The 70,920-nt window shown below is 39.3% G+C and overlaps 11 protein-coding genes across 11 annotated transcripts; 5 read left to right on the forward strand and 6 right to left on the reverse strand.

The window, feature by feature from the left end:
* Positions 1–1,782: 1,782 nt before the first annotated feature.
* Positions 1,783–2,343, reverse strand: LOC101425560 (interferon omega-1). Its single transcript, XM_004465764.1, has one exon. It carries the CDS (start codon positions 2,341–2,343, stop codon positions 1,783–1,785), a length of 561 nt encoding a protein of 186 aa, XP_004465821.1.
* A 5,176-nt stretch (positions 2,344–7,519) lies between these two features.
* LOC101425111 (interferon alpha-2-like) lies at positions 7,520–8,074 on the forward strand. Its single transcript, XM_004465763.2, has one exon. It carries the CDS (start codon positions 7,520–7,522, stop codon positions 8,072–8,074), a length of 555 nt encoding a protein of 184 aa, XP_004465820.2.
* A 3,760-nt stretch (positions 8,075–11,834) lies between these two features.
* LOC101428707 (interferon omega-1-like) lies at positions 11,835–12,407 on the reverse strand. The gene has a single exon (XM_058301333.1). It carries the CDS (start codon positions 12,405–12,407, stop codon positions 11,835–11,837), a length of 573 nt encoding a protein of 190 aa, XP_058157316.1.
* A 4,306-nt stretch (positions 12,408–16,713) lies between these two features.
* On the forward strand, positions 16,714–17,268 carry LOC101418868 (interferon alpha-2-like). The gene has a single exon (XM_004456067.2). It carries the CDS (start codon positions 16,714–16,716, stop codon positions 17,266–17,268), a length of 555 nt encoding a protein of 184 aa, XP_004456124.2.
* Positions 17,269–21,046: 3,778 nt separating this feature from the next.
* Positions 21,047–21,610, reverse strand: LOC101429155 (interferon omega-1-like). The gene has a single exon (XM_004456078.2). The coding sequence runs from the start codon at positions 21,608–21,610 to the stop codon at positions 21,047–21,049; it is 564 nt and encodes a 187-aa protein (XP_004456135.2).
* A 4,656-nt stretch (positions 21,611–26,266) lies between these two features.
* Positions 26,267–26,821, forward strand: LOC131279612 (interferon alpha-2-like). Its single transcript, XM_058302918.1, has one exon. The coding sequence runs from the start codon at positions 26,267–26,269 to the stop codon at positions 26,819–26,821; it is 555 nt and encodes a 184-aa protein (XP_058158901.1).
* A 3,773-nt stretch (positions 26,822–30,594) lies between these two features.
* LOC131279358 (interferon omega-1-like) lies at positions 30,595–31,155 on the reverse strand. Its single transcript, XM_058301334.1, has one exon. The coding sequence runs from the start codon at positions 31,153–31,155 to the stop codon at positions 30,595–30,597; it is 561 nt and encodes a 186-aa protein (XP_058157317.1).
* Positions 31,156–35,472: 4,317 nt separating this feature from the next.
* On the forward strand, positions 35,473–36,027 carry LOC101419317 (interferon alpha-2-like). Its single transcript, XM_004456068.2, has one exon. The coding sequence runs from the start codon at positions 35,473–35,475 to the stop codon at positions 36,025–36,027; it is 555 nt and encodes a 184-aa protein (XP_004456125.2).
* A 2,912-nt stretch (positions 36,028–38,939) lies between these two features.
* On the reverse strand, positions 38,940–39,503 carry LOC101429583 (interferon omega-1). Its single transcript, XM_058301335.1, has one exon. It carries the CDS (start codon positions 39,501–39,503, stop codon positions 38,940–38,942), a length of 564 nt encoding a protein of 187 aa, XP_058157318.1.
* A 6,696-nt stretch (positions 39,504–46,199) lies between these two features.
* LOC101430032 (interferon omega-1) lies at positions 46,200–46,760 on the reverse strand. Its single transcript, XM_004456079.2, has one exon. It carries the CDS (start codon positions 46,758–46,760, stop codon positions 46,200–46,202), a length of 561 nt encoding a protein of 186 aa, XP_004456136.1.
* A 5,138-nt stretch (positions 46,761–51,898) lies between these two features.
* Positions 51,899–52,453, forward strand: LOC101419758 (interferon alpha-2). The gene has a single exon (XM_004456069.2). It carries the CDS (start codon positions 51,899–51,901, stop codon positions 52,451–52,453), a length of 555 nt encoding a protein of 184 aa, XP_004456126.2.
* The last annotated feature ends 18,467 nt before the right edge of the window (positions 52,454–70,920 follow it).

A 70,920-nucleotide genomic window follows, 5' to 3' on the forward strand; every position in this document is an offset into this window, starting at 1 on the left:
GAAACAAGACGCAGCAAATAGACACCAAGAACAGACAACCAAGGGAGGGGGGGAAATTAAATAAAAATAAATAAATCTTTAAAAAAAAAAATAAAAAAAAAAAATAAAATACCTGTGGAAAATTTAGCCAAGGATGTTGAATTCATCGAGTTTCTCCAGAGAAACAAAACCGTATGTATATTCATGTATATGTGTATTTATTTTTATTCATGCATGTAAATATTAAGGAATTTATTATAGGAATTCACTCCTGTGATTGTGGTAATAGGGAAGTCTGAATTCATTAGGGCAGGCCACAACTTGGGAACTCTGATGAAGATTTCAATGAATTCACCAGAAGAAGCTGGGTGTGAAGTGGAGACAGAAATTCTTCTTTATGAATGTTGAAATCATGCATTCTCCCATTAAGGACTTCAACTGATCAGATGAGACTTCTCCCATTGGTGAAAGCAAGCTCCACTGTTGATTTTAGATGTAATCAATCATAGATGCAATCAAACAACTAATGCTTTAAATCCACAAAATTCCCTCACACTAACAATCAGGCCAGTGCTTATTTGCCCCAACAACTGGAAAGCATGACTTAGCCAAGTTGACACTTGAAATTAACCATTGCTCATGTGAAAGACTTGCCCACCAAAAACTACAAAACATCGCTAAAATAAATTGAAGAACACTTAAATAAATGAAAACACTTGCCACGTTCATAGATTAAAGGACTTAATATTGTTAAGATGGCACTACTCCCCAAAGTGATGTACAGATTAAATGCTAACTCTATCACAATATTCTTCCATGTTATTCTAATTTATACTTCCGTCAGATTTGATGACAAATCTTTCTTTCATGAAAGAAATATTTATCATGTTGCTCAGGGTGGACAGCTTCCATGCCACCCTTCCCCAGAGCCCAAGATATGGGCATATGACCCTGGTGAAGAAATCAGAGTCCTTAGCAAGAATTGATGCTGTGTGTCTGAGAAAACTCTTTCCTCTGGGATGGCAAAGATAGCGGAATGTGAGTCTAGGACCCCAAAGCAACCATCTTGATAAGAATGTGGTAAGAGTTCATCTAAAGGATGAAGAGAAAGAGACAGCACTAATGATATTGTCTGAGCATCTTAGATCCCAATGGACTTCCCCCAAAAGCCAATAGTTCTTCTTGCTGTGGTACTCCTTGCCATAGCATCTTTTACTTCTCCTGTGTAGTCCACTTCCCAATGTAAGTAATTAGGTTAAAATTATTTCTTTAATGGCCATTTCCTTTCCCTTATGTAAATTCCATAAGAACAGAGAATATTCATCCTTTATTCCAAGTTCCAATCCCAAGGCCATTGAATGAATAAAAGAATGAATGAGCTACACCGTACCCTTTTCTAGTTACGTTGCAGAATTAGGAGGTAGGAGAAAATTTATCTTTTTTAAATAACGGACACATCTTAAAATAAATTTAATGAGTAGTATTTTTATTGAAAAGTCAAATGTGAACATATTTTGTATAAAAATAGAACACAAATAAAAGCATCAAAATTAATAGATAAATTAATTAAAATAATTAAATAAATAATATGTTTTATGACATGAAGTTCAATTACAGGGCACCAGTTACATTTCTCTAGATTCTGAAAATATTTGGACACATATATTCCTGGTATTACTGACGAAAGTATGTTCAATGTGACTCAAATTATTTCATACTGAAGCAAAAAATAATGGCTTTTGAAATGACTGAATAATTGACAGTCTGAGGTAGGATCTTCACCTTTGGGAATCAGTTTCGTTCTTACTTCCTGAGTTCTCTTGTGAGCACATTTATGAAGAGAAAGCACCTCCTGATTTCCACCCTGACAACCTCCCAGGCACAGTCACTGTGTTTCTTCTTTTGCAGGTAGACACGGATTCTCTGGAAGTATCTCCTCACAGCCAGGGTGGGGCCTTCCATTGCCAGGACAGAATCTTCTCCCATCTCCTGCAGCAAACAGGTCTCCAGGTCCTCCAGCTGTCGATGAAGTCCCGAGCGGAGTTGGTCCAGGAGGGTTGTGTTCCAAGCAGCAGAGGAGCCCTCTGTGTGGAAGAGGTGGAAGATCTGCTGGAGCATCTCGTGGAGGACAGACATGGCCTGAGTTTTCTGGACCTGGCTGCCATCCATCATCTCCTGGGGGAATCTGAAGTCAGTCCTGTCCTTCAGACAAGAAAGAAGGGAGATTGTCCCCATTTGACTCAACACTGTGAAGGTCTCCTGCTTTCTCACGTCAAGGCTCTGAGGCAGACCACAGCTAAACGAGCCGATGGGGCTTGAGAAGATCATCATCAACACCACCAGAGAAGAAACTGGAAATGCCATTGGTAGGTTCCAAGCAAACACTCTTCTGGTTGAGGTGCGAGACTGTGAGCTTTTGTACCAAGTTCTCTGAGGACTCTCTTCTTTGTGTGCCACTTAAATACTGAAGACACAAATTTTCATTTTCAGATTTCTTCCCCGTTCTTTCTATTCCCCATTTTGGACTTTCCCTTCTCCTCAGTGCCCTGAGAAGATGTATCAGTTGCAATTCTGTCTGTATTCTTACATTTAGAGTTAAGTTTACACAATAAAATATTAAAGTCCCAATACAGTGAGATGCTTATCATCGTAATAAACACCAAGTTTTAATTGATAGAGCTGACTGGATCCTTTTTCCATAAGTTAAGAACAACTTTGACGGAATCATTTCTGGGCTTCTTACGAAATCTTCTTTCACCCACTCTAGATTTCCTACATGGAAGTGTTGATATACTATGTCAAGTTTGAAGAATACATCCTTTATGTGCATAGATCTGGTCTTACTTTCGGCTGTATCTTCAAAACCAGGTACTTGGCAGTCTCCTTCAATGAATGGGCTCCCTTGACTTTCTTTAGCCCACAGGAGCTTCCCTCTGGTTCATGCTGTTATGGTTGATCAAAGGTTTTACATCTCAGAACAAGAACAGAACTTGTTCACCCTTATCCCCGTTGTCTAGCTGGGGTATCACTGCCTCTGCTTTATTTTATTTTTATTTCTCTCCCCTTCCCATAACCCCCACCACCACCAGTTGTCTGCTCTCTGTGTCCATTCACTTTTCGTTCTTCTGTGTCCACTTGTATTCTTGTCAGCGGCATCCAGAATCTGTGTCTCATCTTTTTTTTTTTTCTGGTTCCTTCTTTCTTTTATTTAAAGAAAATCCTCATATATGATCATGCAAATCAAAATGAGACTGATCTGACACATCAGAAGCCATGTTTGTGTATATCTAAGCAGACACAAAGAATCTCTACTTAAGGTTAGATCTAGCAACAGTACCAAGTGTGAGTAAAATACTTCTATCATAATAAAAAGATTTTCTAATTTATTTCAAATAAATAGCTTACAGAGAATGGTTTTATTTTTTAATAAAATGTTCTCTGAATATAACCAAGTCAAGACTTACATTTACTACACCAATAAAAAGTTCTTGATCAAAAAGTAGAAGACAGCTTACCTAAAGTAAAAAATATATATATATCATCTGGGGATTCAAACCTGTTGTTGCATCATCTTGATGTATCAGCTGTCTGTGTGTGCGGCTCCATTCCTGGTCAGGTTGCGCTTTTTCTGGGTATCTCTCCTTACCGGGCGCATTCTTTGCGCATGGGGCTCCCCTACATGGGGGACACCCCTGCATGGCACAGCACTCCTTGTGCGCATCAGCACTGTGCATGGGCCAGCTCATCACACAGGTCAGGAGGCCGTGGGTTTGAGCCATGGACCTCCCGTATGGTAGGCGGATGCCCTGTCCATTGGGCCAAATCTTCCACTTTAAGTTGATAATGAACGCACCCAAAGGGAAGTGAGATGTGTGTGTGTGTGTGTGCGCGCGCGTGCGTGTGTGAACAGATGTATGTGTTGATTGGCTGATGGTTTATAATTTCAAAGTGATATACTTTGGCTATAACCACCATTATTATTACCTCTCTCAAAGCATCTCCTCAGCTCACTTGTTTTTCCATAAATGTAGTGCACCCTCTCTCCTCAGGGCCTAAACCGGCAGAAAGTAGCTAGCTTAGTGTTGTTAAGATGCCCATAAAACTCTAAGAGTTACCTCCTGAAAGGAAGGAATATGTCAGTATAACTTTACTAGATCCTTTTGAAAAGCCTATATTTTGTGATGCTAGGTGAGGACAGTGGAATGCTGTGCATATGAGCCTAAATTACCTAATCTCCCATCTTTCTCCCTTTCAACTCTAGCGTCATTTTAACAGTTTGGTATGTATATGAGTGGCCCAGGCTGGTCAGTAGTACCATCCTCTTTTTCCAGGTGTACAATAAGTCTGATAGCCTCCTCTCCTCATAAGGGGGAAGAGTTCCCCCACATTATTAAATGCATGTACTTTAAATAGCTTTATGATGTGCAGTTTGCCAATTTGGCTTTCTTTATTCCAATTAATTGAGATAATTACTGACCTGCCCATCATTGCACTGAGCTGGACTATACCAGGATGATTAAACCTCAAGCCCTGTCTTCAAGAGGAGTAAAGTGCAACCATTACTACCACCCAGACATTCAAGCCATTAGAACGTGTCTACTGGACTTCTTTGCTGCTTCATGGCCAAAACATTGTCCAGTCTAGCCCATTATTCTAGCTCTACCAGAATAATGACTAAGTAACCTCTTTTTTTTCACTTTTTTACATAATTTAAAATTTATTCCCTCTTCTATGTATTTAACTTTTGACTGATCAAACATTTTTCTAATGTTCCTGCAATGTTTCCCATTTCACTTTGAGGTCTGTTGCAAATTAAGGAAGAGAAAACATGCTGAAAAAAAACTTATTCTCTGTATGATTTTCTAGACATCAGAGTTCTCTTCTGTCTTTAAGCATTCCTGGAAAGTAAAAGTAAGCAGTCCATTTACAAAAGCAAATGGAAAGTAAATGCAGAAAACTGAAAAAGAGGAAATGATGTCTCCTCTTCTGAAATGACAAAATGACAATAATTTTACAACCACAAATCAGGAGTTAAGGGTTTTGCAGGGTGACAATTTTCAACTCAGTCATTGGATGAGACTGTTGTAGCTACTTTTGGTGGTGCAATATGAGGGTTTTCTGGGTTTGTTTTTGTTTTATTTTTGCTTGCATGCTCTTTCTCATTTGCTTTTCCTTCCTTCCTTCCTTCCTTCCTTCCTTCCTTCCTTCCTTCCTTCCTTCCTTCCTTCCTTCCTTCCTTCCTTCCTTCCTTCCTTCCTTCCTTCCTTCCCTCCTTCCTTCCTTCCTTCCTTCCTTCCTTTCTTCCTTCCTTCCTTCCTTCCTTCCTTCCTTCCTCCCTCCCTCCCTCCCTCCCTCCTGGAATTTTCCTTTCTCTCCCTCCCTCCGTACCTCCCTCCTTCCATTCTTCCCTCCCTTCCTTCCTTACATCCTTCCCTTCTCTGTCACTTATTTTTTTACCCTATCCATGGAGATGATCCAGCTCCACGGATTTAGTCACACCAACCATCATTCAAATTAGAATTGGTTTTTAGACTCAACAGCTATTTAATTAGCATGTGAGTTGTCACCTATCTCAGGAGCTAAAATATTATTCATTCAGACCTTCTTTCCATTCATGAGTCCAAGTTCAGACAAGATGAATTAGAAATAAAACTTGGTTTTAACGTGAGAATTAAAGGAAGGGAGGCAGATCATCTCGGAAAAACTTCCATCGAACTTCCATAACAGGATGGGTTGCTTTTCTCCATTGTGGGGATGGCTAAAAGGGGCTGTGCTTACTTTGTTCTGGGCGTTGTTGTATGTGCATAGTATCCTCCACCTTCAGGGCATCCTGACCCAGTGGATACGATGATCATTTCCATATAACAGAGGAAGGAGATGGAAAAGGTCATACAGCCAAAACAGGCTAGAACTGTGACGTGAATTTGGGCTGCCTTACCCCAGACTCTACTTTTACAATCATTACAAAGCACTGTCTCTTTTAAGACATTTTCCCTGCCTTAAGTAAACACTTACAAGCTCTTAACCTGCAATTCCCATTTTTCTTATTCAATGAGAAGCAACTTCCAGTCCTGTCATTCAAATAAATTACTCTATTTGCTGGACTTAAGTGGATCTCTGAAACTCCCCTTTCCCAATGAGATATTTTCAGAAGATACCCAGGATGTTAAAGCATTTTTTTCCAATTTAGCTTCTACTATCTTTGTCTTCCAAAAACTACCTATTTCCGACATGGTCCCAAAATGCTAGATTTCTCAGTCTTTGGGACACTGAGTCTTTTTGTACTTCCTCGAGACAGAGGTCTTCTTCTTCTGTGACCTACACTGCTGTAGGTGCTAGAGACACAGTGGAACTGCCCTCAGGGAGTTTACAGCCCAGCAGGAAGTCAGCAGTTAAACACTAATTAGATTACCCTAATGTGCAGAGTGCAGCTAACTGAGCAGGCGTAAGGCTAAAGGGTAAGGTGCAGAGAGAACTATTTAGTGATTAGCCACTGCTTACCAGTGACTTTTGGCAAGTTACCTCTCTGAGTTTTCCATTGCTTTGTCAATAAAATATAAAGAATATAATAATTATCTCAAAGGGAAGCTATGAAGATTGAATGAAAATATCTGTGAAACACTTTGCTGAGAGCCTATAACTAATAACATGGCTGCCATTAATATTAGGGATGTAAAAATGAATCGTTCCCTACGGATTTGATGAAGTACTGTCATGATAAGCTTTGAGTACCACAGCAGTCCCAACAACCCCCCAGGAATGTGGGTGGATATCACAGGTCAGTGGAAAACCGAAGTAGATGAGATTATCTGCACTACCACATAATAAGTAAAGAGTCTTCACTGTTAAAGATTCTAGTTGGAAGAGAACAGAGAGACTCACACAGTTAAACCTGAATGTCTTTTAGGGATTCAGCAACTACGAAAGTACCTGGCAGACCATAGCTGTACCATAATTAATATTTCCCACAATTTATTCTTAATAAATGATACCTGTGGTTTTGTTCCCCAAACAATGTTATAGGAGGAAATATATCTTCAGTTAGTTAAAGAGAAGCTCACATGATAACTGTGAGTTACACATAAATTTAAGTCTTTTAGAGAAGGGAAGATTTAAATAAGAAAAAATATATGAAAATCCCAATCTTTTATTACATAAACTTTAATAATTCTTCCTAATCTGGTAAAGTAACAAGAGTTTTTCTCCCTTCTCTGACACTGTTTTGGCTTTTCTCTCTAGGAACAACCAGGAAGGTGTGAAAAATAGGTTTTAATGCTATGGTGTATACTTCATTAGCACTTCTTGCTTTGGATCCCCCGTTCAGGTACTCACGTCAATAAAAGTTCATTTTTTAGTTGCCTTCACACACACATGCATGAACGTGAAAAGAAAAGTAGAAAGGGAAAGTAAAGGGGAACACTGGAAAGCCCAGAAAATGAAAGTTTCTATGCTAAGTATTTAAGAGGCACTCAGCACCAAATGTCCTCACCACTTGCTGAGGCAAGGCTCCCTCTCCAGGCAGTACTGCAGAATCACCTCAATGGCCCTCCCAGTCTCTGTGCTGAAGACTCTGCTGATGCTGTGCTCCATCCCTGCCTGTCTGGGCTGTGACCTGCCACTGATCTATGGCCACCAGGAGCTCTTCATGCTGTTGCATCAAATGGGGAGACTCTCCATTGTGTCATGTCTGAAGGACAGGACTGACTTCCAATTTCCTCAGGAACTCGTGGATGGGAACCAGCTGGACAAGATGCATGCCACCACTCTCCTGCATGAGGTGGTCCAGCAAATCTTCAACCTCTTCAGTACAAGTGGCTCTCTTGCGACCTGGGATGACACCCTGCTGGACAGATTCCTCATTGGACTTCATCAGCAGCTGGATAACCTGGAGACATGTTTGGGGAAGGAAAAGGAGGAGGATCAGACACACCTGGGAAGTGAGAATTCCAGACTGGCTGTGAAGAGGTACTTCCAAGGCATCAGTCAGTATCTGACAGAGAAGCAAGACAGTCCCTGTGCCTGGGAGGTTGTCAGGGTTGAAATCAGAAAGTGCTTTCTCTTCATTAACAAGCTCCAAGGAAAACTCAGAAAATAAGGAAGATGCTGATTCTCAGAACAGTTCATCTGGTCAACTCAGTTGCTATTTCCAAGACTGAGAGTATAATCTACATCATTGTTTTTACGCCGGAGGAAAAAGAAGTCATGAACATCCATTGAATCATTATGAAACTATGTTAAGTGTCTTAAGCCGTTTAGAAGAGAGAAAGGCATCTTCCACTTGCTGTAACTGAAAAACTTATTGTAATGTTTATTTACCTATTTAAATTATTTATAATATTTATGCTGTTCACAGTATTTAAGTATTTATTTTCCAGAAAACATTTGTTTAATATTATATTTTTATAAGCCTGTATAATTTACTTTGAAGCTATGTGAAATAAATGTAATTTAATATTAAAACAATTTTCCTGTTTCACATACTTTTTGAAGATAAAGAGAGATGAAAGCCTGATCTCACAAAATAAACACAGGCAAAGCACCTGACTGAAGAATGAGTAGAAATACCGAGCACGGGTCATTCTAGGGTAGTCATTCTGAGTAGGCGTTGAGTTTGATAAGCCAAGGCATAACTTAGCAATGGAAAGAAGACACCTGAGGAGAAAAGCCCAGAGCAATGGCACAATCATGCCCTTGGTGCGTTTGATATTAGAGATGCATCATGTGCTAAAGAAGAAATGGGTGAGTCCAGGGAAGTTACCTCTGTGTCTATCTGTGGTTCAGGAGAGTAGGGGAGATTTCTGAGGAAGGGAGAGCAAGCCTACACACATGTGAGTAGGTTCTGACCTCTCATTTCTTCCTTCTCTAGTCTAAATATTTCAAACATAAAGTTGAAGAATATATCCCTTGTAGCAGTTTGATATTATTATGAATTCCAAAAAGAAATATTTTACTATGATTGTAAACTGGTCTTTACCTGTGCATCATAAAATTATGATTAGGGCTTTGATTGGGCCACATCAGTAGGGTGTTGTGTCCACAGTCCTTGCTGGGTGGGGACTCCCAGATAAAAGACATGGCAAAGGACAGAGTTTTACTTTTTGATGCCAGAGTCTTGAACTGGAAACCCAAGAATAAGCAAACAGAGGATTTTGGTTTGAGGAAAGAGTAGCAAGCCCTGGAAGAGTGGAACCCTGGGAACAGAGTAGCAAGTCTTAGGAAGAGAAGAACCCAGGAAGCCGGAACCCTGGCAGATGTTGGCAGCCATCTTGTTTCAACACTTGGTCGAAGACTTTGGTGACGTAAGTAACTTATGCTTTATGGCCTGGTAACTGCAAGCTTCTACTCTAAATATATACACTTTATAAAAACCAACTGATTTCTGGTATTTTGCATTAGCACCCGTTTGTCGAATACATTCCTATAATAAAAAATAATAATAATTTAGATTGTAATGTCCTTTTATTTTCCAAGATGGTGTCATAGACACTATTTGACTTTCACATTTTACCTAAGATAAATTATTGTTGGCATTTTTGTCATTTTACTGTTGTTCACCTAGTAAAGAGTGTTTGAGCTCTTTCAATGTACTGTATAGTAGGTGTAGTGTTAGGTGCTAGGGGCACACTGTTGAATAAAATTTTACTCCTACCTTCCCATTGCTTATGGTCTTCTAGAGAGCTGGCCTAACAAGAAGAAAGGTCACCTATTGATATAACCTTGAAAAATGAAGAGAATTGGGACACATAAGAGGTCACATTCTAGACTCAGATGCTTTGGCATTAAATTTCAAAATGCATTCTGTTTAGTATATGGCAACATTTTGCAGTCAAATCCTGATTAAATGGGAGAAAATACCAGGAAGAACTATCATTTTAAGACTTTAGGAGAGCACCCCACAGCATCCAAGGATAAAGGTTGGTAACTTCTAATTTGATAAACTGAAAATGAGTGAAGGATATAAGCCATTCAAATTAGAAAGAAAAAAAAGCAACACTATCTCTATTGTCAAATGACATGCTCTTAAATATAGGGTATTCCAAGGAATCCACAAGAAAGCTGCTAGAGGTAATAAATGAAGTCAGCCAAATTGTTTCGTACAAAATCATGGCACAAAAAACAGTTGTGTTCTCTATACCGGCAATCTGAAACAGAAATAGGAAAATTCCATTTAAAATAGATTCTAGAAGAATAGAATATCTATGGAAAATTTATCCAAGGATGTTGAATTCATCAAGTTTCTCCAGAGAAACAAAACCGTATGTATATTTTTGTATATGTGTATTTATTTTTATTCATGCATGTAAATATTAAGGAATTTATTATAGGAATTCACTCCTGTGATTGTGGGGATAGGGAAGTCTGAATTCATTAGGGCAGGCCACAACTTGGGAACTCTGATGAAGATTTCAATGAATTCTCCAGAAGAAGCTGGGTGTCTGAAGTGGAGACAGAAATTCTTCTTTATGAATGCTGAAATCATGAGTTCTCCCATTAAGGCCTTCAACTGATCAGACAAGATTTTTCCCATTGGTGAAAGCAAGCTTCATTGTTGATTGTAGATGTAATTAACTGTAGATGCAATCAACCAATTAATGCTTTAAATGCACAAAATTCCCTCACACTAACAATCAGACCAGTGCTTATTTGCCCCAACAACTGGAAAGCATGACTTAGCCAAGTTGACACTTGAAATTAACCATTGCCCATGTGAAAGACTTGCCCACCAAAAACTACAAAACATCACTAAAATAAATTAAAGAACACTTAAATAAATGAAAACACATCGCATGTTCATAGATTAAAGAACTTAATATTGTTAAGATGGCATACTCCCCAAAGTGATGTACAGATTAAATGCAAAACTCTATCACAATTTTCTTTCATATTATTCCAATTTACACTTCCATCAGATTTGATGACAAATCTTTCTTCCATGAAAGAAATATATATCATGTTGCTCAGGGTGGACAGCTTCCATGCCACCCTTTCCCCAGAGCCCAAGATGTGGGCATATGACCCAGGTGAAGAAATCAGAGTCCTTAGCAAGAATTGATGCTGTGTGTCTGAGAAAACTCTTTCCTCTGGGATGGCTAAGGTAGTGGAATTTGAGTCTAGGACCCCAAGCAGCCATCTTGATAAGAATGTGGTAAGAGTTCATCTAAAGGATGAAGAGAAAGAGACAGCACTAATGATATTGTCTGAGCCTCTTAGATCCCATTAGACTACCCTCAAAAGCCAAAAGTTCTTCTTGCTGTGGTACTCCCTGCCATAACATCTTTTACTTCTCCTTTGTAGTCCAATTCCACATGTAACTAAGTTAAATATATTTCCTTAAGGGTCATTTCCTTTGCCTTATGTAAATTCCATAAGGACAGAGAATACTCATCTCTTAATCCAAGTTCCATTCCCAAGGCCATTGAATGAATAAAAGAATGAATGCACTACACCGCACCCTTTTCTATTTAGGTTGCAGAATTAGGACTTTGGAGAAAATTGATCTTTTTTAAATAACGGACACATCTGAATATAAATTTAATGAGTAGTATTTTTATTGAAAAGTCGAAGGTGAACATATTTTGTATAAAAATAGAACACAAATAAAAGCATAAAAATTAATAGATAAATTAATTAAAATAATTAAATAAATAATATATGTTTTATGACATGAAGTTCAGTTACAGGGCACCAGTTACATTTCTCTAGATTCTGAAAATATTTGGACACATATATTCCTGGTATTACTGACGAAAGTATGTTCAATGTGACTCAAATTATTTCATACTGAAGCAAAAAATAATGGCTTTTGAAATGACTGAATAATTGACAGTCTGAGGTAGGATCTTCACCTTTGGGAATCAGTTTCGTTCTTCCTTCCTGAGTTCTCTTGTGAGCACATTTATGAAGAGAAAGCACCTCCTGATTTCCACCCTGACAACCTCCCAGGCACAGTCACTGTGTTTCTTCTTTTGCAGGTAGACACGGATTCTCTGGAAGTATCTCCTCACAGCCAGGGTGGGGCCTTCCATTGCCAGGACAGAATCTTCTCCCATCTCCTGCAGCAAACAGGTCTCCAGGTCCTCCAGCTGTCGATGAAGTCCCGAGCGGAGTTGGTCCAGGAGGGTTGTGTTCCAAGCAGCAGAGGAGCCCTCTGTGTGGAAGAGGTGGAAGATCTGCTGGAGCATCTCGTGGAGGACAGACATGGCCTGAGCTTTCTGGACCTGGCTGCCATCCATCATCTCCTGGGGGAATCTGAAGTCAGCCCTGTCCTTCAGACAGGAAAGAAGGGAGATTGTCCCCATTTGACTCAACACTGTGAAGGTCTCCTGCTTTCTCACGTCAAGGCTCTGAGGCAGGCCACAGCTAAACGAGCCGATGGGGCTTGAGAAGATCATCATCAACACCACCAGAGAAGAAACTGGAAATGCCATTGGTAGGTTCCAAGCAAACACTCTTCTGGTTGAGGTGTGAGACTGTGAGCTCTTGCTCCAAGTTCTCTGAGGACTCTTTTCTTTGTGTGCCACTTAAATACTGAAGACACAAATTTTCATTTTCAGATTTCTTCCCTGTTCTTTCTATTCCCCATTTTGGAATTTCCCTTCTCCTCAGTGTCCTGAGAAGATGTATCAGTGGCAATTCTGTCTGTATTCTTACATTTAGAGTTAAGTTTACACAATAAAATATTAGAAGTCCCAATCCAGTGAGATGCTTATCATCTTAATAAACACCAAGTTTTAATTGATAGAGCTGACTGGATCCTTTTTCCGTAAGTTAAGAATAACTTTGACAGAATCATTCCTAGTCTTCTTTTTAAATCTTTCTACACCTCTAGATTCCCTTCATGGAAGTGTTAATATACTAGGTCAAGTGTGAAGCGTGTGTCCACTATTTGCATGTATCTAGGCTTGTTTGCTGTTGTATCCTCAACAAAAAGCACTTGATAGTTTCCCTAATCAATGGGCCCCCTAGAACTCCTTCAACCAGAGTAGTTTTCCCCTGATTCAATTTGGTATGGTTGATCAAATGTCATAGATCTCAGAACAAGACTAGAACTTATTCATCTTTATCCCCATTTTCTAGGTGTAATATCATTGCTTCCAATTCAAGTTGATAATAAAACCAACCAAAGGATGACTAGATCTGTGTGAGTGTGTGTGTGTGTATGCACGATTGCATGGGTTGATAGGATAGGGAGAGTTGTTTTGGTTGGTTGGAAGATGGTGTCTATTTCAAAGAGATGTACACAAATACACCATTATTATTACCTTTCTTGAAACATCCCCTTATCACACCTGTATTCCCATAAACGGTACACCCTCTTCTAAAGGCCTCTACTGGCAAAACCTAGTTAACTGTTAATGGGACACCTACAAGCGTGTTAGAATAGCCCTGTTATTAAGTACATGACAAAACACTAGACATTTTTAGACAATGCTATATTTTGTGATGATAGGTGGTGGCACTGGAATTGCTGTGCATATGAACCTAAAATGCTTAATGTCCCAGGTTTCCTTCTTCCAGTTAAAGCATCACCAACAGTTTGGTATATATATAAATAGTCTAAGATGGCCAGTAGTGACATACTTTTCTTCCAGGTGTGCAGGAAGTCTGATAGTCTCCTCTCTTCATAAGGGGGAAGAGTTCTCCATCACTCTTAAATCCATATACCGTTTTTTAAAAAATTTTTGACTTTTAAACTTAATTTTTTTCATATATAGGTTTTTGATGTGCAGTTTGCCAAAGTTGGTTTTCCATATTCTAATTAATTGAGATAATTACTAAACTGCTCATTATTGCTCTGAGCCTGGAGTATATATACCAAGATAATTAAGCTGCCAGTCCTGTCCTCAGGAGCAGTAAAGTGCAACCATTCCTACTATCCAGACATTCAACCCATTAGAATGTGTCTACTGGGATTCTTCGCTGCTTCATGGCAGCCTCATTGTCCTGCCAGTCCATTTATCTAGCTCTATCAAAATAATGACTAAATGACCCATTTTATTCACTTTTCGAAATAATTTTAAAACTTATTTCTTCTCTGTGGTATTTGTCTTTTCACTGATTACGATTTCTTAATGCTCATGTCACGTTTCCAATTTCATTTTGAGGTTTATTGCCAAAGAAGGAATAGAAAATATAATGAAAAAAAGTAACATGTTCTCTGCATGATTTTCAAGACATCAGAATATTCCACTCCCTTTTAGCATTCCTGGAAAGTAAAAGTAAGCGGTCATATAAAAATGCACAAAGGCAAATGGAAAGTAAATGCTGAAAATTTTAAAAGTGGAAGTGACGTCTCCCCTTCTGAAACTGCAAAATGACCCAGCAAATGACAAAACCACAAGTCAGGGGAAAGAGTTCTACAGAGTGACAGTTTTCAACCAGTGGGAGAGAGTGTTGTAGCCACAGTTTCAGAAGAACAACTGGCTCATTAAAGCAGGCAGTTGCCTAAAAGGTTATTGTCAGCTTTGCAAGATCAAGGAATTTTATCTGCTTGTGTGCTTTCTTGCCCCTTTTTCTTTCTCTCTCTTTACTTCTCTCTTTCTCCCTCTCTCTCCCTCGCTCTTACTATTCCACTATCCAAAGAGATGATCTGACTCCATGGATATTGTCACACCAACTCACTTTCAAGAGAGTCTGGGTTTCAGACTGAAAGACAATTTATTTTATTTGAGAGTGCAGCTATCTCAGGAGCTCGGGATTTTATTCATATGGAGGACAGAGCACTCCTTCCATACACATGTCCAGTGTTACACAAAGATGAAATCAGAAATAAAACATAGCTTTTGAGCTGAGAATTAAAGGAAGGAAGGCAGATGATCTCAGAGAAACTTCCATCCAGTTTCCAGAGCTGGATGGTTTGTTCGCTTTACTCCATTGTGGCGATGGCTAACAGGCGTTGGGCTTACTTTGTTCCAGGCATTGTTGTAAGCGCATTGTACCCTACATCTTCAGGGCATCCCGACTCAGTGATTGTGACGATCATTTTCATCTAACAGAGAAGCGAGGTGGCAAAAGTCACACAGCCAGAACAGGCTGGATTTGGGCTGCCTAGCCACAGAGTCTGATGACACAATCCTCAGAAGCACTGTCTCTTCTGACTAAGACGTTTTCCCTGCCATATGTAAACTTTAGTTACCAGTTCTTACCGTCCAATGCCCAGTTTTCTTATTCACTGAAAAACACCCTTCCCTCCTTCCAGATACACCAAAATCCTTTCAGACAGGAGACAGCTCCCTTACCGCCTGCTAAGGTCAGTTCTATCTTTCAAATGGATGATGTTATTGATGGAGATCAAGTATGTCTCTGAAACTCTTTTTCTCCTCATTAAATACTTAGAGAGTTATCGAGGAGTTGAAAACATCTGTTTCCTACTTCTTTTCGCTCCTTGTTTTCAGAAGACTATGTATTTCCGATATAGTCCCAAAATGCTCAGTTACTCGCTCTTTGGAACATTCAGTACTTTCGATACTTGCTAAGGGGCTGAGACACCTGTCTGCTTCTTCTGCGACAGACATTGCTCTAGATGCTAGGGACATAGTGGAAATGCCCTCAGGTCATGTATGGCCCAGCAGGAAGTCAGAAGTAAAACCACTGATGGATTACTTTATTGTAGTGTGTGGAAAGCAGCTAAAGGAGAGCAGGCTTAAGGTTAAGGGTAAGGTGGAGAGAGCCATTTAGCACTTATATAATAAATCGAGACTTTTGCCAGGTTAAGTAACATCTGAGTTTTCCTTTTGCTCGCCAATAAAATCTAACTATAATAATTATCTCAAAGGGAAGCTGTGCAGATTAAATGAAATAATGCTTGAAAACACTTTGCAGAGGGCTTATATGTAGTAATACACGGTTGCCATTAATATTAGTGTTGTAAAAACCATTCGTACTCTACAGATTTGATGAAGCACTGTCATGATAAGCTTTGAGAAACACAGCAGTCCCAACAATCTCCCGAGAACGTGGTTGGATATCACAGGTCAGTGGAAAACTGACGGAGATGAGATTATCTGCATTGCCACATAATGAGTGAGGGAATTTTCATTGTTAAAGATGGTAGTTGGAAGACAACAGAGAGACTCAAACAGTCAAACGTGAATGCCTTTTGGGATTCAGCAACTATGAAAGTTCCTGGCAGACCATAGCTGTACCATAACTAATTTTTCCCACAATTTATTCTTAATAAATGATACCTGTGATTTTGTTCCCCAAACAATATTTAGGAGGAAATATATCTTCCGTTAGTTAAGGACAAGCTCACATGATAACTGTGAGGTACATATACAATTTAAGTTTTTCAAAGAAGGGAAGATTTAAATAAGAAAAAAATATGAAAAGTCCCCATTTTTTATTACATAAATTTTAATAATTCTTGCTACTCTGGTAAAGTCACAAGAGTTTTTCTCCCTTCTCTGACATTGTTTTGGCTTTTCTCTCTAGGAACAACCAGGAAGGTGTGAAAAATAGGTTTTAATGCTATGGTGTATACTTCATTAGCACTTTTGCTTTGGATCCCCCGTTCAATTACTCAAGTCAATAAAAGTTCATTTTTTAGTTGCCTTCACACACACATGCATGAACGTGAAAAGAAAAGTAGAAAGGGAAAATAAAGGGGAAAACTGGAAAGTCCAGAAAATGAAAGTTTCTATGCTAAGTATTTAAGAGGCACTCAGCACCAAATGTCCTCACCACTTGCTGAGGCAAGGCTCCCTCTCCAGGCAGTACTGCAGAATCACCTCAATGGCCCTCCCAGTCTCTGTGCTGAAGACTCTGCTGATGCTGTGCTCCATCCCTGCCTGTCTGGGCTGTGACCTGCCACTGATCTATGGCCACCAGGAGCCCTTCATGCTGTTGCATCAAATGGGGAGACTCTCCATTGTGTCATGTCTGAAGGACAGGACCGACTTCCAATTTCCTCAGGAACTCGTGGATGGGATCCAGTTGGACAAGATGCATGCCACCACTCTCCTGCATGAGGTGGTCCAGCAAATCTTCAACCTCTTCAGTACAAGTGGCTCTCTTGCGACCTGGGATGACACCCTGCTGGACAGATTCCTCATTGGACTTCATCAGCAGCTGGATAACCTGGAGACATGTTTGGGGAAGGAAAAGGAGGTGGATCAGACACACCTGGGAAGTGAGAATTCCAGACTGGCTGTGAAGAGGTACTTCCAAGGCATCAGTCAGTATCTGACAGAGAAGCAAGACAGCCCCTGTGCCTGGGAGATTGTCAGGGTTGAAATCAGAAAGTGCTTTCTCTTCATTAACAAGCTCCAAGGAAAACTCAGGAAATAAGGAAGATGCTGATTCTCAAAACAGTTCATCTGGTCAACTCAGTTGCTATTTCCAAGACTGAGAGTATAATCTACATCACTGTTTTTACACCGGAAGAAAAAGAAGTCATGAACATCCATTGAATCATTATGAAACTATGTTAAATATCCTAAGCCGTTTAGAAGAGAGAAAGGCATCTTCCACTTGCTGTAACTGAAAAACTTATTGTAATTTTTATTTACCTATTTAAATTATTTAATATTTATGCTGTTCACAGTATTTAAGTATTTATTTTCCAGGCAACATATGTTTAATATTATATTTTTATAAGCCTGTACAATTTACTTTGAAGCTATATGAAATAAATGCAATTTAATATTAAACAATTTTCCTGTTTCACATACTTTTTGAATATAAAGAGAGATGAAAGTCTGATCTCACAAAATAAACCCAGACAAAGCACCTGAGTGAAGTGAGAGTGGGAAAACCCAGCACGGGTCATTCTAGGGTGGTCATTCTGAGTAGGTGTTGAGCTTGATAAGCCAAGACAATACTTACCAATGGAAAGAAGACACCTGTGGAGAAAAGCCCAGAGCAATGGCACAATCATGTCCTTGGTGCCTTTGATATTAGAGATGCATCATGTGCTAAAGAAGAAATGGGTGAGTCCAGGGAAGTTACCTCTGTGTCTATCTGTGGTTCATGAGAGTAGGGGAGAGGTCTGAGGAAGGGAGAGTAGGCCTGCACACATGTGAGTAGGTTCTGACCTCTCATTTCTTCCTTCTCTAGTCTAAATATTTCAAACATAATGTTGAAGAATATATCCCTTGTAGCAGTTTGATATTATTATGAATTCCAATAAGAAATATTTTACTGTGATTGTAAACTGGTCTTTACCTGTGCATCATAAAATTATGATTAGGGCTTTGATTGGGCCACGTCAGTAGTGTGTTTTGTCCACAGCCCTTGTTGGGTGGGGACTCCCAGATAAAAGACATGGCAAAGGACAGAGTTTTACTTTTTGATGCCAGAGTCTTGTCCTGGAGACCCAAGAAAAAGCACACAGAGGATTTTGGTTGTGAGAAAGAGAAGCAAGCCCTGGAAGAGTGGAACCCTGGGAACAGAGTAGCAAGTCTTAGGAAGAGAAGAACCCAGGAAGCCGGAACCCTGGCAGATGTTGCCAGCCATCTTGTTTCAACACTTGGTCAAAGACTCTGGTGAGGGAAGTAACTTATGCTTTATAGCCTGGTAACTGCAAGCTTCTACTCCAAATAAATACACTTTATAAAAACCAACTGATTTCTGGTATTTTGCATTAGCACCCGTTTGTCGCATACATTCCTATAATAAAAAATAATAATAATTTAGATTGTAATGTCCTTTTATTTTCCAAGATGGTGTCATAGACACTATTTATTTGACTTTCACATTTTACCTAAGATAAATTATTGTTGGCATTTTTGTCATTTTATGGTTGTTTGCCTAATAAAGAGTGTTTGAGGTCTTTCAATGTACTGTATAGTAGGTGTAGTGTTAGGTGCTAGGGGCACACTGTTGAATAAAATTTTACTCCTACCTTCCCATTGCTTATGGTCTTCTAGAGAGCTGGTGTAAGGAGAAGAAAGGTCAGCAATTGATATAGTCTTGAAAAATGAAGAGAATTGGGACACATAAGTGTCACATTCCAGACTCAGACGTTTTGGCATTAAATTTCAAAATGCATTCTGTTTAGTATATGGCAACATTTTGCAGTCAAATCCTGATTAAATGGGAGAAAATACCAGGAAGTAACTATCATTTTAAGACTTTAGGAGAGCACCCCACAGCATCCAAGGATAAAGGTTGGTAACTTCTAATTTGATATACTGAAAATGAGTGAAGGATATAAGCCATTCAAATTAGAAAGAAAAAAAGCAACACTATCTCTATTGTCAAATGACATGCTCTTAAATATAGGGTATTCCAAGGAATCCACAAGAAAGCTGCTAGAGGTAATAAATGAAGTCAGCCAAATTTTTTCATACAAAATCGTGGTACAAAAATCAGTTGGGTTCTCTATACCAGCAATCTGAAACAGAAATAGGAAAATACCATTTAAAATAGATTGTAGAAGAATAGAATACCTATGAAAAATTTAGCCAAGTATGTTGAATTCATCAAGTTTCTCCAGAGAAACAAAACCGTATGTATATTCATGTATATGTGTATTTATTTTTATTCATGCATGTAAATATTAAGGAATTTATTATAGGAATTCACTCCTGTGATTGTGGGGATAGGGAAGTCTGAATTCATTAGGGCAGGCCACAAGTTGGGAACTCTGATGAAGATTTCAATGAATTCTCCAGAAGAAGCTGGGTGTCTGAAATGGAGACAGAAATTCTTCTTTATGGATGCTGAAATCATGAGTTCTCCCATTAAGGTCTTCAACTGATCAGATGAGATTTCTTCCATTGGTGAAAGCAAACTCCATTGTTGATTGTAGATGTAATTAATTGTAGATGCAATCAACCAACTAATGCTTTAAATCCACAAAATTCCCTCACACTAACAATCAGACCAGTGCTTATTTGCCCCAACAACTGGAAAGCATGACTTAGCCAATATGACACTTGAAATTAACCATTGCCCATGTGAAAGACTTGCCCACCAAAAACTACAAAACATCGCTAAAATAAATTAAAGAACACTTAAATAAATGTAAACACATCGCATGTTCATAGATTAAAGAACTTAATATTGTTAAGATGGCATACTCCCCAAAGTGATGTACAGATTAAATACAAAGCTCTATCACAATTTTCTTTCACATTATTCCAATTTATACTTCCATCAGATTTGATGACAAATCTTTCTTTCATGAAAGAAATATTTATCATGTTGCTCAGGGTGGACAACTTCCATGCCACCCTTTCCCCAGAGCCCAAGATGTGGGCATATGACCCTGGTGAAGAAATCAGAGTCCTTAGCAAGAATTGATGCTGTGTGTCTGAGAAAACTCTTTCCCCTGGGATGGCAAAGATAGCGGAATGTGAGTCTAGGACCCCAAGCAGCCATCTTGATAAGAATGTGGTAAGAGTTCATCTAAAGGATGAAGAGAAAGAGACAGCCCTAATGATATTGTCTGAGCCTCTTAGATCCCATCAGACTTCCCTCAAAAGCCCAATAGTTCATCTTGCTGTGGTACTCCCTGCTATAGCATAATTTACTTCTCCTGTGTAGTCCATTTTCCAATGTAAGTAATTAGGTTAAAATTATTTCTTTAATGGCCATTTCCTTTGCCTTATGTAAATTCCATAAGGACAGAGAATACTCATCTCTTATTCCAAGTTCCATTCCCAAGGCCATTGAATGAATAAAAGAATGAATGCACGACACCGCACCCTTTTCTATTTAGGTTGAAGAATTAGGAGGTAGGAGAAAATTGTTCTTTTTTAAATAATGGACACATCTTAATATAAACTTAATAAGTAGTATTTTTATTGAAAAGTCAAAGGTGAACATATTTTGTATAAAAATAGAACACAAATAAAAACATCAAAATTAATAGATAAATTGATTAAAATAATTAAATAAATAATACATGTTTTATGACATGAAGTTCAGTTACAGGGCACCAGTTACATTTCTTCATATTCTGAAAATATTTGGACACATATATTCCTGATATTACTGATGAAAGTATGTTCAATGTGACTCAAATTATTTCATTGCTGAAGCAAAAAATAATGGCTTTTGAAATGACTGAATAATTGACAGTCTGAGGTAGGATCTTCACCATTGGAAGTCAGCTTCCTTCTTACTTCCTGAGTTCTCTTGTGAGCACATTTATGAAGAGAAAGCACCTCCTGATTTCCACCCTGACAACCTCCCAGGCACAGTCACTGTGTTTCTTCTTTTGCAGGTAGAGATGGATTCTCTGGAAGTATCTCCTCACAGCCAGTGCGGGGCCCTCCTTTGCCAGGACAGAATCTTCTTCTCCCATCTCCTGCAGCAAACAGGTCCCCAGGTCCTCCAGCTGTCGATGAAGTCCCGAGCGGAGTTGGTCCAGGAGGGTTGTGTTCCAAGCAGCAGAGGAGCCCTCTGTGTGGAAGAGGTGGAAGATCTGCTGGAGCATCTCGTGGAGGACAGACATGGCCTGAGCTTTCTGGACCTGGCTGCCATCCATCATCTCCTGGGGGAATCTGAAGTCAGTCCTGTCCTTCAGACAAGAAAGAAGGGAGATTGTCCCCATTTGACTCAACACTGTGAAGGTCTCCTGCTTTCTCACGTCAAGGCTCTGAGGCAGGCCACAGCTAAACGAGCCGATGGGGCTTGAGAAGATCATCATCAACACCACCAGAGAAGAAACTGGAAATGCCATTGGTAGGTTCCAAGCAAACACTCTTCTGGTTGAGGTGTGAGACTGTGAGCTTTTGCACCAAGTTCTCTGAGGACTCTCTTCTTTGTGTGCCACTTAAATACTGAAGACACAAATTTTCATTTTCAGATTTTTCCTCCATTCTTTCTATTCTTCATTTTGGACTTTCCCTTCTCCTCAGTGCCCTGAGAAGATGTATCAGTTGCAATTCCTTCTGTATTCTTACATATAGATTTAAGTGTATACTTTAAAATATTAGAAGTCCCAATTCAGGGGGATGCTTATCATCTTAACAAACACCAATTTTAATCGATGCAGTTGTATGGATCCTTTCTCCATATGTTAAGAACAACTTTGAAGGAATCATTCCTGGGCTTCTTATGAAATCTTCTTTCACCCCCTCTAGATTTCCTACATGGAAGTGTTGATATACTATGTCAAGTTTGAAGAATACATCCTTTATGTACATAGATCTGGTCTTATTTTCTGCTGTATCTTCAAAACCAGGTACTTGACTGTCTCCTTCAATGAACGGGCTCCCTTGACTTTCTTTAGCCCTCAGGAACTTCCCTCTGGTTCAGGCTGGTATGGTTGATCAAAGGTTTTAGATCTCAGAACAAGAACAGAACTTGTTCATCCTTATCCCCGTTGACTAGCTGAGATATCACTGCCTCCACTTTATTTTATTTTTATTTCTCTCCCCTTCCCATAACCCCCACCACCACCAGTTGTCTGCTCTCTGTGTCCATTCGCTGTGTGTTCTGTGTCCACTTGTATTCTTGTCAGCGGCATCTAGACTCTGTGTCTCATTTTGTTGCATCATCTTGCTGTGTCAGCTGTCTGTGTGTGTGTGTGTGTGTGTGTGTTGCCATTCCTGGTCAGGTTGTGCTTTTTCACGCTGAGTATGTCTCCTTATGGGGCGCATTCATTGTGCATGGGGCTCCCCTATGCGGGGGACACCCCTGCGTGTCACGGCACTCCTTGCGCGCATCAGCACTGCCATGGTCCAGCTCATCACACAGGTCAGAAGGCCGTGGGTTTGAACCTTGGACCTCCCATATGGTAGGGGGATGCTCTATCCATTGGGCCAAATCCTCCGCTTTAAGTTGATAATGAACCCACCCAAAGGGAATCTAGATGTGTGTGTGTGTGTGTGCGTGCGTGTGTGAACAGATGTATGGGTTAATTGGTTTATAATTCCAAAGTGATATACTTTGGCTATAACCACCATTATTATTACTTCTCTCAAAGCATCTCCTCAGCTCACTTGTTTTTCCATAAATGTAGTGCACCCTCTCTCCTCAGGGCCTAAACTGGTAGTAAGTAGCTAGCTTAGTGTTATTAAGATGCCCAAAACCTCTAAGAGTCACCTCCTAAAGGGAAGGAATATGTCAGTATAACTTTACTAGATCCTTTTGAAAAGACTATATTTTGTGATGGTAGGTGGGGGCAGTGGAATTGCTGTGCATATGAGCCTAAATTACCTAATCTCCCATCTTTCTTCCTTTCAACTCTAGCGTCATTTTAACAGTTTGGTATGTATATGAATGGCCCAGGCTGGTCAGTAGTTCCATCCTCTTTTTCCAGGTGTACAATAAGTCTGATAGCCTCCTCTCCTCATAAGGGGGAAGAGTTCCCCAACATTATTAAATCCATGTACCTTAAATAGCTTTATGATGCATAGTTTGCCAATTTGGCTCTTTATTCCAATTAATTGAGATAATTACTGAACTGGCCATCATTGCACTGAGCTGGACTAAACCAGGATGATTAAACCTCAAATCCTGTTTTCAAGAGGAGTAAAGTGTAACCATTACTACCACCCAGACATTCAAGCTATTAGAATGTGTCTACTGGACTTCTTTGCTGCTTCATGGCCAAAACATTGTCCAGTCTAGCCCATTTTTCTAGCTCTACCAGAATAATGACTAAGTAACCCCTTTTTTTTCACTTTTTTACATAATTTAAAAATTGTTCCCTCTTCTATGTTATTTATCTTTTGACTGATTAAACATTTTTCTAATGTTCCTGCAATGTTTCCCATTTCACTTTGAGGTCTGTTGCAAATTAAGGAAGAGAAAACATGCTGAAAAAAAACTTATTCTCTGTATGATTTTCTAGACATCAGAGTTCTCTTCTGTCTTTAAGCATTCCTGGAAAGTAAAAGTAAGCAGTCCATTTACAAAAGCAAATGGAAAGTAAATGCAGAAAACTGAAAAAGAGGAAATGATGTCTCCTCTTCTGAAATGACAAAATGACAATAATTTTACAACCACAAATCAGGAGTTAAGGGTTTTGCAGGGTGACAATTTTCAACTCAGTCATTGGATGAGACTGTTGTAGCTACTTTTGGTGGTGCAATATGAGGGTTTTCTGGGTTTGTTTTTGTTTTATGTTTGCTTGCATGCTCTTTCTCATTTGCCCTTCCTTCCTTCCTTCCTTCCTTCCTTCCTTCCTTCCTTCCTTCCTTCCTTCCTTCCTTCCTTCCTTCCTTCCTTCCTCCCTTCCTCGGTCCCTCCTTCCCTCCATTCCTTCCTTCCTTCCCTCCCTCCCTACCTACCTTCCTTCCTTCCTTCCTACCTTCCTTCCTTCCTCCTAGAATTTTCCTTTCCCTCCCTCCCTCTGTCCCTCCATCCCTCCCTCCCTCCCTCCATGTCTCCCTCCCTTCCTTCCTTATGTCCTTCCCTTCTCTGTCACTTTTACTTTCCCGCTATCCATGGTGATGATCCAGCTCCAGCTCAGACAAAATGAATTAGAAATAAAACTTGGTTTTAGAGTGAGAATTAAAGGAAGGGAGGCAGATCATCTCGGAAAAACTTCCATCCAACTTCCACAACTGGATGGGTTGCTTTTCTCCATTGTGGGGATGGCTAAAAGGGGCTGTGCTTACTTTATTCTGGGCGTTTTTGTATGTGCATTGCATCCTCCACCTTCAGGGCATCCCGACCCAGTGGATACGATGATCATTTCCATATAACAGAGGAAGAAGGTGGCAAAGGTCATACAGCCAATACAGGCTAGAACTGTGAAATGAATTTGGGCTGCCTTGCCCCAGACTCTACTTTTACAATCATTTCAAAGCACTGTCTCTTTTAAAACATTTTCCCTGTCTTAAGTAAACACTAACAAACTCTTAACCTGTAATTCCCATTTTTCCTATTCAATGAGAAGCAAATTCCAGGCCTATCATTCAAATAAATTACTCTATTTGCTGGACTCAAGTGGATCTCTGAAACTCCCCTTTCCCAATGAGATATTTTCAGAAGATGCCCAGGATGTTAAAGCATTCTTTTTCAATTTAGCTTCTACTATCTTTGTCTTCCAAAAACTACCTATTTCTGACACAGTCCCAAAACATTAGATTTCTCATTCTTTGGGACATTTAGTCTTTTTGTACCTGCTACGAGACAGAGGTCTTCTTCTTCTGTGACCTACACTGCTGTAGGTGCTAGAGACACAGTGGAACTGCCCTCAGGGAGTTTACAACCCAGCAGGAAGTCAGCAGTTAAACATTAATTAGATTACCTCACTACTAATGTGCAGAGTGCTGCTAACTGAGCAGACTTAACACTAAAGGGTAAGGTGCAGAGAGAACCATTTAGTGATTAGCCACTGCTTACCAGTGACTTTTGGCAAGTAAACTCTCTGAGTTTTCCATAGCTTTGTCAATACAATATAAAGAATATAATAATTATATCAAAGGGAAGCTGGGAAGATTAAATGAAAATATTTGTGCAACACTTTGCTGAGAGCCTATAAGTAATAACATGGCTGCCATTAATATTAGAGATGTAAAAATGAATCGTACTCTACAGATTTGATGAAGTACTATCATGATAAGCTTTGAGTACCACAGCAGTCCCAACAGTCCCCTGAGAATGTGGTTGGATATCACAGGTCAGTGGAAAACTGAAGGAGATGAGATTATCTGCATCGCCACATAATAAGTAAAGAGTCTTCACTGTTAAAGATTCTAGTTGGAAGAGAACAGAGAGACTCACACAGTCAAACTTGAATGTCTTTTAGGGATTCAGCAACTACGAAAGTACCTGGCAGACCATAGCTGTACCATAATTAATTTTTCCCACAATTTATTCTTAATAAATGATACCTGTGGTTTTATTCCCCAAACAATATTATAGGAGGAAATATATCTTCCATTAGTTAAGGACAAGCTCACATGATAACTGTGAGGTACATATAAAATTTAACTTTTTCAAAGAAGGGAAGATTTAAATTAGAAAAAAATATGAAAAATCCCCATCTTTTATTACATAGACTTTAATAATTCTTGCTAATCTGGTAAAGTCAGAAGAGTTTTTCCCCCTTCTCTGACACTGTGTTGTCTTTTCTCTCTAGGAACAACCAGGAAGGTGTAAAAAATAGGTTTTAATGCTATGGTGTATACTTCATTAGCACTTTTGCTTTGGATCCCTCCATTCAGGTACTCACGTCAATAAAGTTCAATTTTTAGTTGCCTTCACACACACATGCATGAACGTGAAAAGAAAAGTAGAAAGGGAAAGTAATGGGGAAAACTGGAAAGCCCAGAAAATGAAAGTTTCTATGCTAAGTACTTAAAAGGCACTCAGCACCAAATGTCCTCACCACTTGCTGAGGCAAGGCTCCCTCTCCAGGCAGTACTGCAGAATCACCTCAATGGCCCTCCCAGTCTCTGTGCTGAAGACTCTGCTGATGCTGTGCTCCATCCCTGCCTGTCTGGGCTGTGACCTGCCACTGATCTATGGCCACCAGGAGCCCTTCATGCTGTTGCATCAAATGGGGAGACTCTCCATTCTGTCATGTCTGAAGGACAGGACCGACTTCCAATTTCCTCAGGAACTCGTGGATGGGAACCAGTTGGACAAGATGCATGCCACCACTCTCCTGCATGAGGTGGTCCAGCAAATCTTCAACCTCTTCAGTACAAGTGGCTCTCTTGCGACCTGGGATGACACCCTGCTGGACAGATTCCTCATTGGACTTCATCAGCAGCTGGATAACCTGGAGACATGTTTGGGGAAGGAAAAGGAGGAGGATCAGACACACCTGGGAAGTGAGAATTCCAGACTGGCTGTGAAGAGGTACTTCCAAGGCATCAGTCAGTATCTGACAGAGAAGCAAGACAGCCCCTGTGCCTGGGAGGTTGTCAGGGTTGAAATCAGAAAGTGCTTTCTCTTCATTAACAAGCTCCAAGGAAAACTCAGGAAATAAGGAAGACGCTGATTCTCAAAACAGTTCATCCGGTCAACTCAGTTGCTATTTCCAAGACTGAGAGTATAATCTACATCACTGTTTTTACGCCAGAGGAAAAAGAAGTCATGAACATCCATTGAATCATTATGAAACTATGTTAAATGTCTTAAGCCGTTTACAAGAGAGAAAGGCATCTTCCACTTGCTGTAACTGAAAAACTTATTGTAATTTTTATTCACCTATTTAAATTATTTATAATATTTATGCTGTTCACAGTATTTAAGTATTTATTTTCCAGAAAACATTTGTTTAATATTATATTTTTATAAGCCTGTACATTTTACTTTGAAGCTAAATGAAATAAATGCAATTTAATATTAAAACAATTTTCCTGTTTCACATACTTTTTGAATATAAAGAGAGATGAAAGCCTGATCTCACAAAATAAACCCAGACAAAGCATTTGAGTGAAGAGAGAGTGGGAATACCCAGCACGGGTCATTCTAGGGTTGTCATTCTGAGTAGGTTTTGAGTTTGATAAGCCAAGACATAACTTAGCAATGGAAAGAAGACACCTGTTGAGAAAAGCTCAGGGCAATGGCACAATCATGTCCTTGGTGCCTTTGATATTAGAAATGTATCATGTGCTAAAGAAGAAATGGATGAGTCCAAGGAAGTTCCCTCTGTGTATATCTGTGGTTCAGGAAAGTAGAGGAGAGTTCTGAGGAAGGGAGAGTAAGCCTGCACACATGTGAGTAGGTTCTGACCTCTCATTTCTTCCTTCTCTAGTCTAAATATTTCAAACATAAAGTTGAAGAATATATCCCCTGTAGCAGTTTGATATTATTATGAATTCCAAAAAGAAATATTTTATTATGTTTGTAAACTGGTCTTTATCTGTGCATCATAAAATTATGATTAGGGCTTTGATTGGGCCACGTCAGTAGTGTGTTTTGTCCACAGCCCTTGTTGGGTGGGGACTCCCAGATAAAAGACATGGCAAAGGACAGAGTTTTACATTTTGATGCCAGAGTATTGAACTGGAGATCCAAGAATAAGCACACAGAGGATTTTGGTTGTGAGGAAAGAGAAGGAAGCCCTGGAAGAGTGGAACCCTGGGAACAGAGTAGCAAGTCTTAGGAAGAGAAGAACCCAGGAAGCCGGAACCCTGGCAGATGTTGGCAGTCATCTTGTTTCAACACTTGTTCGAAGACTTTGGTGAGGGAAGTAACTTACGCTTTATGGCCTGGTAACTGCAAGCTTTTATTCCAAATAAATACACTTTATAAAAACCAACTGATTTCTGGTATTTTGCATTAGCACCCCTTTGTCTAATACTTTCCTATAATAAAAAATAATAATAATTTAGATTGTAATGTCCTTTTCTTTTCCAAGATGGTGTCATAGACACTATTTATTTGACTTTCACATTTTGCCTAAGATAAATTATTGTTGGCATTTTTGTCATTTTACTGTTGTTCACCTAATAAAGAGTGTTTGAGCTCTTTCAATGTACTGTATAGTAGGTGTAGTGTTATGTGCTAGGGGCACACTGTTGAATAAAATTTTATTCCTGCCTTCTCATTGCTTATGGTCTTCTAGAGAGCTGACCTAAGGAGAAGAAAGGTCAGCAATTGATATAACCTTGAAATATGAAGAGAATTGAGACACATAAGTGTCACATTCCAGACTCAGACGCTTTGGCATTAAATTTCAAAATGCATTCTGTTTAGTATATGGCAACATTTTGCAGTCAAATCCTGATTAAATGGGAGAAAATACCAGGAAGTAACTATCATTTTAAGACTTCAGGAGAGCACCCCACAGCATCCAAGGGTAAAGGTTGGTAACTTCTAATTTGATAAATTGAAAATGAGTGAAGGATATAAGCCATTCAAATTAGAAAGAAAAAAAAGCAACACTATCTCTATTGTCAAATGACATGCTCTTAAATATAGGGTATTCCAAGGAATCCACAAGAAACTGCTAGAGGTAATAAATGAAATCAGCCAAATTGTTTCGTACAAAATCATGGCACAAAAATCAGTTGTGTTCTCTACACCAGCAATCTGAAACAGAAAATAGGAAAATTCCATTTAAAATAGATTCTAGAAGAATAGAATACCTATGAAAAATTTAACCAAGGATGTTGAATTCATCAAGTTTCTCCAGAGAAACAAAACTGTATGTATATTTATGTATTTGTGTATTTATTTTTATTCATGCATGTAAATATTAAGGAATTTATTATAGGAATTCACTCCTGTGATTGTTGGGATGGGGAAGTCTGAATTCATTAGGGTAGGCCACAACTTGGGAATTCTAATGAAGATTTCAATGAATTCTCCAGAAGAAGCTGGGTGTCTGAACTGGAGACAGAAATTCTTCTTTATGAATGCTGAAATCATGAGCTCTCCCATTAAGGCCTTCAACTGATCAGACAAGATTTTTCCCATTGGTGAAAGCAAGCTTCATTGTTGATTGTAGATGTAATTAACTGTAGATGCAATCAACCAATTAATGCTTTAAATGCACAAAATCCCCTCACACTAACAATCAGACCAGTGCTTATTTGCCCCAACAACTGGAAAGCATGACTTAGCCAAGTTGACACTTGAAATTAACCATTGCCCATGTGAAAGACTTGCCCACCAAAAACTACAAAACATCACTAAAATAAATTAAAGAACACTTAAATAAATGAAAACACATCGCATGTTCATAGATTAAAGAACTTAATATTGTTAAGATGGCATACTCCCCAAAGTGATGTACAGATTAAATGCAAAACTCTATCACAATTTTCTTTCATATTATTCCAATTTACACTTCCATCAGATTTGATGACAAATCTTTCTTCCATGAAAGAAATATATATCATGTTGCTCAGGGTGGACAGCTTCCATGCCACCCTTTCCCCAGAGCCCAAGATGTGGGCATATGACCCAGGTGAAGAAATCAGAGTCCTTAGCAAGAATTGATGCTGTGTGTCTGAGAAAACTCTTTCCTCTGGGATGGCTAAGGTAGTGGAATTTGAGTCTAGGACCCCAAGCAGCCATCTTGATAAGAATGTGGTAAGAGTTCATCTAAAGGATGAAGAGAAAGAGACAGCACTAATGATATTGTCTGAGCCTCTTAGATCCCATTAGACTACCCTCAAAAGCCAAAAGTTCTTCTTCCTGTGGTACTCCCTGCCAGGCATCTTTTACTTCTCCTTTGTAGTCCAATTCCACATGTAATTAGGTTAAAATTATTTCTTTAATGGCCATTTCCTTTCCCTTATGTAAATTCCATAAGAACAGAGAATATTCATCTCTTATTCCAAGTTCCATTCCCAAGGCCATTGAATGAATAAAAGAATGAATGCACTACACCGCACCCTTTTCTAGTTAGGTTGCAGAATCAGGAGGCAGGAGAAAATTGTTATTTTTTAAATAATGGACACATCTTAAAATAAATTTAATGAGTAGTACTTTTATTGAAAATTGAAAGGTGATCATATTTTGTATAAAAATAGAACACAAAAGCATCAAAATTAATAGATAAATTAATTAAAATAATTAAATAAATAATATATGTTTTATGACATGAAATTCAGTTACAGGGCACCAGTTACATTTCTCCAGATTTTGAAAATATTTGGACACATATATTCCTGGTATTACTGATGAAAGTATGTTCAATGTGACTCAAATTATTTCATAGCTGAAGCAAAAAATAATGGCAAAAAATAATGGTGAATAATTGACAGTCTGAGGTAGGAGCTTCACCATTGGGAATCAGTTTTCTTCTTACTTCCTGAGTTCTCTTGTGAGCACATTTATGAAGAGAAAGCATCTCCTGATTTCCACCCTGACAACCTCCCAGGCACAGTCACTGTGTTTCTTCTTTTGCAGGTAGACACGGATTCTCTGGAAGTATCTCCTCACAGCCAGTGTGGGGCCTTCCATTGCCAGGAGAGAATCTTCTCCCATCTCCTGCAGCAAACAGGTCTCCAGGTCCTCCAGCTGTCGATGAAGTCCCGAGCGGAGTTGGTCCAGGAGGGTTGTGTTCCAAGCAGCAGAGGAGCCCTCTGTGTGGAAGAGGTGGAAGATATGCTGGAGCATCTCATGGAGGACAGAAATGGCCTGAGCTTTCTGGACCTGGCTGCCATCCATCATCTCCTGGGGGAATCTGAAGTCAGTCCTGTCCTTCAGACAAGAAAGAAGGGAGATTGTCCCCATTTGACTCAACACTGTGAAGGTCTCCTGCTTTCTCACGTCAAGGCTCTGAGGCAGGCCACAGCTAAACAAGCCGATGGGGCTTGAGAAGATCATCATCAACACCACCAGAGAAGAAACTGGAAATGCCATTGGTAGGTTCCAAGCAAACACTCTTCTGGTTGAGGTGCGAGACTGTGAGCTTTTGCTCCAAGTTCTCTGAGGACTCTCTTCTTTGTGTGCCACTTGAATACTGAAGACACAAATTTTCATTTTCAGATTTTTCCCCCGCTCTTTCTATTCCCTATTTTGGACTTTCCCTTCTCCTCAGTGTCCTGTGAAGATGTATCAGTGGCAATTCTGTCTGTATTCTTACATTTAGAGTTAAGTTTACACAATAGAATATTAGAAGTCCCAATCCAGTGAGATGCTTATCATCTTAATAAACACCAAGTTTTAATTGATAGAGCTGACTGGATCCTTTTTCCATAAGTTAAGAACAACTTTGATGGAATCGATCCTAGTCTTCTTTTTAAATCTTTCTACACCTCTAGATTCCCTTCATGGAAGTGTTAATATACTATGTCAAGTGTGAAGCGTGTGTCCACTATTTGCATGTATCTAGGCTTGTTTGCTGTTGTATCCTCAACACAAGGCACTTGATAGTTTCCCTAATCAATGGGCCCCCTAGAACTCCTTCAACCAGAGTAGTTTTCCCCTGGTTCAAGTTGGTATGGTTGATCAAAGGTCACAGATCTCAGAACGTGACAAGAACTTATTCATCCTTTATCCCCATTTTCTAGGTGAAATATCATTGTTTCCAATTCAAGTTGAAAATGAAACCAACCCAAAGATGACTAGATCTGTGTGAGTGTGTGTGTGTGTATGCACGATTGCATGGGTTGATAGGATAGGGAGAGGTGTTTTGGTTGGTTGGAAGATGGTGTCTATTTTAAAGAGATGTACACAAATACACCATTACTATTACCTTTCTTGAAACATCCCCTTATCACACCTACATTTCCGTAAACGGTACAATCTCTTCTTAAGGCCTCTACTGGCAAAACCTAGTTTACTGTTATTAGGACACCTACAAGCTCTTAAATAGCCCTGTTATTAAGTACATGACAACACACCTTCACTAGACATTTTTAGACAATGCTACAATTTGTGATGATAGGTGGTGGCAGTCGAATTGCTGTGCATATGAGCCTAAAATGCTTAATATCCCAGGTTTCCTTCTTCCAGTTCAAGCATCACCAACAGTTTGGTATATACATATATAGTCTAGGATGGCCAGTAGTGACATACTTTTCTTCCAGGTGTGCAAGAAGTCTGATAGTCTCCTCTCTTCATAAGGGGGAAGAGTTCTTCATCACTCTTAAATCCATATATCGTTTTTTAAAAAAATTTTAACTTTCTAACTTTTTAGTTTTTTTCATATATAGTTTTTTGATGTGCAGTTTGCCGAAGTTGGTTTTCCATATTCTAATTAATTGAGATAATTACTAAACTTCTCACTATTGCACTGAGCCTGGAATATATATACCAAGATAATTAAGTTGCCATTCCTGTCCTCAGGAGCCGTAAAGTGTAACCATTCCTACTGTCCAGACATTCAGCCCATTAGAACGTGTCTACTGGGATTCTTCGCTGCTTCATGGCAGCCTCATTGTCCTACCAGTCCATTTATCTAGCTCTACCAAAATAATGACTAAGTGACCCATTTTATTCACTTTTCGAAATAATTTTAAATTTTATTTCTTCTCTGTGGTATTTGTCTTTTCACTGATTACGATTTCTTAATGCTCATGTCACGTTTCCAATTTCATTTTGAGGTTTATTGCCAAAGAAGTAATAGAAAATATAATGAAAAGAAGTAACATGTTCTCTGCATGATTTTCAAGACATCAGAATATTCCACTCCCTTTTAGCATTCCTGGAAAGTAAAAGTAAGCGGTCATATAAAAATGCACAAAGGCAAATGGAAAGTAAATGCTGAAAATTTTAAAAGTGGAAGTGACGTCTCCCCTTCTGAAACTGCAAAATGACCCAGCAAACGACAAAACCACAAATCAGGGGAAAGAGTTCTACAGAGTGACAATTTTCAACCAGTGGGAGAGAGTGTTGTAGCCACAGACAGTTTCAGAAGAACAGCTGGCTCATTAAAGCAGGCTGTTGCCTAAAAGGCTATTGTCAGCTTTGCAAGATCAAGGAATTTTATCTGCTTGTGTGCTTTCTTGCCCCTTTTTCTCTCTCTCTCTTTACTTCTCTCTCTCTCCCTCTCTCTCCCTCTCTCTCCCTCGCTCTTACTATTCCACTATCCAAAGAGATGATCTGACTCCACGGATATTGTCACACCAACTCACTTTCAAGAGAGTCTGGGTTTCAGACCGAAAGACAATTTATTTTATGTGAGAGTGCAGCTATCTCAGGAGCTCGGGATTTTATTCATATGGAGGACGGAGCACTCCTTCCATATACATATCCAGTGTTACACAAAGATGAAATCAGAAATAAAACATAGCTTTTGAGCTGAGAATTAAAGGAAGGAAGGCAGATGATCTCAGAGAAACTTCCATCCAATTTCCAGAGCTGGATAGTTTGCTTTACTCCATTGTGGCGACGGCTAACAGGCGTTGGGCTTACTTTGTTCCAGGCATTGTTGTAAGCGCATTGTACCCTACATCTTCAGGGCATCCCGACTCAGTGATTGTGACGATCATTTTCATCTAACAGAGAAGCGAGGTGGCAAAAGTCACACAGCCAGAACAGGCTGGATTTGGGCTGCCTAGCCACAGAGTCTGATGACACAATCGTCAGAAGCACTGTCTCTTCTGACTAAGACGTTTTCCCTGCCATATGTAAACTTTAGTTACCAGTTCTTACCGTCCAATTCCCAGTTTTCTTATTCACTGAAAAACACCCTTCCCTCCTTCCAGATACATCAAAATCCTTTCAGACAGGAGACAGCTCCCTTACCGCCTGCTAAAGTCAGTTCTATCTTTCAAATGGATGATATGATTGATTCAGATCAAGTAGATCTCTGAAACTCTTTTTTTCCTCATTAAATACTTAGAGAGTTATCGAGGAGTTGAAAGCATCTGTTTCCTACTTCTTTTCGCTCCTTGTTTTCAGAAGACTATGTATTTCCGATATAGTCCCAAAATGCTCAGTTACTCGCTCTTTGGAACATTCAGTACTTTCGATACTTGCTAAGGGGCTGAGACACCTGTCTGCTTCTTCTGCGACAGACATTGCTCTAGATGCTAGGGACATAGTGGAAATGCCCTCAGGTCATGTATGGCCCAGCAGGAAGTCAGAAGTAAAACCACTGATGGATTACTTTATTGTAGTGTGTGGAAAGCAGCTAAAGGAGAGCAGGCTTAAGGTTAAGGGTAAGGTGGAGAGAGCCATTTAGCACTTATATAATAAATCGAGACTTTTGCCAGGTTAAGTAACATCTGAGTTTTCCTTTTGCTCGCCAATAAAATCTAACTATAATAATTATCTCAAAGGGAAGCTGTGCAGATTAAATGAAATAATGCTTGAAAACACTTTGCAGAGGGCTTATATGTAGTAATACACGGTTGCCATTAATATTAGTGTTGTAAAAACCACTCGTACTCTACAGATTTGATGAAGCACTGTCATGATAAGCTTTGAGAAGCACAGCAGTCCCAACAATCTCCCGAGAACGTGGTTGGATATCACAGGTCAGTGGAAAACTGACGGAGATGAGATTATCTGCATTGCCACATAATGAGTGAGGGAATTTTCATTGTTAAAGATGGTAATTGGAAGACAACAGAGACTCAAACAGTCAAACGTGAATGCCTTTTGGGATTCAGCAACTATGAAAGTTCCTGGCAGACCATAGCTGTACCATAACTAATTTTCCCCACAATTTATTCTTAATAAATGATACCTGTGGTTTTGTTCCCCAGTGTTATAGGGGGAAATATATCTTCAGTTAGTTAAAGACAAGCTCACATGATAACTCTGAGGTACATATACAATTTAAGTTTTTCAAAGAAGGGAAGATTTAAATAAGAAAAAAATATGAAAAATCCCCATCTTTTAGTACATAGACTTTAATAATTCTTGCTAATCTGGTAAAGTCACAAGAGTTTTTCTCCCTTCTCTGACACTGTGTTGTCTTTTCTCTCTAGGAACAACCAGGAAGGTGTGAAAAATAGGTTTTAATGCTATGGTGTATACTTCATTAGCACTTTTGCTTTGGATCCCCCTTTCAGGTACTCACGTCAATAAAAGTTCATTTTTTAGTTGCCTTCAACACACATGCATGAACGTGAAAAGAAAAGTAGAAAGGGAAAGTAAGGGGAAAACTAGAAAGCCCAGAAAATGAAAGTTTCTATGCTAAGTACTTAAAAGGCACTCAGCACCAAATGTCCTCATCACTTGCTGAGGCAAGGCTCCCTCTCCAGGCAGTACTGCGGGATCACCTCAATGGCCCCCCCAGTCTCTGTGCTGAAGACTCTGCTGATGCTGTGCTCCATCCCTGCCTGTCTGGGCTGTGACCTGCCACTGATCTATGGCCACCAGGAGCCCTTCATGCTGTTGCATCAAATGGGGAGACTCTCCATTCTGTCATGTCTGAAGGACAGGACCGACTTCCAATTTCCTCAGGAACTCGTGGATGGGATCCAGTTGGACAAGATGCATGCCACCACTCTCCTGCATGAGGTGGTCCAGCAAATCTTCAACCTCTTCAGTACAAGTGGCTCTCTTGCGACCTGGGATGACACCCTGCTGGACAGATTCCTCATTGGACTTCATCAGCAGCTGGATAACCTGGAGACATGTTTGGGGAAGGAAAAGGAGGAGGATCAGACACACCTGGGAAGTGAGAATTCCAGACTGGCTGTGAAGAGGTACTTCCAAGGCATCAGTCAGTATCTGACAGAGAAGCAAGACAGCCCCTGTGCCTGGGAGGTTGTCAGGGTTGAAATCAGAAAGTGCTTTCTCTTCATTAACAAGCTCCAAGGAAAACTCAGGAAATAAGGAAGAGGCTGATTCTCAAAACAGTTCATCTGGTCAACTCAGTTGCTATTTCCAAGACTGAGAGTATAATCTACATCACTGTTTTTACACCGGAAGAAAAAGAAGTCATGAACATCCATTGAATCATTATGAAACTATGTTAAATATCCTAAGCCGTTTAGAAGAGAGAAAGGCATCTTCCACTTGCTGTAACTGAAAAACTTATTGTAATTTTTTTACCTATTTATATTATTTTTAATATTTATGCTGTTCACAGTATTTAAGTATTTATTTTCCAGAAAACTTTTGTTTAATATTATATTTTTATAAGCCTGTACAAATTACTTTGAAGCTAAATGAAATAAATGCAATTTAATATTAAAACAATTTTCCTGTTTCACATACTTTTGAATATGAAGAGAGATGAAAGTCTGATCTCACAAAATAAACCCAGACAAAGCACCTGAGTGAAGAGAGAGTGGGAAAACCCAGCACGGTTCATTCTAGCGTGGTCATTCTGAGTAGGCGTTGAGTTTGATAAGCCAAGACTTAACTTAGCAATGGAAAGAAGACACCTGTGGAGAAAAGCCCAGAGCAATGGCACAATCATGCCCTTGGTGCGTTTGATATTAGAGATGCATCATGTGCTAAAGAAGAAGTGGGTGAATCCAAGGAAGTTACCTCTGTGTCTATCTGTGGTTCAGGAGAGTAGGGGAGATTTCTGAGGAAGGGAGAGTAAGCCCACACACGTGAGTAGGTTCTGACCTCTCATTTCTTCCTTCTCTAGTCTAAATATTTCAAGCATAAAGTTGAAGAATATACCCCTTGTAGCAGTTTGATATTATTATGAACTCCAAAAAGAAATATTTTATTATGTTTGTAAACTGGTCTGTACCTGTGCATCATAAAATTATGATTAGAGCTTTGATTGGGCCATGTCAGTAGGGTGTTGTGTCCACAGGCCTTGATGGGTGGGGACTCCCAGATAAAAGACATGGCAAAGGGCAGAGTTTTACTTTTTGATGCCAGAGTCTTGTCCTGGAGACCCAAGAAGTAAGCACACAGAGGATTTTGGTTGTGAGGAAAGAGAAGCAAGCCCTGGAAGGGTGGAATTCTGGGAACAGAGTAGCAAATCTTAGGTAGAGGGGAACCCAGGAGACTGAACCCTGGCAGATGTTGGCAGCCATCTTGTTTCAACATGTTGCTGAAAACTTTAGTGAGGGAAGTAACTTATGCTTTATGGCCTGGTAACTGCAAGCTTCTACCCAAATAAATACACTTTATAAAAACCAACAGATCTCTAGTATTTTGCATTAGGACCCCCTTGGGTAACACATTCCTATAATAAAAAATAATAATAATTTAGATTGTAATGTCCTTTTATTTTCCAAGATGGTGTCATAGACAGTATTTAATTGACTTTCACATTTTACCTATGATAAATTATTGTTGGCATTTTTGTCATTTTACGATTGTTCACCTAATAAAGAGTGTTTGAGCTCTTTCAATGTACTGTATAGTAGGTGTAGTGTTAGGTGCTAGGGGCACACTGTTGAATAAAATTTTACTCCTGCCTTCTTCTTGATTATGGTCTTCTAGAGAGCTGGCGTAAGGAGAAGAAAGGTCAGCAATTGATATAGCCTTGAAAAATGAAGAGAATTGGGACACATAAGTGTCACATTCCAGACTCAGACGCTTTGGCATTAAATTTCAAAATGCATTCTGTTTAGTATATGGCAACATTTTGCAGTCAAATCCTGATTAAATGGGAGAAAATACCAGGAAGTAACTATCATTTTAAGACTTTAGGAGAACATCCCACAGCATCCAAGGATAAAGGTTGGTTACTTCTAATTTGATAAACTGAAAATGATTGAAGGATATAAGCCATTCAAATTAGAAAGAAAAAAATGCAAGAATATCTCTGTTGTCAAATGACCTGCTCTTAAATATAGGGTATTCCAAGGAACCCACAAGAAAGCTGCTAGAGGTAATAAATGGAATCAGCCAAATTGTTTTGTAAAAATCATGACACAAAAATGAGTTGTGTTATCTACACCAGCAATCTGAAACAGAAATAGGAAAATTCCATTTAAAATAGATTCTAGAAGAATAAAACACCTATGGAAAATTTAGTCAAGGATGTTGAATTCATCAAGTTTCTCCAGAGAAACAAAACCGTATGTATATTTATGTATATGTGTATTTATTTTTATTCATGCATGTAAATATTAAGGAATTTATTATAGGAATTCCCTCCTGTGATTGTGGGGATAGGGAAGTCTGAATTCATCAGGGCAGGCTATGATGTGGACCATTGACTACGGGGTGCAGTGATGTTCAGAGATGTACTTACTGGGTGCAATGGATATCTCACGATGATGGGAGAGAGTGTTACTGTGGGGGGAGTGGGGGGTGGGGGCGGTGGGGTTGATTGAGACCTTATATTTTTTTAATGTAATTTTTAAAAATAAATAATTTTACTAAAAAAAATAATGATAAAAGAAAAAGAATGAATGCACTGCACTGCACCCTTTTCTATTTAGGTTGCAGAATTAGAACTTTGGAGAAAATTGATCTTTTTTAAGTAATGTACACATCTTAAAATAAATTTAATAAGTATTTTTATTGAAAAGTCAAAGTGAACATATTTTGTATAAAAATAGAACACAAAAACATGAAAATTTATAGATTAATTTAAAAATTAAATAAATAATATATGTTTTATGACATGAAGTTCAATTACAGGGCACCAGTTACATTTCTCCAGATTCTGAAAATATTTGGACACATATATTCCTGATATTACTGATGAAAGTATGTTCAATGTGACTCAAATTATTTCATAGCTGAAGCAAAATAATGGCTTTTGAAATGACTGAATAATTGACAGTCTGAGGTAGGATCTTCACCATTGGTAATCAGTTTCCTTCTTACTTCCTGAGTTCTCTTGTGAGCACATTTATGAAGAGAAAGCATCTCCTGATTTCCACCCTGACAACCTCCCAGGCACAGTCACTGTGTTTCTTCTTTTGCAGGTAGACACGGATTCTCTGGAAGTATCTCCTCACAGCCAGTGTGGGGCCTTCCATTGCCAGGACAGAATCTTCTTCTCCCATCTCCTGCAGCAAACAGGTCTCCAGGTCCTCCAGCTGTCGATGAAGTCCCGAGCGGAGTTGGTCCAGGAGGGTTGTGTTCCAAGCAGCAGAGGAGCCCTCTGTGTGGAAGAGGTGGAAGATCTGCTGGAGCATCTCATGGAGGACAGACATGGCCTGAGCTTTCTGGACCTGGCTGCCATCCATCATCTCCTGGGGGAATCTGAAGTCAGTCCTGTCCTTCAGACAAGAAAGAAGGGAGATTGTCCCCATTTGACTCAACACTGTGAAGGTCTCCTGCTTTCTCACGTCAAGGCTCTGAGGCAGGCCACAGCTAAACGAGCCGATGGGGCTTGAGAAGATCATCATCAACACCACCAGAGAAGAAACTGGAAATGCCATTGGTAGGTTCCAAGCAAACACTCTTCTGGTTGAGGTGTGAGACTGTGAGCTTTTGCTCCAAGTTCTCTGAGGACTCTCTTCTTTGTGTGCCACTTAAATACTGAAGACACAAATTTTCATTTTCAGATTTTTTCCCCATTCTTTCTATTCCCCATTTTGGACTTTCCCTTCTCCTCAGTGTCCTGTGAAGATGTATCAGTGGCAATTCTGTCTGTATTCTTACATTTAGAGTTAAGTTTACACAATAGAATATTAGAAGTCCCAATCCAGTGAGATGCTTATCATCTTAATAAACACCAAGTTTTAATTGATAGAGCTGACTGGATCCTTTTTCCATAAGTTAAGAACAACTTTGATGGAATCGATCCTAGTCTTCTTTTTAAATCTTTCTACACCTCTAGATTCCCTTCATGGAAGTGTTAATATACTATGTCAAGTGTGAAGCGTGTGTCCACTATTTGCATGTATCTAGGCTTGTTTGCTGTTGTATCCTCAACACAAAGCACTTGATAGTTTCCCTAATCAATGGGCCCCCTAGAACTCCTTCAACCAGAGTAGTTTTCCCCTGGTTCAAGTTGGTATGGTTGATCAAAGGTCACAGATCTCAGACGAGACCAGAACTTATTCATCCTTTATCCCCATTTTCTAGGTGAAATATCATTGCTTCCAATTCAAGTTGATAATGAAACCAACCCAAGGATGACTAGATCTGTGTGAGTGTGTGTGTGTGTATGCACAATTGCATGGGTTGATAGGATAGGGAGAGTTGTTTTGGTTGGTTGGAAGATGGTGTCTATTTCAAAGAGATGTACACAAATACACCATTATTATTAGCTTTCTTGAAACATCCCCTTATCACACCTATATTTCCATAAACGGTACAACCTCTTCTTAAGGCCTCTACTGGCAAAACCTAGTTTACTGTTATTAGGACACCTACAAGCCTCTTAGAATAGCCCTTTTATTAAGTACATGACAACACACCTTCACTAGACATTTTTAGATAATGCTATATTTTGTGAGGATAGGTGATGGCAGTGGAATTGCTGTGCATATGAGCCTAAAATGCTTAATGTTCCATGTTTCCTTCTTCCAGTTGAAGCATCACCAACAGTTTGGTATATATATAAATAGTCTAGGATGGCCAGTAGTGACATACTTTTCTTCCAGGTGTGCAATAAGTCTTATAGTCTCCTCTCTTCATAAGGGGGAAAAGTTCTCCATCACTCTTAAATCCATATATAGTTTTTTTTTTTTTAATTTTCACTTTTTAACTTTTTAATTTTTTCATATATAGTTTTTTGATGTGCAGTTTGCCAAAGTTGGTTTTCCATATTCTAATTAATTGAGATAATTACTAAACTGCTCATTATTGCACTGAGCCTGGAGTATATACACCAAGATAATTAAACTGCCAGTCCTGTCCTCAGGAGCAGTATAGTGCAACCATTCCTACTATCCAGACCTTCAACCCATTAGAACGTGTCTACTGGGATTCTTCGCTGCTTCATGGCAGCCTCATTGTCCTGCCAGTCCATTTATCTAGCTCTATCAAAATAATGACTAAGTGACCCATTTTATTCACTTTTAAAAATAATTTTAAAAATTATTTCTTCTCTGTGGTATTTGTCTTTTCACTGATTACGTTTTCTTAATGCTCATGTCACGTTTCCAATTTCATTTTGAGGTTTGTTGCCAAAGAAGGAATAGAAAATATAATGAAAAAAAGTAACATGTTCTCTGCATGATTTTCAAGACATCAGAATATTCCACTCCCTTTTAGCATTCCTGGAAAGTAAAAGTAAGCGGTCATATAAAAATGCACAAAGGCAAATGGAAAGTAAATGCTGAAAATTTTAAAAGTGGAAGTGACGTCTCCCCTTCTGAAACTGCAAAATGACCCAGCAAACGACAAAACCACAAGTCAGGGGAAAGAGTTCTACAGAGTGACAGTTTTCAACCAGTGGGAGAGAGTGTTGTAGCCACAGACAGTTTCAGAAGAACAGCTGGCTCATTAAAGCAGGCTGTTGCCTAAAAGGCTATTGTCAGCTTTGCAAGATCAAGGAATTTTATCTGCTTGCGTGCTTTCTTGCCCCTTTTTGTCTCTCTCTCTCTTTACTTCTCTCTCTCTCCCTCTCTCTCCCTCGCTCTTACTATTCCACTATCCAAAGAGATGATCTGACTCCACGGATATTGTCACACCAACTCACTTTCAAGAGAGTCTGGGTTTCAGACTGAAAGACAATTTATTTTATTTGAGAGTGCAGCTATCTCAGGAGCTCGGGATTTTATTCATATGGAGGACAGAGCACTCCTTCCATACACATGTCCAGTGTTACACAAAGATGAAATCAGAAATAAAACATAGCTTTTGAGCTGAGAATTAAAGGAAGGAAGGCAGATGATCTCAGAGAAACTTCCATCCAGTTTCCAGAGCTGGATAGTTTGCTTTACTCCATTGTGGCGACGGCTAACAGGCGTTGGGCTTACTTTGTTCCAGGCATTGTTGTAAGCGCATTGTACCCTGCATCTTCAGGGCATCCCGACTCAGTGATTGTGACGATCATTTTCATCTAACAGAGAAGCGAGGTGGCAAAAGTCACACAGCCAGAACAGGCTGGATTTGGGCTGCCTAGCCACAGAGTCTGATGACACAATCGTCAGAAGCACTGTCTCTTCTGACTAAGACGTTTTCCCTGCCATATGTAAACTTTAGTTACCAGTTCTTACCGTCCAATTCCCAGTTTTCTTATTCACTGAAAAACACCCTTCCCTCCTTCCAGATACACCAAAATCCTTTCAGACAGGAGACAGCTCCCTTACCGCCTGCTAAGGTCAGTTCTATCTTTCAAATGGATGATGTTATTGATGGAGATCAAGTAGGTCTCTGAAACTCTTTTTTTCCTCATTAGATACTGAGGGGGTTATCGAGGAGTTGAAAGCATCTGTTTCCTACTTCTTTTCGCTCCTTGTTTTCAGAACAGTTCATCTGGTCAACTCAGTTGCTATTTCCAAGACTGAGAGTATAATCTACATCGGAGGAAAAAGAAGTCATGAACATCCATTGAATCATTATGAAACTATGTTAAATGTCTTAAGCCGTTTAGAAGAGAGAAAGGCATCTTCCACTTGCTGTAACTGAAATACTTATTGTAATTTTTATTTACCTATTTAAATTATTTATAATATTTATGCTGTTCACAATATTTTTTTATTTTCCAGAAAACATTTGTTTAATATTATATTTTTATAAGCGTGTACAATTTACTTTGAAGCTAAATGAAATAAATGCAATTTAATATTAAAACAATTTTCCTGTCTCACATACTTCTTGACTATAAAGAGAGATGAAAGCCTGATCTCACAAAATAAACCCAGGCAAAGCACCTGAGTGAAGAGAGAGTGGGAATACACAGCACGGGTCATTCTAGGGTGGTCATTCTGAGTCGGCGTTGATTTTGATAAGCCAAGGCATAACTTAGCAATGGAAAGAAGACTCCTGTGGAGAAAAGCCCAGAGCAATGGCACAATCATGTCCTTGGTGCCTTTGATATTAGAGATGCATCACGTGCTAAAGAAGAAATGGGTGATTCCCGGGAAGTTACCTCTGTGTCTATCTGTGGTTCAGGAAAGTAGAGGAGAGTTCTGAGGAAGGGAGAGTAGGCCTGCACACATGTGAGTAGGTTCTGACCTCTCATTTCTTCCTTCTCTAGTCTAAATGCTTCAAGCATAAAGTTTGGAGAATATACCCCTTGTAGCAGTTTGATATTATTATGAATTCCAAAACGAAATATTTTATTATGTTTGTAAACTGTTCTGTACCTGGGCATCATTAAATTATGATTAGGGCTTTGATTGGGCCATGTCAGTAGGGTGTTGAGTTCACAGCCCTTGTTGGCTGGGGACTCCCAGATGAAAAACTTGGTAAAGGACAGAGTTTTACTTTTTGATGCCAGAGTCTTGAGCTGGAGACTCAAGAGTAAGCACGCAGAGGATTTTGGTTGTGAGGAAAGAGGGCCAAGCCCTGGAAGAGTGGAACCCTGGGAACAGAGGAGGAAGTCTTAGGTAGAGGGGAGCCCAGGAGACTGAACCCTGGCAGATGTTGGCAGTCATCTTGTTTCAACACTTTGCCAAAGACTTTGGTGAGGGAAGTAACTTATGCTTTATGGCCTGGTAACTGCAAGCTTCTACCCAAATAAATACGCTTTATAAAAACCAACAGATCGCTAGTATTTTGCATTAGTACCCCTTTGCCTAATATATTCCTATAATAAAACAATAATAATTTAGATTGTAATGTCCTTTCATTTTCCAAGATGGTGTCATAGACATTATTTATTTGTCTTTCACATTTTATCTATGATAAATTATTGTTGGCAATTTTGTCATTTTACTGTTGTTCACCTAATAAAGAGTGTTTGAGCTCTTTCAATGTACTATACAGTACGTGCAGTGTTAGGTACTAGGGGCACACTGTTGAATAAAATTTTACTCCTGCCTTCTCGTTGCTTATGGTCTTCTAAAGAGCTGGCCTAAGGAGAAGAAAGGTCAGCATGAAATATCCTTGAAAAATGAAGAGAATTGGGACACATAAGTGTCACATTCTCGACTCAGACACTTTGGCATTACATTTCAAAATGTATTCTTTTAGTATATGACAACATTTTCAGTCAAATCCTGATTAAATGGGAGAAAATACCAGGAAGTAACTATCATTTTAAGACTTTAGGAGAGCACCCCACATCATCCAAGGATAAAGGTTGGTAACTTCTAATTTGATAAACTGAAAGTGATTGAAGGATATAAGCCATTCAAATTAGAAAGAAAAAAGAGCAAGACGATCTCTACTGTCAAATGACATGATCTTATATATAGGGTATTCCAAGGAACCCACAAGAAAGCTGCTAGAGGTAATAAATGAAATCAGCCAAATTTTTTCGTACAAAATCATGGCACGAAAATCAGTTGTGTTCTCTACACCGGCAATCTGAAACAGAAATAGGAAAATTCCATTTAAAATACATGTGAAAAATTTAGCCAAGGAAGTTGAATTCATCAAGTTTCTCCAAAGAAACAAAACTGTATGTATATTTATGTATATGTGTATTTATTTTTATTCATGCATGTAAATATTAAGGAATTTATTATAGGAATTCACTCCTGTGATTGTGGGGATAGGGAAGTCTGAATTCATTAGGGCAGGCCACAAGTTGGAACTCTGATGAAGATTTCAATGAATTCACCAGAAGAAGCTGGGTGTCTGAAGTGGAGACAGAAATTCTTCTTTATGAATGCTGAAATCATGCGTTCTCCCAATAAGGCCTTCAACTGATCAGATGAGACTTCTCCCATTGGTGAAAGCAAGCTCCACTGTTGATTGTAGATGTAATCAATCACAGATGCAATCGAACAACTAATGCTTTAAATCCACAAAATTCCCTCACAGTAACAATCAGGCCAGTGCTTATTTGCCCCAACAACTGGAAAGCATGACTTAGCCAAGTTGACACTTGAAATTAACCATTGCCCATGTGAAAGACTTGCCCACCAAAAACTACAAAACATTGCTAAAACAAATTGAAGAACACTTAAATAAATGAAAACACATGCCACGTTCATAGATTAAAGGACTTAATATTGTTAAGATGGCATACTCCCCAAAGTGATGTACAGATTAAATACAAAGCTCTATCACAATTTTCTTTCATATTATTCCAATTTATATTTCCATCAGATTTGATGACAAATCTTTCTTCCATGAAAGAAATATTTATCATGTTGCTCAGGGTGGACAGCTTCCATGGCACCCTTTCCCCAGAGCCCAAGATGTGGGCATATGATCCTGGTGAAGAAATCAGAGTCCTTAGCAAGAATTGATGCTGTGTGTCTGAGAAAACTCTTTCCTCTGGGATGGCTAAGGTAGTGGAATGTGAGTCTAGGACCCCAAGCAGCCATCTTGATAAGAATGTGGTAAGCGTTCATCTAAAGGATGAAGAGAAAGAGACAGCCCTAATGATATTGTCTGAGCATCTTAGATCCCATCGGACTTCCCTCAAAAGCCAATAGTTCTTCTTGCTGTGGTACTCCCTGCCATAGCATCTTTTACTTCTCCTGTGTAGTTCACTTCCCAATGTAAGTAATTAGGTTAAAATTATTTCTTTAATGGCCATTTCCTTTCCCTTATGTAAATTCCATAAGAACAGAGAATACTCATCCTTTATTCCAAGTTCCATTCCCAAGGCCATTGAATGACAAAAAGAATGAATGCGCTACACCGTACCCTTTTTTAGTTAGGTTGCAGAATTAGGAGGTAGGAGAAAATTGATCTTTTTTAAATAACGGACACATCTTAAAATAAATTTAATGAGTAGTATTTTTATTGAAAAGTCAAAGGTGAACATATTTTGTATAAAAATAGAACACAAATAAAAGCATAAAAATTAATAGATAAATTAATTAAAATAATTAAATGAATAATATATGTTTTATGACATGAAGTTCAATTACAGGGCACCAGTTACATTTCTCCAGATTCTGAAAATATTTGGACACATATATTCCTGATATTACTGATGAAAGTATGTTCAATGTGACTCAAATTATTTCATAGCTGAAGCAAAAAATAATGGCTTTTGAAATGACTGGATAATTGACAGTCTGAGGTAGGATCTTCACCATTGGAAGTCAGTTTCCTTCTTACTTCCTGAGTTCTCTTGTGAGCACATTTATGAAGAGAAAGCATCTCCTGATTTCTACCCTGACAACCTCCCAGGCACAGTCACTGTGTTTCTTCTTTTGCAGGTAGACACGGATTCTCTGGAAGTATCTCCTCACAGCCAGTGTGGGACCTTCCATTGCCAGGACAGAATCTTCTCCCATCTCCTGCAGCAAACAGGTCTCCAGGTCCTCCAGCTGTCGATGAAGTCCCGAGCGGAGTTGGTCCAGGAGGGTTGTGTTCCAAGCAGCAGAGGAGCCCTCTGTGTGGAAGAGGTGGAAGATCTGCTGGAGCATCTCGTGGAGGACAGACATGGCCTGAGCTTTCTGGACCTGGCTGCCATCCATCATCTCCTGGGGGAATCTGAAGTCAGTCCTGTCCTTCAGACAAGAAAGAAGGGAGATTGTCCCCATTTGACTCAACACTGTGAAGGTCTCCTGCTTTCTCACGTCAAGGCTCTGAGGCAGGCCACAGCTAAACGAGCCGATGGGGCTTGAGAAGATCATCATCAACACCACCAGAGAAGAAACTGGAAATGCCATTGGTAGGTTCCAAGCAAACACTCTTCTGGTTGAGGTGTGAGACTGTGAGCTTTTGCTCCAAGTTCTCTGAGGACTCTCTTCTTTGTGTGCCACTTAAATACTGAAGACACAAATTTTCATTTTCAGATTTTTTCCCCGTTCTTTCTATTCCCCATTTTGGACTTTCCCTTCTCCTCAGTGCCCTGAGAAGATGTATCAGTGGCAATTCTGTCTGTATTCTTACATTTAGAGTTAAGTTTACACAATAAAATATTAGAAGTCCCAATCCAGTGAGATGCTTATCATCTTAATAAACACCAAGTTTTAATTGATAGAGCTGACTGGATCCTTTTTCCATAAGTTAAGAACAACTTTGACGGAATCATTTCTGGGCTTCTTACGAAATCTTCTTTCACCCACTCTAGATTTCCTACATGGAAGTGTTGATATACTATGTCAAATATGAAGAATACATCCTTTATGTGCATAGATCTGGTCTTATTTCCTGCTGTATCTTCAAAACCAGGTACTTGGCAGTCTCCTTCAATGAATGGGCTCCCTTGACTTTCTTTAGCCCACAGGAGCTTCCCTCTGGTTCATGCTGTTATGGTTGATCATAGGTTTTAGATCTCAGAACAAGAACAGAACTTGTTCATCCTTATCCCTGTTGTCTCGCTGGGGTATCACTGCCTCTGCTTTATTTTATTTTTATTTCTCTCCCCTTCCCATAACCCCCCACCACCACCAGTTGTCTGCTCTCTGTGTCCATTCGCTATGTGTTCTTCTGTGTCCACTTGTATTCTTGTCAGCGGCATCCAGAATCTGTGTCTTATTTTGTTGCATCATGTCTTTTTTTTTTTCTGGTTCCTTCTTTCTTTTATTTAAAGACAATCCTCATATATGATCATGCAAATTAAATGAGACTGATCTGACACATCAGAAACCATGTTTGTGTTTATATAAGCAGACACAAAGAATCCCTACTTCAGTGATTTTTAACGTTAGATCTAGCAACAGTACCAAGTGTGAGTAAAATACTTCTATCATAATAAAAAGATTTTCTAATTTATTTCAAATAAATAGCTTACAGAGAATGGTTTTATTTTTTAATAAAATGTTCTCTGAATATAACCAAGTCAAGACTTACATTTACTACACCAATAAAAAGTTCTTGATCAAAAAGTAGAAGACAGCTTACCTAAAGTAAAACATATGTATATATCATCCGGGGATTCAAACCTGTTGTTGCATCATCTTGATGTGTCAGCTGTCTGTGTGTGCGGCGCCATTCCTGGTCAGGTTGCGCTTTTTCATACTGGGTATCTCTCCTTACCGGGCGCATTCCTTGCGCATGGGGCTCCCCTACGCGGGGGACACCCCTGCATGGCACAGCACTACTTGCGTGCATCAGCACTGCACATGGGCCAGCTCATCACACAGGTCAGGAGGCCATGGGTTTGAGCCATGGACCTCCCGTATGGTAGGCAGATGCCCTATCCATTGGGCCAAATCTTCCACTTTAAGTTGATAATAAACCCACCCAAAGGGAAGCGAGATGTGTGTGTGTGTCTGTGTGTGTGAACGTGCGTGCATTTGTGAACAGATGTATGTGTTGATTGGCTGATGGTTTATAATTTCAAAGTGATATACTTTGGCTATAACCACCATTATTATTACTCTCTCAAAGCATCCCCTCAGCTCACTTGTTTTTCCATAAATGTAGTGTACCCTCTCTCCTCAGGGCCTAAACCGGCAGAAAGTAGCTAGCTTAGTGTTGTTAAGATGCCCATAAAACTCTAAGAGTCATCTCCTGAAAGGAAGGAATATGTCAGTATAACTTTACTAGATCCTTTTGAAAAGACTATATTTTGTGACGCTAGGTGGGGGCAGTGGAATTGCTGTGCATATGAGCCTAAATTACCTAATGCCCCATCGTTCTTCCTTTCAACTCTAGCGTCATTTTAACAGTTTGGTATGTATATGAATGGCCCAGGCTGGTCAGTAGTTCCATCCTCTTTTTCCAGGTGTACAATAAGTCTGATAGCCTCCTCTCCTCATAAGGGGGAAGAGTTACCCAACATTATTAAATGCATGTACCTTAAATAGCTTTATGATGCACAGTTTGCCAATTTGGCTTTCTTTAATCTAATTAATTGAGATAATTACTGAACTGCCCATCATTGCACTGAGCTGGACTATACCAGGATGATTAAACCTCAAGTCCTGTCTTCAAGAGGAGTAAAGTGCAACCATTACTACCACCCAGACATTCAAGCCATTAGAACGTGTCTACTGGACTTCTTTGCTGCTTCATGGCCAAAACATTGTCCAGTCTAGCCCATTTTTCTAGCTCTATCAGAATACTGACTAAGTAGCCCATTTTTTCACTTTTTTACATAATTTAAAAATTATTCCCTCTTCTATGTATTTAACTTTTGACTGATTAAACATTTTTCTAATGTTCCTGCAATGTTTCCCATTTCACTTTGAGGTTTGTTGCAAATTAAGGAAGAGAAAACATGCTGAAAAAAAAAACTTATTCTCTGTATGATTTTCTAGATATCAGTATTCTCTTCTGTCTTTAAGCATTCCTGGAAAGTAAAAGTAAGCAGTCCGTTTACAAAAGCAAATGGAAAGTAAATGCAGAAAACTGAAAAAGAGAAAATGATGTCTCCTATTCCGAAATGACAAAATGACAATAATTTTACAACCACAAATCAGGAGTTAAGGGTTTTGCAGGGTGACAATTTTCAACACAGTCATTGGGTAAGAATGCTATATCTACTTTTAGTGGGGCAATATGAGGGTTTTCTGGGTTTGTTTTTGTTTTATGTTTGCTTGCATGCTCTTTCTCATTTGCCCTTCCTTCCTTCCTTCCTTCCTTCCTTCCTTCCTTCCTTCCTTCCTTCCTTCCTTCCTTCCTTCCTTCCTTCCTTCCTTCCTTCTTCCTTCTTCCTTCCTTCCTCCTGGAATTTTCCTTTCCGTCTCTCTCTCCGTACTTCCCTCCCTCCCTCCCTCCCTCCATTCCTCCCTCCCTTCCTTCCTTACATCCTTCCCTTCTCTGTCACTTATTTTTCCCCGATCCATGGAGATGATCCAGCTCCACGGATTTAGTCACACCAACCATCATTCAAATTAGAATTGGTTTTTAGACTGAATGGCTATTTAATTAGTGTGTGAGTTGTCACCTATCTCAGGAGCTAAAAGATATTATTCATTCAGACCTTCCTTCCATTCATGAGTCCAAGTTCAGACAAAGATGAATTAGAAATAAAACTTGGTTTTAACGTGAGAATTAAAGGAAGGGAGGCAGATCATCTCGGAAAAACTTCCATCCAACTTCCATAACAGGATGGGTTGCTTTTCTCCATTGTGGGGATGGCTAAAAGGGGCTGTCCTTACTTTGTTCTGGGCGTTGTTGTATGTGCATTGCATCCTCCACCTTCAGGGCATCCTGACCCAGGGGATATGATGATCATTTCCATATAAGAAAGGAATGAGGTGGCATACAGCCAAAACAGGCTAGAACTGTGACATGAATTTGGGCTGCCTTGCCCCAGACTCTACTTTTACAATCATTACAAAGCACTGTCTCTTTTAAGACATTTTCCCAGCCTTAAGTAAACACTAACAAGCTCTTAACCTGTAATTCCCATTATTCCCATTCAATGAGAAGCAACTTCCAGTCCTATCATTCAAATAAATTACTTTATTTGCTGGACTCAAGTGGATCTCTGAAACTCCCCTTTCCCAATGAGATATTTTCAGAAGATACCCAGGATGTTAAAGCATTTTTAATTTAGCTTCTACTATCTTTGTCTTCCAAAAACTACCTATTTCCGACAAAGTCCCAAAATGCTAGATTTCTCACTCTTTGGGACATTGAGTCTTTTTGTACTTGCTGCGAGACAGAGGTCTACTTCTCCTGTGACCCACACTGCTGTAGGTGCTAGAGACACAGTGGAACTGCCCTCAGGGAGTTTACAGCCCAGCAGGAAGTGAAAAGTTAAAAAACTAATTAGATTATCCTAATGTGCAGAGTGCAGCTAACTGAGCAGGCTTAAGGCTAAAGGGTCAGGTGCAGAGAGAACCATTTAGTGATTAGCCACTGCTTACCAGTGACTTTTGGCAAGTAACCTCTCTGAGTTTTCCATTCCTTGGTCAATAAAATATAAAGAATCTAATAATTATCTCAAAGGGAAGCTGGGAAGATTAAATGAAAATATTTGTGAAACACTTTGCTGAGAGCCTATATGTAATAACATGGCTGCCATTAATATTAGTGTTATAAAAACGAATCGTACTCTACGGATTTGATGAAGCACTGTCATGATAAGCTTTGAGTACCACAGCAGTCCCAACAATCCCCCGAGAATGTGGGTGGATATCACAGGTCAGTGGAAAACTGAAGTGGACGAGATTATCTGTATTGTCACATAATAAGTAAAGAGTCTTCACTGTTAAAGATTCTAGTTGGAAGAGAACGGAGAGACTCACACAGTCAAACTTGAATGTCTTTTAGGGATTCAGCAACTACGAAAGTTCCTGGCAGACCATAGTTGTACCATAATTAATATTTCCCACAATTTATTCTTAATAAATGATACCTGTGGTTTTGTTCCCCAAACAATGTTATAGGAGGAAATATATCTTCAGTTAGTTAAAGAGAAGCTCACATGATAACTGTGAGGTACACATACAATTTAAGTTTTTTAAAGAAGGGAAGATTTAAATAAGAAAAAATATATGAAAATCCCAATTTTTTATTATATAAACTTTTTAATAATTCTTGCTACTTTGGTAAAGTCACAAGAGTTTTTCTCCCTTCTCTGACACTGTTTTGGCTTTTCTCTCTAGGAACAACCAGGAAGGTGTGAAAAATAGGTTTTAATGCTATGGTGTATACTTCATTAGCACTTCTTGCTTTGGATCCCCCCATTCAGGTACTCATGTCAATAAAAGTTCATTTTTTAGTTGCCTTCACACACACATGCATGAACGTGAAAAGAAAAGTAGAAAGGGAAAGTAAAGGGGAAAACTGGAAAGCCCAGAAAATGAAAGTTTCTATGCTAAGTATTTAAGAGGCACTCAGCACCAAATGTCCTCACCACTTGCTGAGGCAAGGCTCCCTCTCCAGGCAGTACTGCAGAATCACCTCAATGGCCCTCCCAGTCTCTGTGCTGAAGACTCTGCTGATGCTGTGCTCCATCCCTGCCTGTCTGGGCTGTGACCTGCCACTGATCTATGGCCACCAGGAGCCCTTCATGCTGTTGCATCAAATGGGGAGACTCTCCATTCTGTCATGTCTGAAGGACAGGACCGACTTCCAATTTCCTCAGGAACTCGTGGATGGGAACCAGTTGGACAAGATGCATGCCACCACTCTCCTGCATGAGGTGGTCCAGCAAATCTTCAACCTCTTCAGTACAAGTGGCTCTCTTGCGACCTGGGATGACACCCTGCTGGACAGATTCCTCATTGGACTTCATCAGCAGCTGGATAACCTGGAGACATGTTTGGGGAAGGAAAAGGAGGTGGATCAGACACACCTGGGAAGTGAGAATTCCAGACTGGCTGTGAAGAGGTACTTCCAAGGCATCAGTCAGTATCTGATAGAGAAGCAAGACAGTCCCTGTGCCTGGGAGGTTGTCAGGGTTGAAATCAGAAAGTGCTTTCTCTTCATTAACAAGCTCCAAGGAAACCTCAGGAAATAAGGAAGACGCTGATTCTCAAAACAGTTCATCCGGTCAACTCAGTTGCTATTTCCAAAACTGAGAGCATAATCTACATCACTGTTTTGTTTTGTTCTGTTTTTTAAAGATTTATTTATTTATTTAATTCCCCTCCCCTCACCCGTTGTCTGTTTTCTGTGTCTTTTTGCTGTGTCTTGTTTCTTTGTCTGCTTTTGTTGTCGTCAGTGGCATGGTAAGTGTGGGGGGGCCATTCCTGGGCAGGCTGCACTTTCTTTTGCGCTGGGCGGCTCTCCTTATGGGTGCACTCCTTGGGCATGGGGCTCCCCTACGCGGGAGACACCCCTGCGTGGCACGGCACTCCTTGCGGGCATCAGCACTGCGCATGGGCCAGCTCCATACGGGTCAAGGAGACCCGGGGTTTGAACCGCGGACCTCCCGTGTGGTAGATGGACGCCCTAACCACTGGGCCAAAGTCCGTTTTCCTACATCACTGTTTTTAAGCCAGAAAAAAAATAAGTCATGAACATCCATTGAATCATTATGAAACTATGTTAAATGTCTTAAGCCGTTTAGAAGAGAGAAAAGCATCTTCTACTTGCTGTAACTGAAAAACTTATCGTAATTTTTATTTACCTATTTAAATTATTTATAATATTTATGCTGTTCACAGTATTTAAGTATTTATTTTCCAGAAAACTTTTGTTTAATATTATATTTTTATAAGCCTGTATAATTTACTTTGAAGCTATGTGAAATAAATGCAATTTAATATTAAAACAATTTTCCTGTTTCACATACTTTTTGAAGATAAAGAGAGATGAAAGCCTGATCTCACAAAATAAATCCAGGCAAAGCACCTGACTGAAGAGAGAGTGGGAATACCCAGCACGGGTCATTCTAGGATGGTCATTCTGAGTAGGCGCTGATTTTGATAAGCCAAGACATAACTTAGCAATGGAAGGAAGACACCTGTGGAGAAAAGCTCAGGGCAATGGCACAATCATGTCCTTGGTGCCTTTGATATTAGAGATGCATCATGTGCTAAGGAAGAAATGGGTGAGTCCAGGGAAGTTACCTCTGTGCTCTGCTTCCTGGAGAGTAAGGGAAAGTTCTAAGAAAGGGAGAGTAAGCCTTACCCACATGTGAGTAGGTTTGACCTCTCATTTCTTCCTTTTCTAGTCTAAATATTTCAAGCATAAATTGAATAATATATCCCTATAATAAAAATTTATAATCATTTGGATTATAATGTCCTTTTATTTTCTAAGATTATTTCATATTCATTATTTATTTGACTGTCAAATTTTTTGCATAATTATTGGTGTTATTTTTATTATTATGTACTATATACTAAATGTGGCATTAGATGCCAGGGACACAAGGTTGAATAAAATTTTACTCTTGACTTCTAGTTGCTTATAGTCAAAACAAATAATAACAAAAAGGTCAGCAAGTGGTATATCCCTGAAAAATGAAGAGAATGAGGATACAGTAGAGTTTCCTACTCAGACACTTTGGCATTCAATCTCAGAATGCTTTCTGATTAGTATTTGGCATCATTATGTATTCAAATCTTGATTAGATGGGGGAAAAGACCAGGCAGCTAACTATCACTCACCAGATTTTGTGAGGGCATCCCTCAGTATCCAAGGATATGGGTTGTTAAATTCTGATTTGGTTTACTGAAGATGAGTGTAAAAGTGAAGGATACAAGCCATTTAAATCAGAAAGAAAAAAGTAAAACTATCTCTGTTTTCAAACTACTTGATCCTAAGTATAGAACATTCCAAAGAGTCCACAAGAAAGCTACCAGAGATAATAAATGAATTCAGCAAAATTGTTGAGTACAAGGTAATTGGACAAAATCAGTTGTGTTTCTATACACCAGCAATCTGAAATGGGAATAAGAAAACAATTCCATTTACAGCAGCTTTTAAAAGAATAAAATAAATATCTAGGAATAAGTTTAACCAAGGATGTTGTATTAGTCAAGATTCTTCAGAGAACCAGAACTTATAGGATATCTATATCTATCAACCTATCTTTCCATATATATTTGCATTTATATTTACATTTATATATGTAAATATCAAGGGATATAAAATAAGAATTAGCTCACATGAATGTGGGGCTAGACAAGTCTGAATTCCTTAGGGAATGCCATGAGTTGGAAACTCTGATGAAGTTTTTGATTAAACCCCAGAAGGAGCTGGCTGGCTGAAGGAGAGACGGAAATTCTTCTTTATGAATGCTGAAATCACCAGTTCTCCCTTTAAGCCTTCAGCCGATTGGATGAGACTTATCTCATTACTGAAAGCATTTCCTTTGTTGATCAACTTTCTAATGATTTAAATCTACAAAACACCCTCAAGTATAATTAGGTCAGTGATTTTTTGCCCAAACAACTGGACACCATGACTTAACCAAGCTGACTCATGAAATTAACCATCACAGATGTGAAAGACCTGTCCACCAAAAATATGAAGCATTGGTAAAAAAATTAAAGAATACTTAAATAAAGGGAAAATCATCCTATGTTCCTGGATTAAAGATGGTACTGCTCCCCAAAGTGATCTGCAGATTAAAGGCAAACTCTATCAAAATCCTAACGGCCACACAACCAAAAGAATTCTATGACAGATTTCTACCCAACTGAAACAGATGCATGTTCAACAGTCCATGATTTTCTCTCCAAGGAAAGCTATTGTCAAATCATGAGATTTACTGGCCCGTAGGCATTAAATAAAATCTGGGTCAAATTCTTTTGATAAATCCAAGAGACTATCCACGACAGTTTTGTTGTTCTTTTTCCCAACTGGATATTATATTTCAATATGAGTCTTCGGGTAAGACTTTTTATTAAGATACGGTAATTTTAAAATTTTTATGTTAGAGTTATTCAATTTACATTTCTCTATGCTAGTAAGCAACTTTATAGAGTTGAGGTTTGCTAGTTAGATTCTGGGGCTGTAGGATCAATAGCATACTTTCTAGACAAAGATAGTTATTCAGAATTGTTCATCTTATAACTTTTGAATTGACCATAAAACACCCAGGATAATTATACTTAACAAACTAGATGGATGGTAGTGCTGAATTATCATAGTATGCACACTATCCACTCTCCAAACCTACATTTTTTCTTTACTCAGCAAAGCAAAACACCAAAAGTGACCTGGCTGGTACTGTACTACTGAGTGAGCTAGGTTCCCAGTATGTGGCATTTATCACAGTGCCTTAGAGCTACATTGTACTGAGGACTTGCCCTCAAGGACTTAGCCTTGTTCAGGGAAAGTTGTATTTCTGCTACTACTGTTTTCCCAGCCAAATTTCAAGCATGTAATAATGATTTTCTTGTTCCCTTTTTCCCATTACCAAGGGCCTTCACTTTTTTTTTTTCTGAGGTACTAGGGATTGAACCCAGGACCTCATGTATCTGATGCAAGTGTTCAACACTGTGCTACACCACTCACTACCAGCTGCCTTGACGTTTTGATAATCATAGTCTTCAAAAAGAAAGAAGCAGATTAGAATTTGGGGCTTAGGTATAGTATCAAGGGCCTAATAAAACAGAATTTTAATTTTTTCATACTGATCTTATTGAGGCAAGGAAATGGGCTGCTAAAAATCAAATTATGCCATTTTAAAATTAGATAAAATAGAGTGCCATTTTGCTAAGTGTATACAGACCAGAAGAACATTTAGTTGGGGAAATACTTGTTTTTCCAAATTCTGGGATTCTTTTAAAATCAAAAGGAGAAAAGGAAGATTTACCACCTCCAGACTCAAATGTCTTTTAGATTTGTTTCTGTTTTATAGATATAATTCAATATTTCCACACAGCTATTTTTATGCTAAGAGACTTTAATAATGAACTAAACTTATTTGGCCTACTATTATTGTAAAGTGTCAAAGCCTCTCTCTATTTCATTTGTTTTGTTTTGTTTGATTTTATTATGGGGTTTTGTTGTTGATAGAAATGCTTTTAATTTCATTGCTTTTCTTTAATTGTCAGGTTCCACTATGAGCTATGTAATCATTGCTTTGAAATTTCAATTTTATGCTTTTGTCTTTAAGGACATCAGTGAAAATACACATTTAATATGCAGCATTAAAAGGGAATAAATTCCAGAAAACAAAACAAAACAAAAAACCCAATGGCCTTTATTTGCAGAAATAGAAAAAGTGACCCTAAAATTCATATGGATTACAAGGGGCTCCAAATAGACAAAACAAACTCAAAAAAGAAGAACAAAGTTCAAGGACTCACATTTCCCGACTTTAAAACATACTATAACATGTCAGTAGTCAAAACTGTGGTAATGACAAAGAGTAGCCCTATATATCAAAGAAACAGAAATGAGAGTCCAGAAACAGACCCATCCATCTATGACTGATTTTCAACAAGGGTGCTATATTAATCTGCTAAGGGTTCCCCGTGCAAAGTACCAAAATTCTGTTGGCTTTTGTAAAGGGTATTTACTTGGGGTGATTTCTTACAGTTACAAGGCCGTAAAAAGTCCAGCTCAAGTTTGCTTTCTCACTAAAGCCAGTTGGCATGTGTTGAAGCAAGAAGGTCGCTGGATCTCTGGCTGATCTCTGCCTTCCCCTCTGAGCGTCTTCCTCTTGAGGCTTTGTGGGCCCAGCATCTTGGGGCTTCGTACCTAAGTGATCCTGTAGCCCCCTTTCTCCTGGCACAGGGCTTGTTTCTTTCTGGGCCTCCTATGTCAGTTTCTGTTGTTTGGCTTTCTCCCCAATCTCAGTTGCCAACTATCAGGCAAAATGTCTCATCTTTCCCTGGGGCCTCCTCTTTTCTGTCACATGGCGGATCAAAAAAACAGCACTTTCTCTTCCTGTGTGTCTGTCTGTGTGAGTGTCCCATTTATATCAGACCCAGAAAGAGGGTGGAGATTCAACCTGAGTCAGGCCTGCTGATGTAGTCAAATAAAAAGCCTCTATCTTAACAAGTAATTTATCAAAGACACCTCAGCTGAATTTAATGCAGTCAAAGGGTATCATACTCAGAGGAATACATTAGTTTACAAACATAGTATTTCTCTTTTTGGGATTCATAGAACTATCTCAAACTGCCACAGGTGCTAAGACCAGTTTTGGGGAAAGAATAGACTCTTCAGTAAATAGTGCTGGGAAAACAGGATATCCGAAGCATGAAGTCAAGCCCCATAAATTACACCATATGCAAAAATCAGCTCAAAACAGATGGAAGACCTAAATGTTAGTGGTGAAACTATAACTCTTAGAAGGAAATATAGGGTTAAATCCTTATGACTTTGGCAATGTATCCTTAGTATGAAATCAAAAGCACAAGCAACAAAAGAATAAATTGTACTTCATCAAAATAAAAAATTTCGTACATCAAAAGACACTATAAGAAAGTGAAAAGGCAATCCACAGAACAGGAGAAATATTTTCAAAGCATATATCTGATGAAGTTCTAGTATCCAGAACACATAAAGAACTCAGTAAGAAAAGGACAAACAACCATTTAGAAAATGGGCAACAATTTGGTGATTCCTCCGTAAGTTAAACATAGGATTGCCATAATACCCAGCAATTCCACTCCTAAGTACCCAAAGAATTGTAAACTGGTACTCAAATGATTGCATGCACCCGTATGTTCACAGCAGCACTATTCACTGTAGCCAAAAGGCAGAAACAAATACCAACCAGTAGATAAATGGATATACAAAACATGGTATATTCATACAATTGAATATTATTCATTCATAAAAATGAATGAGGTACTGATACATACTACACATGGATGGACATCTAAAACATGTCAAGTAGAAAAAGCCAGGAAGAAGAGGTCAAATATTATATTGTTCCACTTATGTGAAATATTCAGAATAAGTAAGTACATGGAGGAGAAAGAAGATTAGTATGTCCCAGGGGCTTAGGAGAAGGAAGAATGGGGAGTCAGTGCTTAATTACTATGTGTCTTTTTAATGGGTGATGAAACTGTTTTTTAAGTAGAGAAAAGTGATGCTTGCTCAACATTTAGGTACCAAATGCCACTAAATTGTGCACTTTAAAACAGTTTTTGTTACATGAATTTCATTTTAATTAATATAAAGTAGAGGATGCATCAGGTCTGTTTCCCTTATGGCCCCTATCCTGCTAGGCTACTTTGCATTTCTACATATTTACCCATGTTTTATTCTCACCCCACCTTTTCTGTGCTTCTCCAAACCCTGTCTATGCTTTTTTATTTTTTTAAATATATTGTTATTACAGAAGTTTTGAACCTACAAAACAATCATGCACATGTGTGGAATTCCCATACAACACCCCTTCACCAACACACCACACAAATGTGGAACATTTGTTACAGATTATGAGATAATATCATCAGACTATTACCACTAACTATGGTTGCCTATCCTTTTTGCCTTAACTAAAACCCTTCTCTCCTTCCTTATATTTTTATTGAAGACGTGATTATCTAGATTGTCTTTTATTAGTGTAATAAATTCCCATGTTCATATCTTTCCAAAAGATTGTAAATTCCTTAAAAGGACAAGAAAAAACCAGATCCTTTAAATGCTCAAAGCACTCAGATGGGAACGTTGAGCAAAAAGACAGCCTAATTCTTCCTTCAGAGTAGCAATCATAAATCCCCCTTTGTTTTAGCTTGCTAAAATCTGCTGGGAGCAATACACCAGAAATAGGTTGGCTTTTACAATGGAAATATATTAGGCAAAAAGCTTACAGTTATCACCGTGAACCTCTTGGTGAATGATAGACTGTGGTTAACAGTACAAATATAAGAATGTTCTCTCATGAACTATATCAGGTATACAATACTAATACACAGTGTTAATAATAGGATGGTTTGTGGGAAAAATATACCAAATATAAGCTATGATCTATAGTTGGGAGTAATATGATGATGTTCCTTCATCATTTATAAAAAAAGGTGTCACAACAATGTAAAGTGTTGGTGGTGGGGTGATGTGTGGGAATCCCGTATGGTATGCAGGATTGTTTGGTTAACTCACAACTTCTCAAACAAACAAACAAAAAACTTAAATACAGCTTACAGTTTTGAGGCTGTGAAAATGTCCAAATCAAGGCATCATCAGCGATGCTGTCTCACACTTTTCGTACACATGAATGGGCCCAATCTCTTGGCCTGAAAAGATGTCATAAATCCAGACCTCAGCTTTCATGGCTTTGCCCTTAAAGTCATTTTTCCTTCAAGCTCTCCCTTTACTGTAACTTTGGGGTCAGGCTGGCAGGACTCTTGGAAAAACTTGTTGGTTTAGCATGCAGGAAATGGGTCCAAGTCTGTGTGACCCTGGCCTGGGTCGCACCTCACTGAAGCAATCTAATCAAAGGCCCCTTCCAATTGAATCTAGTCCAATCAAAGAGTCCCACACATATAAGAATGAATTAGCTCCAAGAACATGATCTTCTCTGGAATCCATAAAAGGGTTACACCCTTTATAACGTCTCATCCAATCTTCAGTTCCGTGCAGGCAGGTCCTAAAGATTGCTAATCAAAGTGAAAAGTTTTCTCTAAGAAGGGCTTGCCTTTTTCTTTAGACATTGTCTGCTTGAAATCAGGACCCCTTCTAAGCCTCTCTGACTGCCTACTGCAAGTTCTTGGGCAAGTTATCTGATCTTGCTGTGACTTAATTTTCACAGCTGTATTATAGGATTAATAATAGGAGCTACTTCAGACATGTAAGATTAAATGTTTAATGGCACATAAAAGCTCATACATGAGATATTTATCTTTGTTATTGTTATTAATATTAACTGTGCAAACAACAGTGTAGATACTCTGTAAATAAGTATTGACAACTGAGTTTGATGTAGTAATTATATAAAAGGATGTAGATATCTCTTGGTCTGTGGCCAAGGCATCTATGTTTCTGAAGCTAAGAAGAGAAAGAGGAACTGGTCAAAGAACATAGAAGTTGTAATCATTGAGACAGGGAGTAACTGGGAAATTATAGCATCTCCAGAGCCAAAGGAAGAGAATTTTTGGGGAAAGGGGTATGAAAATTCTTGCGTAGACATCCAAGAGCCATTCTATTCTTGTGGGTAAGGGGATGGAGTTTGTTAGAAACTGAACCACTTAAATTCTGGCTTTTCACTGATTAGTTGTATGACCTTGGGAAAGGACTAGCCCTTTTTGAGCAGCTTCAGTTTGCTTCTCTAATAAATGGATATAATAACACCTTCTTGCAGGATTATTGAATTGATTAAATAAGATCATGTATGCAGTACAGAACAATATGTGTTCCATAGAAGGGATTGTTAGTATTCTTGTTGTCAGTAAAAGCTAAGGAAAATAATGAATTTGGCATTCAAGTAACTGATGTCCAATAAGAGGGTAATGTCAATAATACTCAGTTGGTACTAAACTGAGTCCTAGTAAGTATTGAGAAAATGAAGGCGGTATTAAGGAAGTCTTCATTTTATCACAAATAAATACAAATGTATAAAAAAGACTATTGGGAAAACATCACAGACTACAAACTCTCAGCATTCTCTACTTCTCTAACTTATTGTAGATTCTTTTATATAACACTTATTAACATTGCTTTGTACTATTATTCAATATTTTATTTCCAATATTTATATAACAGGGAAGAAAATATTAAGGTATAAGTATTTTCGGCCCTGCTCTAACCCTCTGTAAAGGGACAAGCTGCTCAGCTACTCCTGTTGGATTAATTGGGGTAAAGGATGAAAACGTATAACTGAAGATCCTCAGAGGTGAAAAAGTCTTAATCATTTATTCGGGAAGAGGCAGAAGAGCAAGTCAGTCTGGGGCTTACAGAAAGGCAGATAAGAGAGGCAGCGATGAGTAGCTGCTATGATAAGTGCCACTTTGAGGAGTTAAAGAGAATTTTTATGTCTATTATAATTACCAACTGCATGAGAACATATTGTTTTTTTAAAGATTTTAACATTTCATATCAAGTGAAAAGTCTTTTCTTGACCTCTTGGAGGATCCGTTCCAATTCCACACTTTAATAATTTAATGTATGTCTTTCTAAACCCTTTCCCATGTATTTAGTAAATGAATATATAGAAGTATTTAGTAGATATGACATAACTATTATTAAATATATATAATTCTGTAATGGAATATATTTTTTCACTCAAGAATGGATCTTTTTAAAAAATAGTGATTTTCCTCTATCAGTACATAAAAACCTATGGCATTCTTTTTAATTGCTGTGTTGTGTATTTTTTTAAATTTTATTTTTCATTTATTTCTCTCTCATTCCCTGCCTCCCCAGTTGTCTGCTCTCTGTGTCCATTTGCTGTGTGTTCTTCTGTGTCCGCCTGTGTTTTGTCAGTGGCATCGGCAATCTGTCTCTTTTTGTTGCATCATCTTGCTGTGTCACCTTTCCGTGTGTGTGGCCCCACCTTAGGCAGGCTGCACTTTTCTCGCACTGGGCGGCTCTACTTATGGGGTGCTCTCCTTGCACGTGGGGCTCCTCTACGCAGGGGACACCCCTGCGTGGCATGGCACTGGCACTCCTTGCGCACATCAGCACTGCGGGTGGGCCAGCTCATCACATGGGTCAGGAGGCCCTGGGTTTGAACCTTGGACCTCCCACGTGGTAAGCAGACACTCTATTCATTGAGCTACATCTGCTTTCCTGTGTTGTGTGTTAATGTATAAATTAAATGCACTCCCAATCATAATTTCAATAAGCTTTTTGATGGAACTTGACAAGCTTCTGGAGCATGTATCAAGAAGAAACGATTTATAAGAAGATCTAAGAAAATCTGGTGAAAAAGGAGTATACAGATGGACTTGCCTTATCAAATATGCAAGTATTGTATAAAACTGTAGAAATTGATACCAAGTGGTATTTTTGCAAGAACAGACAAATAAATCAAGAAGACAGAATAGAGGTACAGAAAAAAAAAAACCTAATTTATCGAACATTTACATATAATAAGATAGCAATTCAAAACAGTGAGAAAAGTAGGTACTAGGACAATTAGCTAGCCATTTGTAAAACAGCAAATTCCTTGTGTCACAGTCTTGCAGGTTCTCCTTGTCACTTCAGGCCCAGCTCTGTAATAAAATGTGGAGAAGAGGAGACACATATCAGGTAGTTCTCTTCATGTGACACAATTCTAAACAATGAGATTTGGGGGAATTCTGGAAAGGACTTCAGCTCTTATTCCAACCTTCCTACTAGACATGTTTTTATGAAGATTTGATGTTTGGGGCTGATGTAGCCGTCTTGTGCCCATGAGTACAAAGTCAAGAGAATGACAAAGATGCAAGTCCAGTACCTTCACAGTTTTGAGCTGCTGCTCTAATCCTGAAACTATTACCCTATTCCAATTTTGTGAGATAAACAAATGCCTTTGCTATTTCAGCCTCTATTAGTCAAATTGAACTAAACATGTTTTACAGAATAGTCAAATTGTCAGTTACTTGCAACAGAAAGCATTCTTTATATATATTTATTACATATATTTATCAGATTAAGACTATTTCATCAAGTATGAAGTAAGATACCTTTTTTCATTAATGTGTTTTTTGTTTGCCTCAATGAGATTAGTGTATGGTTTTTCTCCTTGTGACATATGAATATAGTGAATTACATGAACAGATTTGCTTTAGTTATTTAATTCATAGAAAAACTCTAGTTGACTATTTATAATGCCCTTTTGGATTTGATTATCTAATATATAATATGGAGTTTTGTTTTCATGTTTACAAATAAGTCTTATTTTCTTCTCTGGTTTTATTATCCAGAATATATCAGCTTCATAAAATGAATTGGTTAGATTTTCATATTTCTTTGTCCTGTTAAGCAGGAACTAAATATATTTTACTGAATAGTTTTATGGTACAATTTTCCATTTTGGTATCTCTTCAAGAGACTTTAGTGAAGACCTGTATTGCTCTGTAAAGACTTTTGATGATGGATTTATATTTCTTTTGGATAAAATACCATGCTGAAAGTCTAAGAAGTAGCAAGAAGACCTGCATATATTGGGGCTGCACTGGTCTAAAGCCATATTTCGTAATCTGTTACAATAGAAATTGTATTCTCTTTTGAATTTTTCCCCCTTCTTCACATTGTTTAGCAATGTGGACATGGATATAGCAGGTGCTTGAATTCTTACCAAGAGATCTTAAATGAACTCTCAGCAATCAGTGCTAAGGAACCCCTTGGTATTTAACAGCCAGCAGCTCTCCAAAACACTTATTTATTTAATAAGCGATGCTTGATTTCTGCCGTGGGCTAGGCACTATGCTAATGACTGGGATAAAATTTCAGACTCAAAAATTCTAACCAACCATCAGTTATAGACCGTGTGATATGGGTTCTAATGGAAGGGCTGTTTTTGCAGAGAGCCATAGTGCACTGATCAGGGGCTGAAATGCAGACACAGTTACATAAACTGCACTTTAGGACTGATGGAAGGATGAGACAGACATTTCAAGAACTGGACAACGGGAGAAGGGACAGAGGTGTGCGGGCCATCTGGAAGCAGAAGCTAAAGCAGAGGGTCAGCAAAATTGGGCATTTTCTAAAAATAAGAAATTAGTTAAAAATAAGAGCTGGGAAAGACATCAGTGTCCCTCCCTGCCAGGGTCTAGAAAGAAGCTTGGATTGCTTCTGGTACAACTCAGGATCTAGGACTCTACTGCTGAATTTGTAACACAGGAAAGGGAAAGACACCTCTTGCCCAATTTCCTGCGAAATTAAGGTAATCCTAGTACTGCCTCATAGAACTGTGGTGAGGATAATTTGCTTCAATGTCTACAACGTGCTCAGAACAGCACCTGGCACTTAGTAAGTGCTCCTTCCATGTCAATCGGATTAAAAGGTTATTCCCTCAAATTCCAGGTCTGTGCGCTGGAGGATGAGGCCATGCCAAGAGAACCGGCCAGGACACTCCTCGTGCCAGCCCGACTGCTGCACTGGAGAGGCATAAGGAGCCCTTCAGCGGTAGCTGCAGCCAGCGGGGCCCCAGCGCGCCCGTTCTGCCCTGAACCCTCCTCTGCACACACACCAGTGTCCTCAGGCAGCCGCCTTCCCTCACTAGTTCCTTGGTCCTTCCTCGCGTTCAAAGAGCAAAAAGTGTTCCCAGACTGCCACAGGGCTCTTCCGCCGCCGGGAGAACCCCTGCCCTGGGAAGATTCTGTGGCCTCGCCTCAGCCGAGCCGCGGCTGAGGGCGGAATCCCCGCCCTTCTTCGGCTCCGATAGGGCAGCTCACATTTAGTTTCCTTTTCACTTGTTGCGTCACCCTCCTTTTGGTATCTTCCGTTCAAACACAAGAGCCCTGATGATGAAATAAAACTAAATTTAGTTGTAATTTCATACTCCCCACAGGTTTTTGCTTTGGGCTGTTTCATTTCAAATGACAACCAGAAACTGCTTAGAGACAGAAAACAAACAAGAAGACACGCACACGTGTTAGCAGAGGGATGGGAACTGAAGCTCAACAGCAGCTGCTGTGAATGTGTTACCTCATTCAATTGTCATCTCAACCCTGGGCCTGGTCAACCCACCCCTCACTGATTGGGAGAATTAAAGAAGGCTGGCTAGAGAACTGCTTGTCATCTGAAGGGAAACGTAAATCCAGGCTTAATTAGGCTGACATCCGCATCCAAGAGGGCTAGTTTTGGAGTATCCAGCAGCAGGAGTCCTGGCAGCAAACAGTGGGAGAGTTAGGTGCGCAGCCCCTGTGAGTTCCTGAGCCATCAACACATTGACCAGAATTTTCCCAACTCTGACAGGGACCACCGAGTGTAGGACTCTGTGGTTGTATTTGGGGATGGAAGGAGGGGTATGGTTAGCAAGAGCTAGGCAGGGCCCCCAGGGAAGTGGCCATATCCCAGCTGGATCTTGAGGTGACCAAGGAGAAACTGCGGAAAGTGTCTAGGCAAATGCCTGTGACAAGACATCTAGAGGGTGGAACAGAGAAGAGGTCTGGAAACCAGTGACAACTGGATGCATAGCCCACCCTCAACCAGGTTGGAGGCCTCTAGTTGAAATCTCTTTAACACTAGTTGTTGGCCTGTGGTTATAGAGAAACACCTGCCCTGAGCCAAATCAACTTCAGGCACTGCGTGAGGCTGAGACTGAGTCAGCAGGTGGAAGACTGGAGAAGACACTCCCCTTTTCCCTCACCCCGAACACTGGCTTTTCCACTGTGGTTCCCTAGTTTCACAGAAACTCCTTAGTTTTCTGCAGCAGTTTGCTATTATTTATGTATTCCAAAAATAGATACTGGATTATATTGGGAAACTGGTCTGTTCCTCTTGGCATATTAGATTGTATTAAATTCAGAGGATTGACTTTTACTTGATTAAATTATGATTAGGGATTCAGTAGGACATTGCATCCCTGCCCCCTTGGTGGGTGTGGACTCACAGATAAAACCACATGACAGAGGAGAGAGTTGGGAGATTTTGATGCTGGAACCCCGAGAAGTAAACACACAGGAAAAGAACAGAGAGGAGTAGAGAAAGCTCCATAGACACAGTGGAGGCCCCAGGAAGAGGGGAAGACTGACAGACTACACCTGACCTTGTGGAGAGAGCAGAGCAGCTAAGCCTGGAAGGAAATGAACCCAGGAGAGAGACAAAACTTATCCCAGCCTACAGCTGATATTGGAAGAAGCTGGGACCACAGAACCTTAAGAGGAAGAGGAAGCCTGAACCCTTGCAGAGACCAGCAGCCACCTTGCTCCAACACATGGCAACACACTTTGGTGAGGGAAGTAACTTACACTTTCTGGTCTAGTAACTGTAAACTTCTATCCCAAATAAATACCCTTTTTAAATTCCAACAGATTTCTGGTATTTTGAATCAGCAGTCTTTTAGCTGACTAATATAGTTTCCAAACAAAATTTCTCCACTGCAATTAGGACTTCTGGTGAAATTGGGCTCATAGTGGAGAGTAGGACCTCTGCACCAAGCTCTTCCTCCCATTCTGTGTCCTCACTACCTTCCAACCCCTTCCCTTTTCAATGGAATTTACTCTGAGCATAATCTGCAGCTACACAGCCATTGCTATCTACCCATGGTCAGGAAAAATATACCACATTTGCTATTTTGTGATTTGTATAGGACAACCACAGAAGAAAGAGAGATCAATGTTATAAACCAATAAAATTCATCCCCAATTAACCACTGAAATAGATACATGTAAATATTAATATCAGCAATTCTCAAATTTTGGGTGTCAAGACTTATTGGTATTCTTTAAAGTTATTATAATTCTCAAAGCGATGTGTGTATGTGGGTTTTATTTCTTGTTATTTAGCACATTAGAAATTATAGCTGACAAAATTTTAAATATTTATTCATTCATCTTATAATTAAAAATCTTTTACATATAAGAACATGTTTTCATGAAAAGTAACTATTTTCCAAAACCAAAATCTTTATGAGACAAGAAAATTACAATGTCATTTAGTTTTGAAAATCTCTTTAATTTAATATCTGGCTTAAGAGAAGACAATTGGACTCTCTTATCTTCTGCATTTAATCTGTCATGGGTGTATTACTTTTTGTTTTAGTTAGAGAAATTATAGATTTATAGAAAAATCATGCATAAAATAGTTTCCATATGCCACCCTATTATTAACACCATGCATTAGACTGATCATTTGTCACAATTCATGTAGTTATAGTATTAATTATGTGATGTGTTGTTTGAATGAAGTATATGAAAGAAAGCTAGTGTCACACAGAAAGGAGTTGGAAAAGGGAGGATCTGGTAGACCTCCCAAAAAGTCTTTGAGAACATCAGGGTGTACTCAGACAACACTTTGGGAACCAGTAATATACATCTTCATCACATAAAGATGAAAGGACACTTACTACCTATAGTGAGTTTGAATTTCTATTCATCTATTTCCCAATTCTGCTTATTTTCTTTATAACTTAGAAAACTGAGAATTATAGGAAAGCACTGTTATCTTGGGATTGAAATTGTTTAGGAAGCCCTTGATACTAATGACTATGCTTGTGAGCCTGTGCACCTGAAATAAGAACAAGGCCTAGAGCTGTAGGGTGCCTAAGAGTTCCCTCTTGAGAGCCTCCATGTTGCTCAAATGTGGCCATTCTCAAAGCCAAACTCAGCATGTAAATGCGTTGCCTTCCCCCCAGCATGGGACATGACTTCTGGGGATGAGCCTCCCTGGTGCTGAGGGAGTACTACCAAGTACCAGCCCAGCTGATGATGTAACTAGAAAATGACCTTGAATAAAAGGATCAGCTCGGACCAGCAGAATATGTCAATCAACATGTAATACCAGGAGTTAAAAATGCTTTTTGACCTGAATCAAGGGGGAAATGGAAAGGACAAATGAGTTTATGAGTCTCTAAAAAGAGCTGGGAGGTTATCAGAGGGATTGCCCTTATGCACACCTCAGCAGAGTCCCAGAGACAGATAAAGTAGATACAACCCCGGGTACTGGTTCTTCTGAGGGCTACAAAGACCGACAGGTTCTATGGTCATGGCAGATGGAGTTCAGTGCCATGTCAGTTGGCCCTACTTTGGAGTTTGTGTTTCTGTGTGATGGAGCTGGACTCAGATGTGATCTTTGTTCACAAGCCTCTCCTGTTACTTTTACTGGAACTATAGTTGGTGCTGGGGTTTAATATATACCCACGGGACCTGAATCTCTGGACTGACCATGTGATAGCCAGGCCCTGAGCCTCAACAGACTTCAACTCCTACGCTCTGGTTTATTGGACTTACCCCACTCAGCTAACATGGAGTTGAAGAAGGTCAACCACCACACCATGGAGCCAAGAGTGCCTACAACTGAAAGCAGGAGGATTGTATCCAGCATCCGTGTGGCATCTAAGCCCCCTCTTGTTACAGATGTGGAGTGGACACAACCATTCCAAGGTCCACAGGATGGAGGAATAGAGTATGGATTAGAGTGGACTTACTGATAATCTATTCATGAACTATTGTGATTAGTAATCAAAGAAAATGTGGCATTGGTGTGGAGAAAGTGGCCATGGTGGCTGCTGGGGGTAGGGAATGGGAGGAAGCGATGAGATGTGGAGGTGTTTTCGGGACTTGGAGTTGTCCTGGGTGGTGCTGTAGGGACAGTTACCAGACATTGTATGTCCTCCCATGGCCCACTGGGTGGAATGTGGTAGAGTGTGGACTATGATGTGGACCACTGACCATGAGGTGCAGTGGTGCTCTGAGATGTATTCACCAAATGCAATGAATGTCTCATGATGATGAAGGAGATTGTTGTTATGGGGGGAGGAGTGGGGTGAGGTGGGTGGGGAGGTGTATGGGGACCTCATATTTTTTTAATGTAATGTTAAAAAAATAAAGACAAAAAAATTTTTAAAATTTTAAAAAATTAAAAAAAAAAAGAAATTGTTCAGGATAATGAGCTAAAAGGTTTTGATAAGAGTAAGTACATGGGAAACGGACTTGGCCCAGTGGTTAGGGCATCCGTCTACCACATGGGAGATCCGCGGTTCAAACCCCGGGCCTCCTTGACCAGTGTGGAGCTGGCCCATGAGCAGTGCTGATGCACGCAAGGAGTGCCCTGCCACGCAGGGGTGCCCCCGCGTAGGGGAGCCCCACATGCAAGGAGTGCGCCCCGGAAGGAGAGCCGCCCAGCGGGAAAGAAAGTGCAGCCTGCCCAGGAATGGCGCCGCCCACACTTCCTGTGCCGCTGATGACAACAGAAGCGGACAAAGAAACAAGACGCAGCAAATAGACACAGAGAACAGACAACCAGGGGACGGGGCGGAATTAAATAAATAAATAAATCTTTAAAAAAAAAAAAAGAGTAAGTACACATGAACAGTTTTGATTCTTTTTTATCACTCACAAAATTCCACAAAGCAAAAATATACATTTTAATGAATAATTAAAGTAATTACTTATATAACCACCAACCAATAAAAGCAACAACATTTTACAGCAGTCTGGAATTCTCACCAGCACTACCACCACCCCATGTGTCCCTTCTTGGACATACCTCCATCCTTCCCCATAAAGGTAACTACTATCCTGAATTTCATGGTAATCACTTCCTCACCTTTTAAATTTAAATTTTACCCTAAATCGTATCATTTTGTTTATCTCTAAAGTTTATATTAATGGAATGTGTATTCTTTTAAGTTTAGCTCCTTTCACTCAACTTTATGCTTGTGAGGTTCATTCATGTTTGTGCATATAGTTGTGATTCCTCATAATTATTGCTTTTTAAGATCTTATTATATGAATAGACTATAATACATTTATCCATACTGATTTTAAGGAATGCTTGAGCTCTTTAGCTTGAGGCTATAATGACTAGCTCTTCCATGAGCATTCTTATTGATACATCTTCGTCTATATCTACATTATTTTTTTCCAGTGTAAGTCCTAATGGTGGACTTGCTGGGAAATAGGATATGCATATTTTTAACTTTACAAGATAATGCCATAATGTTTCCAAGGCAGTTATACAAACTTGCACCCAATATTTGTGGAATTCCTTTTGCTCTGTTTCCTCATCTCACTTGATGTTTTTAGCCTTTTAATTATTGGCACCCAATATATTTGTTTATCTAAAAATATGAGAGAATCAAAAAGAAACTTTCAGACATAGTGTTTACTAAGTTGGCCAGATACAAAATTCTGATGGAAGCAACCCAAGTGTCAATCAGCAAATGAATGGATAAACAAAATATGGTATAGGAGATTCAAGATGGTGGAGTAGGGAATAGCAGGCTGTGCTCGTCCTCTAGAAACTGTGGCAGGCTTGCTGGGTGTAAGAGAAGGTGGGGTGTCGAGGGAGCTATAGGAGAGGGCAGATGGAGAGGGAGGAGTCTCAGCTGGACACTGGGGAAAGGAGAGTGCCCAGCCAGTCCAGTGTAAAAAGGGAATGTACCAGCTGGCCCAGGAGGAGAGGAAAACCACCCAGCCTGCCCTGGGGGAGGGGGAGCCATGCAGCCGGCTCTGGGGGAGACTGGATTTGCTGAAGAGAGATCCCACAAGCAGGCCTGTGTCCAGCCTCCTCAGGGTAGGGGAGAGATGGGGTAGTCACCAGGAGACTGAAGTAACTTAGCCAGAGGTTTTGTTTTCCCCTTTTTGCTCTTTTTTTCCCCCTATTTTTTCTTTTCCTTTCTTTTTTTCTTCATTGTTCATTCAAGTGCTGGGGAGAGGCTGGCTATGGGTGATTGATTGGCAGGTACAAGCAGCTGGAGAGGAGTAGACTAGTGAATAGCTGGTGGCCTAAGAGGGAGGTCTGTTGTTTTGTTCTCTTCGCCCAGATACTGCAGAGAGGGGGTTGTGGAGTGACAAATTGGCCAAAGCAGGCAGTATGAGAAGAGGAGCCTAGCAGGTCCAAGTTGTTGAAGGGGAAGATCTTGATTTTTGTTTCCTTTTGTTTTGTTTCTTTTTTCTTTTCTTCTTCCATATTTTCATTGTTTCTTCTCCTGTTTTTCTACTTTTTTCTTTTCCCATTTCTCTTTTACTTTTTACTTTT

The sequence above is a fragment of the Dasypus novemcinctus genome, chromosome 8 (assembly GCF_030445035.2).
Source record: "Dasypus novemcinctus isolate mDasNov1 chromosome 8, mDasNov1.1.hap2, whole genome shotgun sequence".
In the NCBI taxonomy this organism is placed as follows: domain Eukaryota; kingdom Metazoa; phylum Chordata; class Mammalia; order Cingulata; family Dasypodidae; genus Dasypus; species Dasypus novemcinctus.

Coding starts and splice junctions, on each gene's coding strand:
- LOC101425560 (XM_004465764.1), bottom strand. CDS start 2,343: ATGGCATTTCCAGTTTCTTCTCTGGTGGTGTTGATGATGATCTTCTCA.
- LOC101425111 (XM_004465763.2), top strand. CDS start 7,520: ATGGCCCTCCCAGTCTCTGTGCTGAAGACTCTGCTGATGCTGTGCTCC.
- LOC101428707 (XM_058301333.1), bottom strand. CDS start 12,407: ATGGCATTTCCAGTTTCTTCTCTGGTGGTGTTGATGATGATCTTCTCA.
- LOC101418868 (XM_004456067.2), top strand. CDS start 16,714: ATGGCCCTCCCAGTCTCTGTGCTGAAGACTCTGCTGATGCTGTGCTCC.
- LOC101429155 (XM_004456078.2), bottom strand. CDS start 21,610: ATGGCATTTCCAGTTTCTTCTCTGGTGGTGTTGATGATGATCTTCTCA.
- LOC131279612 (XM_058302918.1), top strand. CDS start 26,267: ATGGCCCTCCCAGTCTCTGTGCTGAAGACTCTGCTGATGCTGTGCTCC.
- LOC131279358 (XM_058301334.1), bottom strand. CDS start 31,155: ATGGCATTTCCAGTTTCTTCTCTGGTGGTGTTGATGATGATCTTCTCA.
- LOC101419317 (XM_004456068.2), top strand. CDS start 35,473: ATGGCCCCCCCAGTCTCTGTGCTGAAGACTCTGCTGATGCTGTGCTCC.
- LOC101429583 (XM_058301335.1), bottom strand. CDS start 39,503: ATGGCATTTCCAGTTTCTTCTCTGGTGGTGTTGATGATGATCTTCTCA.
- LOC101430032 (XM_004456079.2), bottom strand. CDS start 46,760: ATGGCATTTCCAGTTTCTTCTCTGGTGGTGTTGATGATGATCTTCTCA.
- LOC101419758 (XM_004456069.2), top strand. CDS start 51,899: ATGGCCCTCCCAGTCTCTGTGCTGAAGACTCTGCTGATGCTGTGCTCC.